This window comes from Vicia villosa, linkage group LG1, assembly GCF_029867415.1.
Source record: "Vicia villosa cultivar HV-30 ecotype Madison, WI linkage group LG1, Vvil1.0, whole genome shotgun sequence".
Lineage (NCBI taxonomy): Eukaryota > Viridiplantae > Streptophyta > Magnoliopsida > Fabales > Fabaceae > Vicia > Vicia villosa.
Window position 1 is genome coordinate 210,694,927 of NC_081180.1, and position 72,089 is coordinate 210,767,015.

The 72,089-nt window shown below is 36.3% G+C and overlaps 1 protein-coding gene across 1 annotated transcript; it reads left to right on the forward strand.

Annotated features, from left to right (window-relative positions):
- The first annotated feature begins 3,925 nt into the window (after positions 1–3,925).
- LOC131594404 (uncharacterized) lies at positions 3,926–6,220 on the forward strand. The gene has a single exon (XM_058866527.1). The coding sequence runs from the start codon at positions 3,926–3,928 to the stop codon at positions 6,218–6,220; it is 2,295 nt and encodes a 764-aa protein (XP_058722510.1).
- The last annotated feature ends 65,869 nt before the right edge of the window (positions 6,221–72,089 follow it).

Below are 72,089 nucleotides of genomic sequence, written 5' to 3' on the forward strand. Positions count from 1 at the left end.
TTCATTCCCTAATCTGTTTCTCGAACACTACTTAATGGGAGAGAAATGAGTGGGATTCGTTCTCTAATCTGTTTCTCGAACATTACATAATGGGATAGAAATGAGTGGGATTCATTCCCTAATCTGTTTCTCGATCATTATACATTTTTATGTGATTCAAATCGCAAAGTAAATCCCCTTAAAAAATACCCAACCAAAAACACTTAAAACATTTAATAAAGGCTCGAATTAAAACAAAGTGATGAAGTGGTGCGAAACCTTGTATTGGGTTTTGTTCATCATGTAGTTACACAAAAAACACAAACCCAAGATCTTTTCTCCTTAAGAACAAGTTAAGTCCATTCCAAAAGTAGGCGTATAAGTCTCCAAAGGTCGAGCATCGTGGATTGTGACCTTAACCTCTGTTCAACTAAAAAACACAAAACAAATGGAAACTATTGAGCCGAACTACGGTCGCTCTGATTCCTTTTAAGGGATACGTAGACATTGGGTCGCGGGGCCTAAGCGAGCACACATGTAAATAATTCCTTCTTTTCCTCGTATTTCTTTTGCATTCATTCGCATTTAGTTTTAGAAATTAGACACCCTTTAGATAGAAACAAACATAGGTGGATACCATCGAGTACGATGGGCGTGAGGGGTGCTAGCACCTTCCCCTTGCGTAACCGACTCCCGTACCCTATTCTCTGGTCGAAAGACCTCGTTCTTATTCTGAGTTAGGTTTCTGATATTCCTTTCCCGCGATGGGATGAATATATTAGTGGCGACTCTGATTCCATTTTTCGCGGTAGCGACAGCTGGCGACTCTGCTAGGGATGTGATAGACCTGTGCTGGTCCATTCTTAGCGAGTCGATCCTAGCCTTTGTTTGTTTCATTTTATTAGGTGTTTTTCTTTGTTTTTTTTATACGTTTACATCATTTGTATATATGCTTGCACATCATGTTTATTTCTCGCGTGCATATCATATTTATTTTCCGCATGCATCTGGACTGTATTATGGGTCCCCGTCGGGACCACATATTTTCTCTGTTTGCAGGTTGGGTGGGATGTTCTATGAGGTAAAAGGCCCAATACCCAGGCTATGTGTGAACCATAGGAACACTAGGATAGAGTGGGAGCATGATTTGTCTCGAGGTGTACGTCTCGCGATGGATTATGTGACTACGAGCAGAGTAGTGGTTTCAAACGGAGGTATTATCGTCACCCGCATCCGCGCTGTGATGATGCTTACCTTCGGGCGGACCGTATACTGCGTTTCACGACCTTACCCTGGCCTAGATTCACCTGTGAGTGGGGAGGGATATACATGACAGGTATCGTTGGTGACTGTTTTGTTCTGATGGTGACTACTGTTCTTATGGTTCTGTGGTACCTACGTCGGACCTTTGATCCTGTGACGTGCGATCTTGTTCAGAAGCAACATAAACTTCTCCTATATGGGGAGGGGCCTTCATTGCATCATACTCATCATAGCATGTTTAACTTAAAAAAAAAAGAGAAAAAAGAAAAAAAAAAGAAAAAAAAGAAGAAAAAAGAGATTAATCTTCATATGCATGCCATTTTTCAGGGTATCCAAAGTCAACACTTCTCATCAAGAATGGCTAACAGTGTGACCGTCAACAAAAAGGCTATGAGACGTAACTTCACCTGCAGTTTCTTCCGTGAGGACATAACACCTTTGATTCAGTTGAGCACTCGAGTTACTGGGCAAAATCTGGATGAATTCAGAAAGACTTATGTCCATATTCTGCTTATGCTGACTACTCGTATTGATGAATGGGGTCTCTATACTCTTCTTCAGTTCTATGATTCTGAGTTACGCTGCTTCACCTTTTAAGATTACCAATTAGCTCCTACCCTCGAAGAGTATGCACACATTCTTCAAATCAAAGTCCAACATAAATTCCCCTTTGTATGTGTACCTGAGAAGCCAAAAATGGATCGAATCGCTAGCGCTCTTTATTTGAGCATGAAGGATGTTACAGATAACTGGAAGCCTAATGGTGGAACCCATGGATTCCATGTGAGATTTCTGATGAAGAAGGCTGAAGCCCTTGCTGTCGAGGAAAGATGGAAAGAATTCAATGCTCTCCTGGCCGTCATGATCTATGGATTGGTGTTATTCTCGAATATTCCGAACTTTGTTGATCTTACCGCTATCTGTCTCTTTATGGATCAAAATCATGTGCCCACTCTGTTGGCCGACACTTATTATGCCGTCCATTCTAGGTATGGGAAGAAAGGATCAGTTGGGGGTTATTTACCACTACTATACGAATGGTTTTCTTCACATTTGCCTAAGAGCGGAGCGTTTGTCACCACAAGAGACTCACGTAAATGGCCTCAAAGGATCATGGGGCTTACTGCAAACGACATCGTCTGGTGTCACATCGGAATGGACATAGAGGAAGTTATAACCAGTTGTGGCAGTTTTGACAATGTTCCCCTCATAGGAACGAAAGGTGTTATCAATTATAACCCGAGGCTCGTGTTACGCCAGTTGGGATTTGTGCTTAAAGACAAGCCTTTGGACAAAGAGATATTCGAATCCGTTTGCTTAAGGGAACTGATCCAGAGGGTTAGGAAAAAGTAAGAAGTGCCTGGAATAGCATCCATACAGATGATCAGACTTCTCTAGGTGAGAAGAATGCCGTTGCCAAACAAGCCTATACAGATTGGGTCAAAGATAGAGTTAAGGACCGCTTGTTGCTTTTCCCGAAGGTTAACCTATTGTACGAGCAACCACCTGAGGTTCTAACCGCCACTGTGCCTGCTGAAAATTACCCCCAAGTGGATATGGAAAACACCCAGTTGTGTGAAAAGAGGCCAGACACACAACTAAAACGTTATCCTGCGGACCAGAAAAGGGTTGAGTTGACACATGAAGCCGAGATGCTGAAGGGCGGATCTTCCAGAGTTCAGAAGAGAACCAGAACTGAAAAGGGTGAAAGAGCTACTACTGTTGTTGTCGAGGATCACCAGAAGATCATAAAAAAGGCAATAAAAGAGGCAGAAGAGAAGCTCAAGCGTGAATACCAAGAAGACCTGAAAGCCCACAAGCTCCAACTAGAAAAAGAGACCAAGTATCAGCTGAGGACTATGAAGAAGAAACTGGAAGAAGAGACTACCCAAAGAATAGCAGTTGAGACTCAGTTGAAAGGGAGTCACCTCCGCACCGTTCGACTAACAGAAGAGAATGTCAAGCTCAGAGACCAAATGACAGATATGGAGAATGCACCTGAGAAGACTTATCTCCTAGAATGCAAAGGATGTGATGAACTTAGGGAGTGCTGCAAGAAGCTAGATGGGCAGTTATTCCGAAAGGATGTGGTAATCCAAAGTTTTGTCAAAGGGAGAGATCGAGAGGTAACCAAGAAACTGTTCAACGAAACCAAGAAGTGGAGTGATGAGCACTTCAGACAAGGAGGGCCTCTATTTTATATTCAGATGGATTGATGTTTGAGTCTGTATGTCTCGACCACCACCAGACTTGTTGGATGGGGTCTTTTATTTCCCTTGTTGAACTATCTTGTTGATTGCTGTTATGAATGAAAAAGAACTAGTTCCCTTGTTTCTCTTGATGCTTATCCTTTGTCACATTATTAAATATTCTTGATTAATACTAAAAAAATTTGGATACTCTGAAAATGGCACCTCACATCATATGCACACATGCACCTCATACACATCATGCACAAACAGGTACATCAGATGGTATTCTTGTTTGATTGATCAGGTTTTCTCTTCCAGCAATTGCACCTCCACCTTCACATTGCTATTATACAAGGGCTAATCGATCACTGCAAATGGATCAATTAAGGGATGACCTTATACAGATGATAGCTCAGGTTACTTCTCAGATGTCCCAGTTCATGGAGGTCATGCAAGGCATGGCTGATCGCCAAGAAGAGCTCAGAATCTGAATGGACACAGTTGCTCAGGTTGTTGCGGACCCCTCGCAAAGAAATTCTGCTGATATCCGTGTCAATGGTGAACCCGTGAACGCAGGACCTGGTGTAATTCCTCCTGCTGCCAATCAAGGTAATCCTCGTGGGCCTCCTCAGCCTACTCCTAAAGGACAACCTACACAACAAATCAGGAGGACCACTACTATCCCCGTGTTAGAAGAGGACCGACGTGAGGATTTGTTTCCTGAAAGTGAATGGGGACTTCCACATGATGCTGGAAGAATGTTTAGAGGTCTGGAGGAAAGGATGAGGGCCATGGAAGGCCAAGGACTGGGGATGGATATCAGCGACTTGGGTTTGGTTCCTGGCGTCCGTGTGCCACCGAAGTTCAAGGTACCCGACTTTGAGAAATACAAGGGGAATACTTGCCCTAAGACACATGTCCGAGCTTACTATCGTAAAATGCATGTGTACTCCGAAGACGAAGGGCTGCTGATGCACTTCTTCCAGGATAGCCTAACTGGGGCATCCTTGGAGTGGTATATGAGGTTGGAGAGAGCTCACATCCGAAGTTGGAGGGATCTGGTTGAGGCCTTCGTGAAGCAATATCAGTATAATGTTGACATGGCACCAAATCGCACCCAATTGCAGAATCTAGCCCAGAAAGCTAATGAATCCTTCAAAGAATATGCGCAGAAATGGCGCGAGTTGGCGGCTAGAGTCCTAACACCTATGCTGGAAAGAGAGATGATGTACATGTTCACCAATACTCTAGAGGGCCAATACTACTCCGCATGCTCTGCATCCTCGAGTTTCGCTGATTTGGTCATGATTGGTGAACGAATTGAAAGTGGAATTAAGGCTGGTAGAATACAGAATCCAAGTGTTGCTAGTTCCTCCTCTGGGGCTGGTGGAAAGAAGCCATATAATGGTTTTGCCAAGAAAAGAGAAGGCGAGACTAGTGTTGCTTACTATGGACAAGGCAAGGGCCATGCTTATCAACAAGTAGCCGTTGTGACTATACCAAATGCACCTTTTCAGCAATATCAGCAACGAGGGTATACTCCACCCCAATATCAACCGAAAATGCCTAAAAGGGTTTTTGATCCGATCCCGATGACATATGCACAAGTATTGCCATACCTCCTTGATTTGAAGTTAATCCAATTGAGGACTCTAGCCACTCCTGCTAAGTTGCCTGCTAACTGGGATGCCAATGCAAGATGTGATTTCCACTTTGGGGCACCTGGACATAGCATTGAAAATTGTAAAGCGTTGAAGCATCAGGTTCAAAACCTTCTCGACTCTAAGGCCATTGAGTTTACTCCTACTCAAGGACCTAACGTTGTTCAGAATCCTATGCCTCCCCATGGAGCTCATGTTGCAAATGCCATTGAGATTGTTGAAGATGCTCGCCTGGTCAAGTATGTGATTGAATTGGTCTCTCTGTTGCCATTACTGAAGAAGGAATTATTGAAGATGGGTCTATACTCTGGTTGTAGAGAATGTTGTACTGATTGCATGGCCATTTCCTCAGTTTGTGATAAGGTGAAAAGTGGGGTTCAACAGTTGATAGATAGTGGGTATCTACAGTTTGAACGTGTGCGTCGTCCTGAAGTGGTTGAAAACGAAGTTAATGTGGCATCCATTCCGTATACTCCTGTCAAGATCCCAGTTCCTGCCAGAGCACCTCCCTTGGTCATTACATTGCCTGGTCCCGTCCCGTACAACAATGAAAAAGCAATCCCATGGAATTATGGAGGAGAAGTTTTCTACCAAGGGACCAAGTATGAGGTTAAAGTGCCGGTTGAGAAAGAAGATGTTGATAATGTTGTTGGCATTGGAAGAATGACAAGAAGTGGTCGTATTTTCAATCCTCCCCAGAATACTCGCGATGATAATGCAGAAGCTCTAGCTCAAGCTAAAGGAAAAAGAGTGGTGGAAGACACCGTGGATCAGGGGCAAAGCTTTAATTCTGAAGATACTGTGGCCAAAGAGATGGAAGAGTTCCTAAAGATCATTAAGAAAAGTGAGTATAAAGTGGTTGACCAACTGAGTCAAACTCAATCAAAGATTTCGATTTTGCAGTTGCTCTTGTGTTCAGAGACACATCGAAATGCTTTGTTGAGACTTCTAAGTACTGCCTTCGTCCCTCCAGAGATCTCTGTGAATCAGCTTGAAGGAGTGGTGTCAAACATCAACGATGGTAATGGGTTGGGATTCACTGATGCAGACTTGCCTCCCGAAGGTAGAAACCACAATAGAGCTTTGCATATATCAGTGGATGTCGCAACCTGCCCTAAAAATTAAGACTTAGAGTCGCCACCTATTCTAAAGGGCGAATAGGAAACCCTGCGCAGTTTAGAGATCGGGGTAAGTTATTATAATCAGGTCGAGGGAAGGTGTTAGGCACCCTCAACCCTTTCCTATGGCTTTGAATCTAAGGTAAAGGTTTATGACTAAATTGTTGAGGTTTAATAGCTAAGGAAATGAATAGGGGAGAAATTGAGATTTTAGGGAAGGGGACTCGCCTTGGTTATCCAAGTGCCTACGTATCTCCTTATGGAGAATCAGAGTCAACGTAGTTTGGGCACAGGGTTGTACGCCTTTGAATTAGTATGAGGTTGTTTGAAGGCTTTTTGAATGGCCTATCGTAGTTTTAGAAGTTGTGATTTGAAAGGCATTTTGAATTGCCTGATTGAAAAGGATGAAAATCCGTAGTGTCGTGGTTTAGTGTGTTTTAAGACTTGGGCGTACAACCCTGATTTGATATGTCACCGTTAGATGCGATGATCAATAGATTTGATCAGTATAGCTAACGGATTAATGGGACATTGCTGGTTACTCTGATCGATAGATTCGATCGTCACGGGCAGCAAATTGAATGTATTTTAGATTTTATATACTTTTTATCTCTTGTCTAATGCGACTAATAGATTTAGTCGGGTCAAGGAGAGAATTAAATAAAGAATTTTACCATTTTTTATCTCTCGTCTTTGCGACTAATAGCTTTAATGGGTCGAGGAGAGAATTAAATAAAGGACTAATTAAATTATTATTAATAAATAAATTAGATTAATCCAAATTATTTCTCGCCTAATGCGACTAATAGGTATAGTCGGTTCGGGGAGAAAATGAATTGAATGTTACTGTTTCACGAAAATGAGCAATGGGATCGGGCAAACCCTCATGTATTAACCTTTCTAGGTTTTTTTGTAATTTTTAATATTAATAAAAACTAATTAAATCGAGTAATCGAAATAATCGGGAGAATAAATCCTAAAACCTAATATAACCCTAATTCTAATTTAATTATATACTAATCCTAATTAAAATAAATTAATTAAATCAAACATAAATAATTTACATTTAATCTACATAATTAAATAACGTGGCCAGGGAGAATCGAACCTATGCCACTTTGGTAGTCAACGAGTTCCTTTACCATCCGTGCTGCGCTGAATCGATGTTAAAACCATAGTTTCAAACTGTAATATATGAAAAAAAAAACGACTGAACCAAAATTAAAAAATTAAAAAAAAAGTGACGCAAAAGTGGTACTGTTCTTCTTCCTTTATTTTTTCTGTAAAACGTGAAATGCTTTGACAACGTTTTGCGTTTGTTACCGTAACCCCCATGAAATCGAATCTGACTAAAAAACAATGAATAAATAAAATCCAAAGCCATAGGTCCATTGCAAATTGCCTTCTGAATTCATTGGTGGCCACGGTTTGAGCCAATTTTGCTTGAAACTCAAAACCCCAAACCGGAGCTTCTAGAACCTAACAATGGTGAAACTCCATACCTGCAGCAAAGCTTCAATTAAACAGACCAGATAACTTGCAAACAATGCTACGAATACAATTATGCACTTAAACACGATTAGAGATGCGTTTCCGAATGGTTTCGGATTCGAATTTTTTTGACGTAAAAGATATGAACAGGGCGATATGCTGCGGGCAGTTTGGTCGATGGTAAAGAATTGTTCACGTCCAAAAGGCCATGAGGATTCGATTTGGAGGCTTGGAGTAATCTCAATCGGCCTGCAATTTTTTTCTTCTCACCTCCTGCGTCACGGTTTTTTCTTCTCTGCCTCGGGTCTTCTTGCAGCCAAAGAAATTCCCCTAGTGTTAGAAATACTATATATATATATATATATATATATATATATATATATATATATATATATATATATTAGAAAAACTAGGTTAATAGAATAAAATTCAATTGATCAATTAAGAATAATAAAAACTCAATAATTCAAATATTATTCAATAAAGACTCAAGATTATTTCAACTAATTATTATGATTCTTACCTAAAAATGGAAAGTGAACAAAATCTTTTTGTATTTTAATTTTTTTTACTAATTAAAGCATAAAATCATGATTTTACCGAAAATAATAATATTTTAAATAAATGACTAAATTAAAATACGAAAATTAATATTAAATTATTTAAAAAAAGTAATTTTGTGATTTTTGTAATATTCTAAACAAAACAAAAAATAAACAAAAACACTTAATAAAAAATGTCAACATTGAAGTTTGAACTCAAGAACTTGGATACTAGTAACTCCTTAAACATGTTTTCTTGCCAGTTGTACTATATAATTTATTCAACATAGGATTGCACTATAAAACATCTAAAGTGTCAAGCTAAATTTATTTACCCGGGCTATATAAATAATCTAAAGTAACTGCTTCCTATAAAAAATTACTGTTAAAATGTTAGTAAAATTGAATAAAAAATTTATAAAACCAAAGTTAAAAATAATTTAACTGTTAGAATTAAGGCGGACAAATTTTGGGGTATGACAGTTGCCCCTGTTCAATCTTCTTAAACCTGAAGAGTCAGATGGACACGTCTGCCTGTCGTGATCTAAAGGTAGAAGATGATTGAACACTGAAATGCCCTGAAATTTGCATTTGTTGGGAAAGAGTTTCGTGGGAGATGGGCTTGAAAATGCCATCCAAGGTAAATACCCCTCTTCTTTTAGAGTATGAAGGATATGCTTTCGAAAGGAACCACTGTGTTTTGATCGTAGCACAGCCTAAAAAGGCAACCTGAATTTTATGCAATGTTATGATGCATGCGATGTATGATGCAGTGAGCTTCTCAAAATAAATGAGAGCAATGTATGTATATGCACTATGTATGAATGAGACATGTTAGTTGAATGATGCATGACTGTTAGTTATGTTAAAAAAGAAATAAAACCTTGTTTGTTGGTGAAGTTTTGAAGAAGATCACTGTCGAGGGACTAACGTGATAAACCCAATTGAAGAACTGTTTGAGACCTTGTGATTAGGGAAAATAAATCCCTATTTGCAAAGGGACGTAGCTTTATATCACTGCCAGGGGACTAACGTGATACTAATCAGCGAGATGATTTGAAGGAGATCACTGCCAAGGGACTAACGTGATGAATATATCTTGGTTACTGCCAGGGGACTAATGTACCAAAGAAATGTAGCGTCATATCACTGCCAAGGGACTAACGTGATAAGACATAACTTATTGCTGCTCAGGGATTAACGCAATAAGTTATAGTTTGCATAGGAATTGGAATAGGATTGGGTCTCGGTTACTGCCAAGGGACTAACGTACCAAAGATCTAGGTGCCATATCACTGCCAAGGGACTAACGTGATAAGACGTAACGCAATAGGTCACGATTTTGGATTGAAATTGAAATTGAAATGAGTCTTGGTTACTGCCAAGGGACTAACGTACCAAAGAACTCGGTGCCATATCACTGCCAAGGGACTAACGTGATAAGACGTAACGCAATAGGTCACGATTTGGATTGAAATTGAAATTGAAATTGAAATAGGATAGAGTTTTGGTTACTGCCAAGGGACTAACGTACCAAAGAACTCGGTGCCATATCACCGCCAAGGGACTAACGTGATAAGACATAACTTATTGCTGCTCAGGGACTAACGCAATAAGTCATGATTTGGATTGAAACTGAAATTGGAATTGAAATAGGATTGGAATAGGATTTGAAATGGGAATTGGAATAGGATTTGAATTTTGATGTAACAGTCAGCCGGGAACTGGATTATGATGTAACAGTCAGACGGGAACTGACTACCAAACGAGAATTGGATTTTCAAGTACCAGTCAGACGGGAACTGACTACCAAACGAGAATTGGATTTTCAAGTACCAGTCAGACGGGAACTGACTACCAAACGAGAATTGGATTTAATGTACCAGTCAGACGGGAACTGACTACCAAACGAGAATTGGATTTTCAAGTACCAGTCAGACGGGAACTGACTACCAAACGAGAATTGGATTTAATGTAACAGTCAGACGGGAACTGACTACCAAACGAGAATTAGATTTAATGTAACAGTCAGACGGGAACTGACTACCAAACGAGAATTGGATTTTCAAGTACCAGTCAGACGGGAACTGACTACCAAATGAGAATTGGATTTAGTGTAACAGTCAGATGGGAACTGACTACCAAACGAGAATTGGATTTGATGGTTTTTCAGGACGAGAACTGGACTTTGCAAGGACTTGCCAGGACGAGAACTGGACTTTGTAAGGATTTGCCAGGACGAGAACTGGACTTTGTAATAATTTGGATTTGCAAATGAAAGTTGGGCTTTTATAGTATATGAATGTACCAGATGATATGCATGGTTTGATGTTGGAGTGAAGCGACATGATTAATGCATGACAATGATTTATGATGACTTGGATGTTTTGATTGAGGTAATGAGTGGAACGAAATAATGTCTTATATAAGACTACCCGAATAGGTTTCTGGAATGGATATGGGAATGTTTGTCTTAAAGAAGGCTTTCTGAAAAGATTTTTTTAGCAATGGATGAGGAATGTCTTAAAGAAGACTACTTGGAAAGGCTGGAAAATGTCTTAAAAGGACTACCTAAAAAGGTTCTTAGAATTTCTTAAAGAAGACTACCTGAAAAGGTTCTTGGAAATGACGATGATTGCCTTAGAGAAGACTACCTAGAAAGGTTCTTAGAAAGAGAATGTCTTGACGAAGACTACCTAAAAAGGTTCTTAGAAAGAGAATATCTTAAACAAGACTACCTAAAAAAGGTTCTTGGAAATGGCGATGATTGTCTTAGAGAAGACCACCTAGAAAGGTATGGTGTCTTGTATCAACCAAAATATGTAATGCATGAATGTTTTTGCATGATGCTCCAATGATGGGTTGTTGATAACCAAAGCGTATATAGTTTGCTAATGTTGTAAGGTTGTTGGATGCTAGCGCGATTTCCCAATACTTATTTTTTGAACTTTGAAGATCGTAGTTAGGAGAAAGATTGATTTGAGGTTGTAAAGCATGAAGATGCCTTCTCCTTTTGTTGTGCGTCTTATGGATTTGGTATCCATTGGCCTAATATTTTCGTGGACAAAGATGCTTATGGGGGAAGTGCCCCAAGAAATAATCTTGTCATATGCTTCGACGTTTAGATTGAAGGGTATGCCCTTGATTTCCAGGATATGGAGGGTTATCCATGTTGTTCTATCCTTTTGAATTTGAATTCGTCCCATGTTTGACATGCCCCTGATTGAGATTGCTTCGAGATATGACCCAATTCGATTGAACCTTAAGATGAATGCCCCTAATCAATAGGATGTTTGATTGTATGCCCCTGTAATCCTTGAAATTTTTGCCCCTGTTTAGGAGAACCCTCTAGATGTGATTCTCCCTATTCCAGAGTCTTTATTAGAAATGATCGCCTTTGATTAAACCAATTTCGAGATTTCCTCGATGCTAAGTGTATATTCATGTACGACGTTGTACCCTTTGAGAAGTAACTCCAATGCGATGCGTATGCAAGTTTTGAAATCGAAGCCCGTTATGAATTAGGACTGGATGATTAGAAATGAATGCTTGAAGAAGGGTAGTGATTTAGGGATAGTTTTAATAAACCTCGGAGTCGGTATAACAAAATCCTGCTTAATATGCTTTCATGGTTAACCTTGCCTCAATTAGGACTTTTAAATGTTGTAACTTGGCCTGGTTCATGGTTTTAAGAAACAATGGATATAAGGCTCGAAATTTATTTAACCCACCCCTTTCTCCTTGATGTTCTCTAGATCCTAAAGTTCGCCTAATTCAATGAATGTGCTTTGTATGTAAGAGAATCGTTTCAGTCTTGACGTTGAGCAGAAGCCTTAGCAGAGATCCAAGCACCGATGAAAAGTGTTGTAAAGATCCAAGCATTGACGCGAAGCTTTGATGGTTTAGCAGTCACAAGATTATCCTTTGTATTTCGCCTTTGTTTTTATCCCTTATTTTTGCATGAACCAACTCCTTTGAGTTTGATCCACCGGGATACCCTAATTTTGCCTAAGTCATTTTTGTTTTCTTTTATGAAATTTTCCGTTTTGACTTAGCGGGCATTTTTTTCTCCTTTTTTTTTTTTGAATGCTCCTTTTGAATGTTGTGACTGCCATGTTGACTTTGATTTGTAAGCTTCGCCTTTGATACTTCCTTGATCTTGAATGATATATTGAGGAAGAAGATACTGTGAATGTTATCTCCGTTGCTTCCTCATTCTTAGATGAATGCGAGGAAGATATGCTTGAACCTTTTGTTTTGCTTGATCCTTATGCTTGAATCTTTGTTTGGATTGACTGATTCTCTTGACAACCAAAATACACCATTGAATTAATTGAAGTCTACCCTGCCCCTGGTTAAAATCAAGGTTTATTTGGAAAGTAGAAACAAAACTCCAACTCCTGGCTCAAGGGGGTGACGAGGGATTAACATCCTTATATCTCCACTATTTGGGAATTGAAACAATGCTTGTACATCCTCGGCTCGGTCTTACCTTGAAAGCATATGTTTAGCTAGACTTAGTTACTTGTATTTGTCATCCTCCGTTAAGTTCGTTAATAACCTTAAATTTGAAAATAGAATGGAATAGAAGCGTGCACGTGAATCGATTCCAAAACCTGTGTAGTCATCCCATTAGAATTGCTAATTCGAAGGTACCACTTTTATCCTGAATAACACTTAGCGATCATAGGGGTTGAGATTCTGAGCATGACAAAACCTATTGGTCCTAGGGACAATCTCCTTTGTAAATTCATTGACCTTGCTTTATTCCTTAGTTGATGAACTTGTAGAAGTGAAGGGTAACCTCGAGTTCTCCTTGGACATGTCAGACCTGTTGGGAATGAATTGTTAGCGTTGGGTTTTCGTCGTTTCAGAACTTCATGAGTTTCCTTAGACTGAACCTCTTTTGCTTTTCCTAAGGATAGTGTCACACCGTTCGTAACCTCCAGAGTTTGTAGATTGATAGAAAGAATGCCTATGACCCTTTTGCCCCTTGGTGTGGAGTTAACATATGTCGTATTCCTTCCATCGTAGTTATGCATATTTGTTTAGGATTTTGCCCCAGTTGGACTAATCCTTGCCCCAGGTTATCGTAGAGCATCCTTGTAAATTTGATATGTTCTAAGACGAACCCCTTTATGACTAGATACCCCTTGAGTGCATCTATGAGGGAACTCTTTTGTTGAACTAATCCTTGCTCGATGATAACCTTTATTGTATTTGCAATTCTGTTACGACAAGGCGTGGACATGCGGCTGACATGGTAAAAGACATCCATTTTCTCCTTTGTAGGACCAGGCTCACTCCCAATAATTGATCCTCCTTTCTCCATAGTTTATGATCCTTTGGATTTTTCTTTGCGAGTCTCGGGAAATCGGCTAGCACGGAACGGGTGGATGCGGGCGAAGATGCGAATATAAATGTATGAATGCATGAAAATGCATATGCATGCGTATGCGAGAGGCTCCTTTTTTTTATAACTCCGTGTATGCAATGCAGACGGGTGACATGTAATCCTAGGGATAGCCTTAGAGGCGACATTAGACCCTATTGAAATTCTTGCGAGATAGATGTTTACGACACGCCAATGGAAATCCCTTATGCTCGAGAGTATGCAGAAGGTAGCGGCTGGTGATCGTTCAAGACAGTCACCAAATCTCATGGCCATCGAGAGGCCGATCAACGTGTACCAATGAAGTTGTCCTTGGTGGGAAGGTTCTCTATGCGGAACACAACCTATCTAGGGATGATATTGGATGAATAGAAATCCCTACGGGCTAGGGATGAAAGATGTAAGATGGGAATCCGAACCCTACAAGTTAGAGGGTGCGCAGAAACAAACATGGAGTGACCATTCAAGACAGTCACTAGATCTCATAGCCATCGAGAGGCCAATCGAACACATGCTAATGAAGTTGTCCTTCGGGGAAGGACGTGTCGTTGTGAAAACACATGGACATAAAAGAACATCCCTACAGGCTAGGGAGTTCGTAGGAGCAAGCACGGGGCGACCGTTAAAGACAGTCATTGGATCTCATGGCCATCGAGAGGCCAATCAACATATGCTAACGAAGACGTCCTTCGTGCGAAGGGTGCGGTTTTAGAAATAGAATCCCTACAGGCTAGGGGATACGTAGATGTAAGCACGGGGTGACCGTTCAAGATAGTCACTGAATCGCATGGCCATCGAGAGGCCAATTGACGTATGCTAACAAATATGTCCTTCGTACGAAGGATGCGATTTTAGAAATATAATCCCTACAGGCTAGGGAACACGTAGATGTAAGCACGGGGTGACCGTTCAAGACAGTCACTGAATCGCATGGCCATCGAGAGGCCAATTGACGTGCGTAAATAAGGATGTCCTTCGTGGGAAGGACGCGATATTAGAATATGATCCCTACAGGCTAGGGAATGCGTAGATGCAGGTGCAGGGTGACTGTTCATGACAGTCACTAAGTCTCATGGCCATCGAGAGGCCAATCGACGCACACAAATAGAGGTGTCCTTCGTGGGAAGGACATGGTCTTAGAAATAAAGTTCTTGCAGGCCAGGGAACACGTAGGAGTACCTGCAAAAATTAATCGCAAGACATTCGTATTATATAAATTGCATATATAATAAGCACGTAAGCCCTAGGTTCATAGGTTCGACGTAACGGCTTAGGGTGCCTACCTTTCCCATTGGTATGTTCTAGAAGGTCTCATGGGGTCGTTCGTAGCCGCCGAGACTTTTTGTCTCTTTGGATTTTAGAACAACTCATTTTATCCATGAGGTTCGAGTTTTAGGGGTAGGTTCCCAGAGAGATCAGCTAAATACCAAGTCCTGCCCTCAACAAGGTCAAGCCTCGTATCAGACATTTCTGGATATTCAACCCACTCTGAGTGGAATTATAATAAGACTCGTAGGCGATGTAATTCTCCTCTGGTCTTAAATATAATTCCCACGCTTAGGTTTTTAACGCAATTTATATATCCCAGAAAATACAGTAAAACAAGTAATTAAATAAACATTTAACAATTACTGCAAAAGAAAATTACTGTAAATAAAACCGTAAATAAATAAATAAATAAATTAAATTAAATATTTAAATAAAAAAGAAAAAACCTAAATCCTAATCCACAACCCTAATTTTGGCAAATTAGCCAAACCCTAATAGTTAACCACAAACCTAGATAATTTGCCAAAAACCTAAACCCTGCCAAAACCTAGGAGCATAATAATTTACAGTTTTGTTATCACTAATCCCCAGCAGAGTCGCCAGCTGTCGCAACCTGCCCTAAAAATTAAGACTTAGAGTCGCCACCTATTCTAAAGGGCGAATAGGAAACCCTACGCAGTTTAGAGATCGGGGTAAGTTATTATAATCAGGTCGAGGGAAGGTGTTAGGCACCCTCAACCCTTTCCTATGGCTTTGAATCTAAGGTAAAGGTTTATGACTAAATTGTTGAGGTTTAATAGCTAAGGAAATGAATAGAGGAGAAATTGAGATTTTAGGGAAGGGGACTCGCCTTGGTTATCCAAGTGCCTACGTATCTCCTTATGGAGAATCAGAGTCAACGTAGTTCGGGCACGGGTTGTACGCCTTTGAATTAGTATGAGGTTGTTTGAAGGCTTTTTGAATGGCCTATCGTAGTTTTAGAAGTTGTGATTTGAAAGGCATTTTGAATTGCCTGATTGAAAAGGATGAAAATCCGTAGTGTCGTGGTTTAGTGTGTTTTAAGACTTGGGCGTACAACCCTGATTTGATATGTCACCGTTAGATGCGATGATTAATAGATTTGATCAGTATAGCTAACAGATTAATGGGACATTGCTGGTTACTCTGATCGATAGATTCGATCGTCGCGGGCAGCAAATTGAATGTATTTTAGATTTTATATACTTTTTATCTCTTGTCTAATGCGACTAATAGATTTAGTCGGGTCAAGGAGAGAATTAAATAAAGAATTTTACCATTTTTTATCTCTCGTCTTTGCGACTAATAGCTTTAGTGGGTCGAGGAGAGAATTAAATAAAGGACTAATTAAATTATTATTAATAAATAAATTAGATTAATCCAAATTATTTCTCGCCTAATGCGACTAATAGGTATAGTCGATTCGGGGAGAAAATTAATTGAATGTTACTGTTTCACCAAAATGAGCAATGGGATCGGGCAAACCCTCATGTATTAACCTTTCTAGGTTTTTTGTAATTTTTAATATTAATAAAAACTAATTAAATCGAGTAATCGAAATAATCGGGAGAATAAATCCTAAAACATAATATAACCCTAATTCTAATTTAATTATATACTAATCCTAATTAAAATAAATTAATTAAATCAAACATAAATAATTTACATTTAATCTACATAATTAAATAATAAAATAAAACCTGGCTGCGATTACATGTGGCATCCCCTTGAGAGTGTATGGTGAACCTTGCAATCCTGGGCGTTAGATTTGAATCATAGGAGATCTCGTGGCTAAGAAGCGAGGTGTACCATAGGCAGCACATGGTAGAAAGCGTGGGATACTTTGGTAGTCAGCGAGTTCCTTTACCATCCGTGCTGCGTTGAATCGATGTTAAAACCATAGTTTCAAACTGTAATATATGAAAAAAAAACGACTGAACCAAAATTAAAAATTAAAAAAAAAGTGACGCAAAAGTGGTACTGTTCTTCTTCCTTTATTTTTTCTGTAAAACGTGAAATGCTTTGACAACGTTTTGCGTTTGTTACCGTAACCCCATGAAATCGAATCTGACTAAAAAACAATGAATAAATAAAATCCAAAGCCATAGGTTCATTGCAAATTGCCTTCTGAATTCATTGGTGGCCACGGTTTGAGCCAATTTTGCTTGTAACTCGAAACCCCAAACCGGAGCTTCTAGAACCTAACAATGGTGAAACTCCATACCTGCAGCAAAGCTTCAATTAAACAGCCCAGATAACTTGCAAACAATGCTACGAATACAATTATGCACTTAAACACAATTAGAGATGCGTTTCCGAATGGTTTCGGATTCAAATTTTTTTTGACGTAAAAGATATGAATAGGGCGATATGCTGTGGGCAGTTTGGTCGATGGTAAAGAATTGTTCACGTCCAAAAGGCCATGAGGATTCGATTTGGAGGCTTGGAGTAATCTCAATCGGCCTGCAATTTTTTTCTTCTCACCTCCTGCGTCACGGTTTTTTCTTCTCTGCCTCGGGTCTTCTTGCAGCCAAAAAAATTCCCCTAGTGTTAGAAATACTATCTATATATATATATTAGAAAAACTAGGTTAATAGAATAAAATTCAATTGATCAATTAAGAATAATAAAAACTCAATAATTCAAATATTATTCAATCAAGACTCAAGATTATTTCAACTAATTATTATGATTCTTACCTAAAAATGAAAAGTGAACAAAATCTTTTTGTATTTTAATTTTTTTTACTAATTAAAGCATAAAATCATGATTTTACCGAAAATAATAATATTTTAAGTAAATGACTAAATTAAAATACAAAAATTAATATTAAATTATTTAAAAAAAGTAATTTTGTGATTTTTGTAATATTCTAAACAAAACAAAAAATAAACAAAAACACTTAATAAAAAATGTCGACATTGGGGTTTGAACTCAAGAACTTGGATACTAGTAACTCCTTAAACATGTTTTCTTGCCAATTGTACTATATAATTTATTCAACATAGGATTGCACTATAAAACATCTAAAGTGTCAAGCTAAATTTATTTACCCGGGCTATATAAATAATTTAAAGTAACTGCTACCTATAAAAAATTACTGTTAAAATGTTAGTAAAATTGAATAAAAAATTTATAAAACCAAAGTTAAAAATAATTTAACTGTTAGAATTAAGGCGGGCAAATTTTGGGGTATGACAGTGGAGTGTAAAGGGACTATGTTATCACGTGTTCTCGTGGATATTGGATCTTCTTTGAATGTATTACCGAAGTCGTCTTTGATGAGGCTAGATTATTCTGGCGTCGAGATAAGGCCGAGTGAATTGACCGTGAGAGCTTTTGATGGCTCAAAGAGATTAGTGTTTGGGGAGGTTGACTTGCCAATAATGATAGGTCCCCAACTCTTCAACATTATTTTCTTTGTGATGGATATCCACCCGTCTTACAGTTGTCTCCTGGGACGTCCATGGATCCATGCTGCTGGGGCCGTGACTTCCACATTGCATCAGAAACTCAAATTTGCGACTCAAGGAAAGATAGTCACCATATGTGGGGAAGAAGAACACGTGGTAAGTCATCTCGCATCTTTCAGGTATATTGAGGTGGAAGGAGAGGTCCACGAGACACCATGCCAAGCTTTTGAGGCTGTCCAGACTATCAAGATCCCCTATGTTAACAATAAGAAGTTGGACGCCCCCATGTCTTCACTAAAGGAAGCTAAAGCTGTGGTTGAATCTGGTCATCCTGAAGGATGGGGCCGAGTCTTGGATTTACCAATCAAACAGGATAAATGTGGGATTGGATATCAATTGGGTCAGAGTTCATCTAATGGGGCCCCCAAGAAGCCTGGAACCTTCGTTTCGATCAAGTTCTCTAGTGTTGGCATTGTCAAAGATCATATATATGCTGCTGATGATGATATGGATAGCGATTATGACATCGAGGAATGGATCAAGCCGTGTGTCCCAGGACATAAACTTCTCAACTGGTCGTCCAAGGACATCATCTCAATTTCTTTGGATCAAGAGTAATACTGTTTGTTTTTGTTTATCATGCAATAATTCCTGTGTTCTGCCCAAGACACAGTGAACACTTGTAGGGAATCATTTGTTATTTTTCAATGTTAAAATCATTAATAAAAGGACGTTTTTGCATTCAAACATTTTTGTTCCCTGTCTTTCTTTGTTACTTTTACATTTTTATAAATAAACAAAAAAAATGGCAACGTTTCTTATTCATCATCATCCCTCCATTCTAAAATAAAGCATAAATCATAATTCATGCATATCCACTTCTCATCCAGATTCTGTTGATAACGATATTGCTATGCCTCGTTATGACTTCGACAATCCTATCTACACCGCTGAAGAAGGGGATGAAGAAGATTATGAACTCCCTGATGAGTTGGCCAGATTGTTGAAACAAGAAGAGAAAGTGATCGAGCCGCATCAAGAACCTATTGAAACGGTGAATCTTGGCACCGAAGAGATGAGGAGGGAGGTTAAAATAGGGGCTTCTTTGAAAGAGGATGTACAAGAAAAGTTGATTGGAATGTTGAAGGAGTATTCTGATATCTTCGCATGGTCTTATGAAGATATGCCTGGATTAGATACTAATATTGTTGTGCACAGGTTACCTCTTAAAGAAGATTCTCTGCCTGTCAAACAGAAACTCAGAAGAACACATCCTAACATGTCCAAGAAAATCCAGGAAGAGGTTCAGAAGCAGTTCGACGCAGGTTTTCTCGCTGTAACAGTTTATCCACCATGGGTCGCCAATATTGTACCTGTACCTAAGAAAGATGGGAAGGTACGAATGTGTGTCGACTATAGAGATCTGAATAGAGCGAGCCCGAAGGATGATTTCCCGCTTCCTCACATTGATGTGTTGGTAGATAATACTGCTCAGTTCTCGGTTTTCTCCTTCATGGACGGTTTCTCTGGTTATAATCAGATAAAGATGGCCCCCGAGGACATGGAAAAGACAACATTCATTACGCCTTGGGGCACGTTTTGTTACAAGGTCATGCCGTTTGGGTTGAAGAATGTTAGGGCAACCTACCAAAGAGCTATGGTGACTTTGTTTCATGACATGATTCATAAGGAGATCGAGGTCTATGTGGACGACATGATTGCAAAGTCCCATACTGAGGAGGAGCACCTGGTCCACATGAAGAAATAGTTTGAAAGGTTAAGAAAGTTCAGGTTAAGGTTGAATCCCAATAAATGTACCTTCGGAGTAAGATCAGGAAAGTTGCTTGGTTTCATTGTAAGCGAAAAGGGTATCGAGGTCGATCCTGCAAAAGTAAAAGCCATACAAGAGATGCCCGAGCCGAGGACTGAGAAATAGGTTCGTGGGTTCCTGGGAAGGTTGAATTACATTGCGAGATTTATCTCACACCTTACCGCCACATGTGAACCTATCTTCAAGCTATTGAGAAAGAACCAAGCAATAAAGTGGGACGACAATTGTCAAAAGGCATTTGATAAAGTTAAAGAGTATTTGCAAGAACCTCCAATCCTCATGCCTCCAGTGGAAGGCAGACCGTTGATCATGTACTTAACAGTCCTCGAGAATTCAATGGGGTGTGTGCTGGGGCAGCATGACGAGTCTGGCCGAAAAGAGCATGCAATTTATTACCTTAGCAAAAAGTTTACCGATTGTGAATCAAGATACTCACTACTCGAGAAAACTTGCTGTGCTTTGGCATGGGCTGCTCGCCGGCTGAGACAGTATATGTTGACTCACACCACCTTGTTGATTTCAAAGATGGATCCGATCAAATATATATTTGAAAAACCAGCGTTGACAGGAAGGATTGCCCGTTGGCAAATGATCTTGACAGAATACGACGTACAATACACTACTCAGAAAGCCATTAAAAGTAGTGTGATTGCTGACTATCTCGCACATCAACCTGTGGATGATTACCAGACTATGCATTTTGAGTTTCCTGATGAGGATATAATGTGTGTGGCAGAGACTTCCATTAGTCAAGATCAAGAGGAAGGACCTGAACCAGGGGCGTGATGGACGCTTGTGTTCGACGGTGCTTCTAACGCGTTGGGTAACGGTATTGGGGCTGTTCTTACTTCTCCGACAGGTTTTCATATTCCATTCACGGCCAGGATTTGTTTTGATTGTACTAATAATGTGGCTGAATATGAGGCATGCATATATGGTATTGAGGTTGCCATTGATTTGAGGATTAAAAATCTCGCGGTTTATGGAGATTCTGCTTTGGTGATTAGTCAGATCAACGGAGATTAGGAAACACGCCACCCCAACTTGATTCCTTATAGAGAACATGTTGTGAAATTGGCTCAATATTTCGATGAGATCACCTTTGACCACATCCCTCGAGAGGAAAACCATTTGGTTGATGCTTTATCCACTTTAGCATCCATGTTCAAAGTTAAATGGGACAATGAAGCGCCTTCAATTGTGATCAAAAGGTTGGATGAGCCCGCGTTCTGTGGCGTTATTGATAACGTGCCTGATGAGAAATCATGGTTTTATGACATTAAGAAACTTCTGGAGGCCCAAGAGTATCCTGAGGGTGCTTCCCTTACGGATAGGAAAACTCTGAAGAGATTATCTTCCAAGTTCTTCCTTGCTGGAGGTGTGTTGTACAGGAGGAATTTTGATTCTGTGTTGCTCAGATGCGTGGATAGACACGAAGCGGCAAAGATCATACAAGAGGTGCATGAAGGGTCTTTTGGTACACATGCGAGTGGACACACCATGGCTAGAAAAATATTGAGAGCAAGTTATTATTGGTCGACCATGGAGCATCATTGTTTCAGCCATGTGGTGGTATGTTACAAATGTCAAGTGTATGCAGATAGGGTTCATGTACCTCCAGTTCCTCTGAATGTGTTGACATCTCCTTGGCCGTTTGCTATGTGGGGCATCGATATGATTGGAGAAATTAAGCCCACCGCTTCCAATGGACATCGTTTCATCCTCGTTGCCATTGACTACTTCACCAAGTGGGTTGAAGCTTCTTCTTATGCAAATGTCTCCAAGCAAGTGGTAACTCGCTTCATCAAGCACAATATAATATGTCGTTATGGGGTTCCTGAGAAGATTATCACCGATAACGGATCAAACCTTAATAACAAGATGATGAAGGAGTTATGTGAGGATTTCAAGATCAAACATCATAACTCATCCCCGTACCGGCCAAAGATGAATGGCGCAGTGGAAGCGGCCAATAAGAATATTAAGAAGATTGTGCAAAAGATGGTGGTCACCTACAAGGATTGGCATGAGATGTTGCCTTTTGCTTTACATGGTTACCGTACTTCGGTGCATACTTCCACAGGGGCAACTCCCTTCTCATTGGTATATGGCATGGAAGCGATCCTTCCGGTTGAGGTCGAGATTCCTTTATTGAGGGTATTGACAGATGTGAAGCTCAGTGAAGCTGATTGGGTTCAGACCAGATTTGATCAACTGAACCTCATTGATGAAAAGAGATTCACGGCCATATGCCACGGGCAAGCCTATCAAAAGAAGATGAAGAAAGCCTTCGACAAGAAGATTCGTCCTCGACACTTTCAGGTTTGTGACCTTGTGCTCAAGAAGATACTGCCTATTCACAATGACCCCAGGGGCAAGTGGACTCCGAATTACGAAGGGCCTTATGTCGTAAAGAAAGTGTTCTCAGGTGGCGCCATGATCCTCTCAACTATGGATGGCGAAGACTTCCCACTTCCTGTGAATGCCGACGCAGTTAAAAAATACTTCGCATAGACCTGATCAAAATAAAATAAAAGAAAAGGAAAGGATCAGGCAAAAGAATGAAGAAGAAACAAAGTACACCCTCTAAGTTGAAAACCCGAAAGGGCGATTTAGGCAAAAAAGGGGTCATGGTGGATTGAAAACCCGAAAGGGCGGTCCAGGCAAAAGAGGGACAAGAAGCGAATGACTGCGTTGTGCATTAGATCTTTGAGCACAACTAGTAACCACAATGGGAGGACTCAGAAGGGCAAAAGATCAATCCATTCACCCATTTCAGAAAGCGAAGCAGAGGGAAGATCGAGGATCTACAAGGCATATCAAGATTGGAACCCAATGGAATCTTTTCTTAAGTTGCCATTGTTTGTAAATACTAGTTATTTTCTTTTTTGGTGGCCACCTCTTTAAGGGGGCCACTTCCCGATGTACTCTCCTATGTTAGGCAATCTTTCATTAATGAAAAGCTTTTTACTCAAAAATTTCCAACCTCGTTTTATTTTTACTGTTTTGTTTACAAAAACATCCAGTTATTTTGGTAAGCATTGCATTTCTAACATTGAGGTCTTACAAAAAGAACATGATCTAAAACAGATAGAATTGCTTAAAACTTTAAGTACCTGGGGTGGTGGACGAGGTTGAGCCATCATACCTGGGGCATATTTGTTTGATTTGTTTTGCAGGAATTTCCGATCATTCAGCACAGTTAGATGCCAGTACCCATGCTTCAAGAAGTGTCAACTGGGCATATTCCCTTAAGATGGAACCCAATGGTTTCCTTTTCTCAGAATCCAGGAGTTTATTTCTCTTTGGAGCTTTCATCCATGGCCTAAATTTTACGCAGTGGTAATTTGATTTCCCCGTCCTTCAATAAAGATGTGGAAATTCAAAGGGGGAGGTGCAATCTTCAAGTTTCTAAACGTGACGACGGTAATGTCTCTCAAAAGTGCCATCATGCCTCCTTCCTCACAAGTCTTCTGGTGCGAGTTATCCCCCTGCAAAAGTTACATATTGGGGTTGGTCGAGAAACCATCTGGTATGGCCTGGCAAAGTCAGAACATCAAGAAGAATTCCCCACAGAGTTCTCCAGGCAAAAGGCTCTCTCCCATGTTCATCCATCCTCTCTTGCATATAGAAATCATTGCATCTATAAAAACGTGTGGCATTTCCATGGATATGGAGCATTACGCCATGGAAAAATTCAAACATGCATCAATCCATAAGCCAAGTTGGTTCGTGCTTCAAAGGCACAAGGTAATATATCCCCAGAAGAATTCTCACTTTCTCTCTCCAGTGTGGATTGGATACAAAGTCTTTCTTCGTTAAGATCGTTGTCTCTTTGGTTATTTCCCGTTTGCTGATTTCAATCATTTGGATAACCCACACTTTGTGTGTGGCAATTCAAGTGATTGCCGCTCTTGAAGAGTTACACCCTGTCTTTGGCCTGTGGGATTCATGTAATTCTTGCACTCCGCAAACATCATTGCTTTCTTGAAAGTCCAATGTTTATTGGCACCCCTTGATTAAATCTAGTCATTACTAGTTTTCGTCTCATGTCAAGTCTAATAGTTATTGGCATCGCTTTCAAATCCAGTGTTCATAAACATACCCTATAGAGTCTAGTCATTACTAGTCCTCCTCAATAAAGTCCAATGATTATTGGCATACCTTTTCAGCTCTAGAGTCACGCTACGGTTGTGTCTTCTTTTTCAAAGTCTAACTAAGGTTAGCAATTTGGTAGAGTCGTCTACGGATGGTTTCTTCCTTGTGGAGCCACGCTACGGTTGTGTCTTCTTTTTCAAAGTCTAACTAAGGTTAGCAGTTTGGCGGAGTCGTCTACGGATGGTTTCTTCCTTGTGGAGTCACGCTACGGTTGTGTCTCTTTTTCAAAGTCTAACTAAGGTTAGCAATCTGGTGGAGTCGTCTACGAATGATTTCTTCCTTGTGGAGCCACGCTACGGTTGTGTCTCTTTTTCAAAGTCTAACTAAGGTTACCAATTTGGTAGAGTCGTCTACGAATGGTTTCTTCCTTGTCGAGTCACGCTACGGTTGTGTCTCTTCTTCAAAGTCTAACTAAGGTTAGCAATCTGGTGGAGTCGTCTACGGATGGTTTCTTCCTTGTGGGGCCACGCTACGGTTGTGTCTCTTTATCAAAGTCTAACTAAGGTTAGCAATTTGGTAGAATCGTCTACGAATAGTTTCTTCCTTGTCGAGTCACGCTACGGTTGTGTCTCTTTTTCAAAGTCTAACTAAGGTTAGCAATCTGGTGGAGTCGTCTACGGATGGTTTCTTCCTTGTGGGGCCACGCTACGGTTGTGTCTTTTTTTCAAAGTCTAACTAAGGTTAGCAATTTGGTAGAGTCGTCTACGGATGGTTTCTTCCTTGTCGAGTCATGCTACGGTTGTGTCTCTTCTTCAAAGTCTAACTAAGGTTAGCAATCTGGTGGAGTCGTCTACGGATGGTTTCTTCCTTGGGAGCCACACTACGGTTGTGTCTTCTTTTTCAAAGTCTAACTAAGGTTAGCAGTTTGGTAGAGTCGTCTACAAATGATTTCTTTCTTGTAGAGCCATTTCACGGTTATGTTTCTTTTAAGTCTAACTAAGGTTAGCAATTTGTTTAAGATCCACCTTCAGTTGGTATCCTTTGATAATATTCAACGCTCTTTGCTGTACCATAGAATGCAAATTTTGATGGTACTTTTGGGTATTCAATCCACTCGCACCTCAAATGTTCGAAAAACCAAGATGTTTGTACATTCAGGTCCAAGAAGATTGAATAGGGGCAGCTGTTGCACCCCAAAATTTGCCCACTTATTTATACCCAATTGGTTGTCATATCACATTCATGTGCATATCTCATGTAGGTCATTCATCTAATACATTCATCCATATCATAGTTACTGTTCAAGAAAATTGATAAGAAAAGAGCTTCTGCAGAAGAAATTCCTGATCAAAATAAGAGGAGGTTTGAAGTCTGATTATATGGCCTCATTTCCATTGAAGTTCTCCTAAAATTAGGGTTTCATCCTCTCCAATTCAAGGCTTTGATCAAAAGATGCAATCCTCAAATTCAGGGTTTCCAGATTAGGGTTTTTGACCAAAGTCAACCCTATTGACTTTTTGGTCAAAATTTAATCAGGAGTTGATTTTGAACATGAAGTATGGTTGCCTTGAAGAAATGTTCATTGAAGCCTTTTTGGTTGAAAGCAGTTTGAGAATTGAATCGAAAACGGATTAATCGGGAAATTCATATAGAATCAGAAAAATCAGGAAATATTGACTTTTGGGTCAAAGTCAGGGTCAATTGTCAAATATTGACTTTTGGTGGAAAATAGGTCAAGAAAAGTCAAAGAATGAGTAAAATCAGGAGTTTGACAAAAGTTATCAAAAATATAAAAAAAATAAAAAATGGAGAGTTTTATACTTAGAAATATTTTTGGCTCTTAAAAGTTTGATGATCAGTCCACTTCACCACCAGTTTACACGTGGAAAATGACAATTTTTGGAGGAATTTCTAACACCAAAGTTGTTCCTCTCATGGAGAAGAACAATTTTGTAGTTGGACGCTTTTTCATTTGAAGCTTGGTTGAAGAGTTATTAAGATGTGAAGTTGGGACTTTTCATTTGAAGCAGGATAAATTGCAAGGCAAATTTCTGGGCAGCGTGACACATTTCATCAAGCACGTGGTGTGCTTACTTTGGGATTGATTTTAGAGAAATATAAAGGTTCATAAAACACAAACTTGGTATGAATCTCTTATCCCCCATGCACTCTATGCAATGAGACAAAAATCAAGCAATTTGGTTGGGTATTCAATCATTTATGGAGCCTTAAAGTCATGACTTCACCAAGTCACATTTTGACCAAGACATGGGCACAGATCCAGGGCATGCACGCAACATTTGATCAAGCACCTGGCGTGCCATTTTAAACACCAATTTTAGAGGTCTCTAAGTCTCCAATGGGATCAAGCTTGATACCAAATTCTTCCTTGTAATTCCCTCTATCCAATAAGCTGAAGATCTTTGATTTTGGTCAAAGGATTATTGAGATGTGGAGTCTTAAAGTAGTTCCCTCACAAAGGTCCGTTCTAGCAAGAAAGTCAGGCCAGGTCTTAGGTTATGCGCCCAAACATCCATACAAGTGTGTACCTCCAAGTTCTAAGGCATATTGAATGAGTTCCAATCATCTTCTCAAAACAATTCTAACAGGAAGCTTGGTCTATACCATGGCCTCTTTAATGGGAGCACGAGTTTGAGGTGAATGATGGAGTATGCGTTGAGATATGAGTACTTGGAGGAAGCATATTAGCCATTTGCTGCATGAAGAAATACCAGGTCAGCAATGCAAAACACTTGTGGCCAAGAACACAACCATTCATCATCACTATTACCATAAAAGCCCATGCACGATCCTGAACGTTTGAAAGGCATATTGAAGCTTACCACAAATAGAAAAACTTGTTCACTAAGTGTTGAGAAGAAATTATAAGCTATTTGCTACTCCACCACAACCAACAATGCACCTCACACTATATAACTCAAAACCCTTCACCAATCCAGCATACACGATTCATTTTTTTCTTTTCTCAGTTTCACACTCTCCTCTCATATCTCTCCTCTCTCTCTCTCTCTCTCTCTCTCTCTCTCTCCATGTAACCGTTTCTCTAACAGATCCTAACAACCATAACGGTTTCCAACTGTGATCATCATCACCTTCTCACTCAATCTCCATGGATCTTCATCATCCATATCTCAACCTTCATTGATCTCCAACAAGTCACCTCGAGTTCCTCTCTTCCATTGCAACGACATCATCATCATCTCTTCACCTAGCTTCATCATTGTTTGTGGCAAGCAAGAATCATCTCTGTTCAGACTCCAAAGGCCGCTACAAAGAACTGAGTTTATTTCTCAGATTGAAGAAGCATTTCAAGTGGTTGCATTATCATCATCGTCTTCACCAAGAGCTTCCAGATCCACGGAGTTTATTTAATCTTCTTCAATCCGAGAATCATTCAGGTAAGCCTTGAAACCTTCTCAGCATATTTAGATTGATAGACAAAATATATATTGGTGTGTGCGATGCAAGTCTGTGTATGGAACTTTGATTCTTGTGATTGAATTCAGTTAGCACGTGGTAGTGTGTATTTGCTTGTTAAAATTACGTACTTAAACTCAGCGAGCTAACATGAACGTGTACCTGTGATTAGAATGAATTTTATTCAAGATGTTGAAAGTTAGGGTTTTAAGATTCCATTCGGTTAGCATTTTGGAGGAAGATTTAGTGAATTTGGGACTCGGATTCGTGCTTACCACGAAAAACCGAGTAAGAAGGTGTTAGTCTCGAACGTTTCTGGGCATATTTGTGGTTGCTTCGGCGAGGCTCTACCGGAGAAGACGACCGGAGCCCTAGCTCCGGCGTCTGGGTGGGTGAAGTTTGTTGTATCCAGTTGTGCACGTGGCAGGCATGCGTTGGGTGCTGTTACCATTTCATTTCTGATTTTATCTCCATTTTAACGATTGGTTGTGATGTGTTGCTGTGTGATTGGTTGGGTCTTAGTTTTTTGTCATTTAGTGATTAAAATTCTTTTGACCAATTGATATTATTGCTTTGTCTTGTGCTACGTCACATTTTAATGCTGAGACCATATGATAACACATAATGAGAACAAAATGAGGAATTGGTAAATAATCTGAAGAGGAACTTTGGGCCGTGAACTAAATAGGCTTAGGGCTAATTTGCTGACCATACACTCACAATGCTAATACCAGCGCACCACATTTTGGTAATGGGCTTCGTGCCCTTTGATTTTCACACCCCTAGGGATCAGGCCCATGCGCCTGTTGTTTAGAAATTTAGTCATGTGAAAATTGCTAATCCACCCCCATGCTGGTAATAACAAAAAACAAATAAAAAATAGTTTTCTTTTTACCTTTTTTGCTTATTAATTCAATTTCCATGCAAATAAAAGATGACAAAATAGTTTTTTCTTGCCAATTAGAATTTTAGAAATAGTTAGTTCTTTTTAGAATTTTAATTGTTGAATTTCTTTAATTTTGATTGGTTCTCGCATAAAAAAAATAAATAGCTTTTAGTTTTAATTTTTGAAAATAGTCTTAAACCACGAATAAAAAAATTGCTTGTGAATATTTTATGGTTAGTTTAGATTTTAATTCTTTCTTTTTGTGAATATTTTCATTTTTTGAGAAATGTCCAAAATACCCCTAGTTGTTAAAGTTGACTTTAGTCAACTTAAACAACTCTCTTCTTAGTGAACTCTCCCTTAGATTTTGGTTTAGATCTTAAATAGGAATTAGAATAACTTAGATTAGAGAATAGGTTAGTTCCCCTTTGTTCATTCTTTTTCTTTTTCAACATTTAAAACACTAATAAATAGAGATGCAAATCACACCTTATTACACAATGGGATAGAAATGAGTGGGATTTATTCCCTAATCTGTTTCTTAATCACTTAGTGGGAGAGAAATGAGTGGGATTCATTCCCTAATCTGTTTCTCGAACACTACTTAATGGGAGAGAAATGAGTGAGATTCGTTCCCTAATCCGTTTCTCGAACATTACATAATGGGATAGAAATGAGTGGGATTCATTCCCTAATCTGTTTCTCGATCATTATACATTTTTATGTGATTCAAATCGCAAAGTAAATCCCCTTAAAAAATACCCAACCAAAAACACTTAAAACATTTAATAAAGGCTCGAATTAAAACAAAGTGATGAAGTTGTGCGAAACCTTGTATTGGGTTTTGTTCATCATGTAGTTACATAAAAAACACAAACCCAAGATCTTTTCTCCTTAAGAACAAGTTAAGTCCATTCCAAAAGTAGGCGTATAAGTCTCCAAAGGCAGAGCATCGTGGATTGTGACCTTAACCTCTGCTCAACTAAAAAACACAAAACAAATAGAAACTATTGAGCCGAACTACAGTCGCTCTGATTCCTTTTAAGGGATACGTAGGCATTGGGTCGCGGGGCCTAAGCGAGCACACTTGTAAATAATTCCTTCTTTTCCCCATATTTCTTTTGCATTCATTCGCATTTAGTTTTAGACATTAGATACCCTTTAGATAGAAACAAACATAGGTGGATACCATCGAGTACGATGGGCGTGAGGGGTGCTAGTGTAACGCCCGGAAATTCGATTATTCGCTTAATCTAGACGTTCAGAGTATTTAGTGAAGTTTTCATATTTTGAGACGATTTAGTCGGTATTAGTTTGGGATAGCGGATCGATATTTAATCAAGAGTTTTGATATTTTCAATATTAGAAATATTATTGGAATAATATTTGAAGTTTTGGGAATTTTCTGAGTAATTAAGATTAGACCGGAAATATTCGATTTAGTCGAATTTGGATTGTCGTTGTTATTTAAGGGCATAATTGGAATTATTAAACTGAAGTCGGAAAATAATATTAAGAATAATATTATTTATAAGTCGGAATTATTACATTGATGGAATATTATTAATGGAATATTATTAAAAGTGATATATTGTTATTTTGAGTTATTATTTTTATTGGGCCTAAATTAGTTGTGAAAAAGAAGTGAAAGACTAAGCCCAATTAGAATGATAAAATTAGGGTTTTAGAAATGAGAATGAGTAGTTGTCATTTTTGGAGAAAACAAGAATAGAAGAGAAAGAGGCAAGTTTTGGAGAAGATGAACAAAGCTTGAAGATTTTCATCAATGGTGTCCAATCGGAAGTGTGAATCGGAACAAGTTTCTTCAAATTGATTAAGGTAAGGGTGGGGTTCTTTTCCTATAATGGGGCTTATGAACAATTGTATGAGGGAATTGGGTGTATATATTTATTGCATTATCTTGTGTTGATTGTTGTTGTTGTTCATACAAAATTGAATTTGAGAAATAATATTATTGTTGCTGTTGATGTTACTTGTTGTCGTTTGTTACGGTTGGATATACTGCTGAGCTTGTATGCCAACGATGGATGCCCTTGCCTTGCCCTTGACGTTGACAGGCGGCATAGAGGCACATTGACGGGCAGCATCCCATTTTGATGCAATCTTGTATGTTCACATAAGCATAAGCAGTAACTATAATTATTATGTAGTAATAAATGATATGTAGTTATAAATGAAATATAATTAGTGAGATGTGTATATATATATATATATATATATATATATATATATATATATATATATATATATATATATATATATATATGTAGTGGGATGTATATATGTATTAATAAAGGATAAATATAATTATTGTATTACAGTAGCACTCCCTGTTAGAAAATGAAGCATGATTTTAGAATGATATATATTAGAAACAGTATGAATTATAGAACTAATGTATTCCAAACAGTCCCGTTTGATCGAAATAGCCGAATTAAGCGGTATAATTAGTTGTCCGGAATTTGATGAAAATTTACGTGGTAGCTAAGTTTAATTAGTAGATTAACGTGGTGGTGTTCTTTTATTGAAATTGTGATATTTTGCGAATCGATCGAAATTGTGTTTGATTTAAATATTCTTTATAAATAAATTATAATAATTTAATAGAATTATCAATAGAGTTGTTAGAGTTGTCAATAGAGTTGTTAGAGTCGACAATAAATTGTCAGAGTTGTTTTGAATTATTAAGAGTCATATTTTTATTTGTTTTGAGTAATTCTGACATGTTTAGAGTTGTCAGTGTATAACGTCGGTGTTTGTTTTATCATTGGAACTTTAACAATTCATATCTTTTGAACCGTAACTCCGTTTGAGTCTCCGTTCGAGGCGTTAGAAAGCTAGCGTGATATTCTTTTCAATAAAAATGGTTTTGAGCAATAGAATGCTAGAAATTGGAAATGGAGTAGAAATTGAAGTGAATTAAATTAATATAGTTTGATATTAATTGGTTAAATTAATAGTTGAATTAATTTCAATGTGTTTAATTGATTAGAATATAAATTGAAATTAAATTAACTATTTGGTTTGTCGGTAAATTACGATATTTTGAGAATTTATCCGTAATTGTGTTTTGATTGAATATGTATGTTGAGAAATATATATTATTATGTCAATGATGCTGTTTTGATATTGATTCTCTGTGGGTAGTTGGATAGCATTAATTTTAATGATTAATTGCTTGATTTTAAATGTGTATGTTCATATATAATTGGCAAAATGAGAATTAACTTGAGATAGTATGGTTACTAGTGTTAATTGGATTTTGTAAATCGTAATTGATTAATTGACCTTTTATATGTGAATGATATGTATGTGTTGTGAATGTTGTGTACAATTGGTGGATAATTCATCGAGTTGAATTATTGTGATATGCTAAATATTAAGATGGTAGAGATGATCTTAATTGCATATGTTTGATTAACATTGTACATACATTCATATCATGGATGCCTTGAAACAAAGGTGGTTTGCTTTGAAACATAAGCGAGGCTTAGATTCTAAAGTGAATCGGAAGCGGTAAACTATATGTTTACATTTGGTGGCTTTGATCTTGTCCGGATCTGAAGCGTGGCTAGATTCTATATGAATCGGAAGCGGTGGAACTTTGGGTCCACATTGGGTACCACATGCATAGAGTCACATGTCTTGCATTGAGTCACATTGAGGTTAAGTGATGTTTGAATATATGCATTTATGTGATTGTCATGTGTATATGAGATGTGATAATTGAAATTGGTGATGTTTTGATATATAATTGGTTAAACGTGTGAATATGTGATAATGATGGATTGTGTATATATTTGGGATAATAGTATTGAATCTTTTGAGTATTATACTATTAAATTTTGTGCTTACTTGAATATGTGAAATTTATTAGATGATACTATTTACATGATCATGACTTGTTGTGTGATGAAAAGTATGTGAGATTAATGAACTGTAGAAGTATGATGTGTATAGTAGCTATTGATACTTGTGATGTGATGATTTTATATGTCTGAATCCTAGCATGCAATTTATCATATGCCCACTTATATGATTTGATATCTCACCCTTTTCTCTTGTTTCGCCGTTGCCTTTATATTGATAACGTGCAGGTATTCAAGTATGAAGATTTAGTTGTCGTTACTCGAATCGGTTGTCGCTCTGATACGTAGCACTCTGGGGGGAACGATTTATGTCATTTATGATGTTGTTGTTTAATTGTGTTATCTTGGTTGAACAAAATGATAAGTTAACTGAGGATATTTTATTGAATACATTCTTAAGCGATTCCGCTGTGTTTTAATAAAATAAGTTATTCTGTTTCAAAGGTGCTATGTATCCGCTTTATGCGACGAGTTGATTTGTTTTGTTTTTATTATGTGACGCCTCATTTGTTTATTGAGAAATTTTTGAAAACTCTGATTTATATATATTTGTCGGGTAGAAATGGGGTGTTACAATAGTGGTATCAGAGCAGGTCGGTCCGTCCGGCCAAGTTGTCAAGTCAGTTGAGTTGTGTGACAGTTGAATGATGTCAGTGTTTTATTCCTTAGTACGCGACATGTGTGTGAAACACTGCCATTACTTGTTTGCTTTGTTGTAGGGATTGGTTTAATTACAAGTGGGGGAGAAGTTTTACTTCTTGAAGATGTTTCTGTTGTAAGGGATGGTCAAGTATGTTGAGTGGCGATGTTCAGCACGGTTGAAGACTGAGAACTTGTCGGTGTGTTTAACCTTTGCGTCTGATGCCGGTGTTTGACAAGTGTTAAAGTGATAAAGTTGCGGTAGACTTTATGTTAGACTCGCATAAGTGATTAATGGACGTAGTCGATGTGTGAAGTGTTGTGAATCGCAAATCCGAGTTGGAACTCGAGAATGCGCGTAGCTTGAGTTTCGGATATCTGATTTGAACTCCGTTTGAAGCATCAGAAAGATAACGAGATGAAGTGTATTATAAGAATGATTTCCGCAACCGTAATAGAGTTGATTTTGACGTGATGATGTTGGGATGGGGTGTAGTTTGTCGTCGAAGTTATTTGAGGAGTTTGGGAGATAACATAAAAATTGTCGATGCTTGACGTTGATGTTTACAATTCGAATAACGTTAGAGATTTGTATCTTGGGTTTCGAGTATCAGTTGGACGTACCGTTTGAGCCTACGAAGAGGTGAAGTTGTATTCTGCCTTATGGAAATGTGTAATCCTGTTGAATAAGAATGGTTATAACCGCAAATGTCTGAAGCGAAGTTAAGCAGAACTTGTTGTTGATGATTAAGATGAGAGAACGAGATGTTCGGTATTACAGATGATTTGAGTACTGATGACTTTTAAGGAAGAGTGAAGTAGTAGTGAAGAAAAATTCAGACTTAGGGATGATAAAAGTCGTATTTGGGATGCCAAAAGTGGCGGTGTGTATAAAAGGACTGTATGGAATTTCTATCGCCAGTTTATCGTGAGGATGACTTCGGTTCAAAAAAAAAATTGTGTGATGCTAAGTGATTGTGAATTAGACTTTTTTTATTATGTTTGGACGTCGGTGTCTCATTGACAAGATCGATTGATAAGGTAAGATGTTGTAGGAATTGTAAAAACATAAAGTGAATCATTGGATTACGTCGTGTTAATGGATTTAAGTGGAAATTCGGAAAGGACGTTATTTTGATGTAACAACGATTTATACTCCACTAAGGTTGTCGGATACTAATTGGCAAATTGGGGAACTGATCACCCTCAATCTATTGTTAATGGTAGACGAAACTCGTGTTGGACGTTATAGATTTGTCTTGTTGTCTTAATAGTGTAGAAAGAATATCTATATTTTATCGTGAAGATAGTCGCCCATTAGCTTGTGTAGCTTGGTAAGAGGGATGGTTGAGTTAGAATTAGATGAGATTAACAATCGGTGTAGTACGTTTTATGCAAGCGAGTGTCACAAAGTGAAAGATTGGAATTATCAAGTAAACAACGATGTGAGGATGAGTATTGAAGAAAGTTTGTATTGGATCGAGAATTTGTGAACCATATAAGTGGACGGAATTTTATCGAGAATGGTGACTTAAAAGAGAATTATCAGAGTTGATCAGCGGAAGCCTTAGGTGATACTGTTGTTGTAAGGCTTGAGGGAGTAAGAAACTATAATCCAGAAGTCGGTAAAGATGAGTTATCTTGATATTTGGATTGATGGACTGTTGGAATAAGTGTGATGCGCCAAAATACTGCATTGAGTCGTTGATTATTGCGAATCTGGTAAGAATAGTAATGTGTTTGTGTTCATGAGGAATCTTTGTTGTGACAAAGAGGTATAGATCAAAGTGTTACCAAGTGCGATTTGGGAGATTTGAGAATTGGACACGAGGTTTGTGTTTGGGATGGTGTTAGGCGAATTTTCGAGGACGAAAATATTCTAAGTGGGGGAGAGTTGTAACGCCCGGAAATTCGATTATTCGCTTAATCTAGACGTTCAGAGTATTTAGTGAAGTTTTCATATTTTGAGACGATTTAGTCGGTATTAGTTTGGGATAGCGGATCGATATTTAATCAAGAGTTTTGATATTTTCAATATTAGAAATATTATTGGAATAATATTTGAAGTTTTGGGAATTTTCTGAGTAATTAAGATTAGACCGGAAATATTCGATTTAGTCGAATTTGGATTGTCGTTGTTATTTAAGGGCATAATTGGAATTATTAAACTGAAGTCGGAAAATAATATTAAGAATAATATTATTTATAAGTCGGAATTATTACATTGATGGAATATTATTAATGGAATATTATTAAAAGTGATATATTGTTATTTTGAGTTATTATTTTTATTGGGCCTAAATTAGTTGTGAAAAAGAAGTGAAAGACTAAGCCCAATTAGAATGATAAAATTAGGGTTTTAGAAATGAGAATGAGTAGTTGTCATTTTTGGAGAAAACAAGAATAGAAGAGAAAGAGGCAAGTTTTGGAGAAGATGAACAAAGCTTGAAGATTTTCATCAATGGTGTCCAATCGGAAGTGTGAATCGGAACAAGTTTCTTCAAATTGATTAAGGTAAGGGTGGGGTTCTTTTCCTATAACTAGTTCTATGGCCCGTGCGTTGCACGGGTTTGATTAGAATTTTGATATTAATAATTTATATATATAAGTTATATCATATAGTTAAACGTATTTTTAAATTATATTAAATATAAACAAAATTTAAAATATATGAGAATTTCTAATAATTTATATATATATATATATATATATATATATATATATATATATATATATATATATATATATATATATATATATATAATTTCAATTATGTTCTATAAATTTGAAAATTTTCACATATTTACGTGAATAATGCAATATTATAAAAGGTGTTATATTAAATTATTTGTAGATAAATATTTATGATTAATTATTAAATTCATAATACATATAAGAGTATATCAATCTAAATTTCAGTTATTCTTTTAGTATTATTCTATAACTTATAAAACCTAAGATTTTTTTATTCAATGTCATGTCCAAAAAAAGTTTTAAATAGTATATTCTATACATTTTTTTAAAAATAAATCATATTATATCTTATCATATTGATTTTTATTTGGTATTCCTATATTAATCAAGTAACTCCATCCATATTTTTATGATTTTTTTGTTTGTTTATTATAGTGGAAGAGATATGTTCTTACTTGGTTAATGGATTGTTTATTAATACTATTATTTATTATAGGTTAACCATCTTAATAAATTAATTATTTTCACTTTAATATTAAAATTAAAGAAAAATAATTTTGTAAATTAAAATAAAACTTTAAAGAGTTTTTTTAAATTTTATAGGCATTAATGAATTTAAAACTTATTAATTTCAGTTATTAATTTTGTAGTGAAGTTTTCTTAGTTTTTTATTAAATAGTGATATTTTGATTCTTAAATATACTTTTATGATTAAAAAAATGCAGATTAGTCCTCATATTTATCATTCGTTAAAAAAAATAAAGTAATTATTCATAATACATATTATTTATTTAGGTATATAATGATAAATCAAATACTTTACCATTACATAATTTTGAAAGTAATATTCAGAGTTTAGTAAGTGACAACTAAATCGATTATAACTTACAACTACAATTTATTTTGCAATTTTATTTTCCATAAATAATTATACATTTTAAAAAAATATATAGAGATATAGTTAAGAATTATTATGATATTAATAACAATAATTATAATAATTTAATAATAATAATAATAATGTAATTACTATATTAATATTTTTCTATAATACACTTTTTTTTGAAAACACTCTGTAATACACTTAGTACAACATGTATCATAACTATATCAAAATATATCATTATTATCATTCTCATTTATTATACAATAAAATATAATGACAAATGAGACACATTTTTTATGCATATATTATTTTTGAAGTCCTTTGAAGATCGTAAAAAAATTAAGTAAATAAATTAAATCAAACATATATTTCTCTAAAATATTTTGGTTAAAGACTTATATTTACATGGGTTTTCATTTTTCACATAATTTTCAAATAGTAAAAATAAATATGTAGCAACAATATAAATTTTCTTTCTTCTTTTCATTCACTAAAAAATTGTTACATTCAAATTAATCAATGTAAAGAAGAGAAAAATGCAGAAATAAATAGCATAATAATATATTTATTCTCAAGAAAGTTATTGCAAAATAATACCTATAATTAAAGTGTTTACATAACTAATATAACAGAGTAAAGTTGAGTCTTAAACCTGTCACATAAATTAAAGAACAATTAGCATATATATGTTCAAAAATAACAAAAAAAAATAAAAATATAGATACAAAATAAAAAATTAGGTACCTTGTGAATTTTGTTTGAATAAAAGGATAAAGATCTACAATAAAAAATACAAAAATAAAGTAGAGTTAAAATATAGATAATTGTTATAATAAAGTAAGTGGAGTCACCTACAATATAAAACAAATCATAGTTAAAACTTAGTGAAAATAAGAAAAATAATCGAAAGTATCAATTGTTTGAAGAGAATGATGAAGACTTAGCCAAAATGTATAGTATAAATATGTCAAATTCATTCACCAAATACGCATTCATATATATAACATACAATAATGGTTACTAAAAACAAAATAAATCTTATTAAAATCTGTAACTCCAAATTTTACTAATTAAAACTTATTATTCAATTAATATTATTTTAATTGAGATTAAATACTGTAACTTACACTAATTATAATTTATCATTAATTAATATTATTGTAAGTGAGTAATTTATTTTTTAAACATAGAAATTTGTAAAATAGATGAAAAAAAAGAATGAAAAATATGAAAAAAAATATTTAAAAGCTGGTGCAATAAAGAATAAAAATTATTATTCATATAAAATTGATATTTGTCTTAAATGATTATATTTAAAAAATAATTTTGTAACTATAATAATTTTTTAATGTTACAAATAGTGAATATTTGTAGAATATATTTTATTTCTATATAAAAATTAATATTCCAAAGTAAGGGAAAAATAATAATTGATTGGATTATTATTTTTAATTAATTTTGATTGTCATAATTATTTATTAAATTTTTTGTATAATAACACTTCATAAACGTTGTAACGGATAATTTTAATATATAAACGTTTTTATTAATATAATTGATGAGTTAAAAGGTTTAATTTTATTTAGAAAATGAGTGGTTAAAGTTAAATTGAAAAATAATATATAATAATTTAATTTAAATAAATTTAGTATATATCTAAAGTAATTATAATCAATATGAGAATAAATAATGATTTACAAAATTTTCTTTTTATTTTCATAATGATTATTAAAATTTTAGTACAATCAAACTCAATAATTATTATAACTGATAATTTTTATATTTAAATATTGTAAATTTTTTTATTAATTTTTTATTATATTCAAAATTTGTGTAACTCATTTAGAAAACATATTTTTTTAAAACGATACTTTTTTTCATCTTTATTTTGAGTAGTAAGTTATTTTTTAAACATAATTTTTTTAAATAAATGAAAAATAAAAGAAGAAAAATAGAAAAATAAAATTAGAATTTAGCATGAACTAATTTAAGATTATCTATTTTATCGTAAAAATTGATTATCTAAAATATATTTAAAATTTACTTTTATATTTTTTAAACTTGAAATATAGGCTAGATTTCAAGATTTTATAAGTTTGAAAGATTTTTTTAATAATGACTTTTATTTGGATACTTTTAACCGTGGCAATTGAATATTATATGATTAATATTACTATTATTATTATTATTTTATATTAAGTAGAAGTAGATTAATATTATTATTATTATTAATAACTAAATATTATATTATTATTAATAATAGTGGTGGTTTAATATTATTATATTATTATGATTTATTTTAATATAGAGTTTGTAATTAGAATACTTACCAAGATGACATGTGGCTAGGATTGTTTTAAAAATGACACGTGGCTAGGATTATTTTCAAGAAGACATGTGGCTAGGGTTGCCATCATGACTTCCTTACATTTATATTAAGTAGATGGGGCTTATGAACAATTGTATGAGGGAATTGGGTGTATATATTTATTGCATTATCTTGTGTTGATTGTTGTTGTTGTTCATACAAAATTGAATTTGAGAAATAATATTGTTGTTGCTGTTGATGTTACTTGTTGCCGTTTGTTACGGTTGGATATACTGCTGAGCTTGTATGCCAACGATGGATGCCCTTGCCTTGCCCTTGACGTTGACAGGCGGCATAGAGGCACATCGACGGGCAGCGTCCCATTTTGATGCAATCTTGTATGTTCACATAAGCATAAGCAGGAAATATAATTATTATGTAGTAATAAATGATATGTAGTTATAAATGAAATATAATTAGTGAGATGTGTGTGTATATATATATATATATATATATATATATATATATATATATATATATATATATATATATATATATATATATATATATATATATATATGTAGTGGGATGTATATATGTATTAATAAAGGATAAATATAATTATTGTATTACAGTAGCACTCGCTGTTAGAAAATGAAGCATGATTTTAGAATGATATATATTAGAAACAGTATGAATTATAGAACTAATGTATTCCAAACAGTCCCGTTTGATCGAAATAGCCGAATTAAGCGGTATAATTAGTTGTCCGGAATTTGATGAAAATTTACGTGGTAGCTAAGTTTAATTAGTAGATTAACGTGGTGGTGTTCTTTTATTGAAATTGTGATATTTTGCGAATCGATCGAAATTGTGTTTGATTTAAATATTCTTTATAAATAAATTATAATAATTTAATAGAATTATCAATAGAGTTGTTAGAGTTGTCAATAGAGTTGTTAGAGTCGACAATAAATTGTCAGAGTTGTTTTGAATTATTAAGAGTCATATTTTTATTTGTTTTGAGTAATTCTGACATGTTTAGAGTTGTCAGTGTATAACGTCGGTGTTTGTTTTATCATTGGAACTTTAACAATTCATATCTTTTGAACCGTAACTCCGTTTGAGTCTCCGTTCGAGGCGTTAGAAAGCTAGCGTGATATTCTTTTCAATAAAAATGGTTTTGAGCAATAGAATGCTAGAAATTGGAAATGGAGTAGAAATTGAAGTGAATTAAATTAATATAGTTTGATATTAATTGGTTAAATTAATAGTTGAATTAATTTCAATGTGTTTAATTGATTAGAATATAAATTGAAATTAAATTAACTATTTGGTTTGTCGGTAAATTACGATATTTTGAGAATTTATCCGTAATTGTGTTTTGATTGAATATGTATGTTGAGAAATATATATTATTATGTCAATGATGCTGTTTTGATATTGATTCTCTGTGGGTAGTTGGATAGCATTAATTTTAATGATTAATTGCTTGATTTTAAATGTGTATGTTCATATATAATTGGCAAAATGAGAATTAACTTGAGATAGTATGGTTACTAGTGTTAATTGGATTTTGTAAATCGTAATTGATTAATTGACCTTTTATATGTGAATGATATGTATGTGTTGTGAATGTTGTGTACAATTGGTGGATAATTCATCGAGTTGAATTATTGTGATATGCTAAATATTAAGATGGTAGAGATGATCTTAATTGCATATGTTTGATTAACATTGTACATACATTCATATCATGGATGCCTTGAAACAAAGGTGGTTTGCTTTGAAACATAAGCGAGGCTTAGATTCTAAAGTGAATCGGAAGCGGTAAACTATATGTTTACATTTGGTGGCTTTGATCTTGTCCGGATCTGAAGCGTGGCTAGATTCTATATGAATCGGAAGCGGTGGAACTTTGGGTCCACATTGGGTACCACATGCATAGAGTCACATGTCTTGCATTGAGTCACATTGAGGTTAAGTGATGTTTGAATATATGCATTTATGTGATTGTCATGTGTATATGAGATGTGATAATTGAAATTGGTGATGTTTTGATATATAATTGGTTAAACGTGTGAATATGTGATAATGATGGATTGTGTATATATTTGGGATAATAGTATTGAATCTTTTGAGTATTATACTATTAAATTTTGTGCTTACTTGAATATGTGAAATTTATTAGATGATACTATTTACATGATCATGACTTGTTGTGTGATGAAAAGTATGTGAGATTAATGAACTGTAGAAGTATGATGTGTATAGTAGCTATTGATACTTGTGATGTGATGATTTTATATGTCTGAATCCTAGCATGCAATTTATCATATGCCCACTTATATGATTTGATATCTCACCCTTTTCTCTTGTTTCGCCGTTGCCTTTATATTGATAACGTGCAGGTATTCAAGTATGAAGATTTAGTTGTCGTTACTCGAATCGGTTGTCGCTCTGATACGTAGCACTCTGGGGGGAACGATTTATGTCATTTATGATGTTGTTGTTTAATTGTGTTATCTTGGTTGAACAAAATGATAAGTTAACTGAGGATATTTTATTGAATACATTCTTAAGCGATTCCGCTGTGTTTTAATAAAATAAGTTATTATGTTTCAAAGGTGCTATGTATCCGCTTTATGCGACGAGTTGATTTGTTTTGTTTTTATTATGTGACGCCTCATTTGTTTATTGAGAAATTTTTGAAAACTCTGATTTATATATATTTGTCGGGTAGAAATGGGGTGTTACAATAGTGGTATCAGAGCAGGTCGGTCCGTCCGGCCAAGTTGTCGAGTCAGTTGAGTTGTGTGACAGTTGAATGATGTCAGTGTTTTATTCCTTAGTACGCGACATGTGTGTGAAACACTGCCAGTACTTGTTTGCTTTGTTGTAGGGATTGGTTTAATTACAAGTGGGGGAGAAGTTTTACTTCTTGAAGATGTTTCTGTTGTAAGGGATGGTCAAGTATGTTGAGTGGCGATGTTCAGCACGGTTGAAGACTGAGAACTTGTCGGTGTGTTTAACCTTTGCGTCTGATGCCGGTGTTTGACAAGTGTTAAAGTGATAAAGTTGCGGTAGACTTTATGTTAGACTCGCATAAGTGATTAATGGACGTAGTCGATGTGTGAAGTGTTGTGAATCGCAAATCCGAGTTGGAACTCGAGAATGCGCGTAGCTTGAGTTTCGGATATCTGATTTGAACTCCGTTTGAAGCATCAGAAAGATAACGAGATGAAGTGTATTATAAGAATGATTTCCGCAACCGTAATAGAGTTGATTTTGACGTGATGATGTTGGGATGGGGTGTAGTTTGTCGTCGAAGTTATTTGAGGAGTTTGGGAGATAACATAAAAATTGTCGATGCTTGACGTTGATGTTTACAATTCGAATAACGTTAGAGATTTGTATCTTGGGTTTCGAGTATCAGTTGGACGTACCGTTTGAGCCTACGAAGAGGTGAAGTTGTATTCTGCCTTATGGAAATGTGTAATCCTGTTGAATAAGAATGGTTATAACCGCAAATGTCTGAAGCGAAGTTAAGCAGAACTTGTTGTTGATGATTAAGATGAGAGAACGAGATGTTCGGTATTACAGATGATTTGAGTACTGATGACTTTTAAGGAAGAGTGAAGTAGTAGTGAAGAAAAATTCAGACTTAGGGATGATAAAAGTCGTATTTGGGATGCCAAAAGTGGCGGTGTGTATAAAAGGACTGTATGGAATTTCTATCGCCAGTTTATCGTGAGGATGACTTCGGTTCAAAAAAAAAATTGTGTGATGCTAAGTGATTGTGAATTAGACTTTTTTTATTATGTTTGGACGTCGGTGTCTCATTGACAAGATCGATTGATAAGGTAAGATGTTGTAGGAATTGTAAAAACATAAAGTGAATCATTGGATTACGTCGTGTTAATGGATTTAAGTGGAAATTCGGAAAGGACGTTATTTTGATGTAACAACGATTTATACTCCACTAAGGTTGTCGGATACTAATTGGCAAATTGGGGAACTGATCACCCTCAATCTATTGTTAATGGTAGACGAAACTCGTGTTGGACGTTATAGATTTGTCTTGTTGTCTTAATAGTGTAGAAAGAATATCTATATTTTATCGTGAAGATAGTCGCCCATTAGCTTGTGTAGCTTGGTAAGAGGGATGGTTGAGTTAGAATTAGATGAGATTAACAATCGGTGTAGTACGTTTTATGCAAGCGAGTGTCACAAAGTGAAAGATTGGAATTATCAAGTAAACAACGATGTGAGGATGAGTATTGAAGAAAGTTTGTATTGGATCGAGAATTTGTGAACCATATAAGTGGACGGAATTTTATCGAGAATGGTGACTTAAAAGAGAATTATCAGAGTTGATCAGCGGAAGCCTTAGGTGATACTGTTGTTGTAAGGCTTGAGGGAGTAAGAAACTATAATCCAGAAGTCGGTAAAGATGAGTTATCTTGATATTTGGATTGATGGACTGTTGGAATAAGTGTGATGCGCCAAAATACTGCATTGAGTCGTTGATTATTGCGAATCTGGTAAGAATAGTAATGTGTTTGTGTTCATGAGGAATCTTTGTTGTGACAAAGAGGGATAGATCAAAGTGTTACCAAGTGCGATTTGGGAGATTTGAGAATTGGACACGAGGTTTGTGTTTGGGATGGTGTTAGGCGAATTTTCGAGGACGAAAATATTCTAAGTGGGGGAGAGTTGTAACGCCCGGAAATTCGATTATTCGCTTAATCTAGACGTTCAGAGTATTTAGTGAAGTTTTCATATTTTGAGACGATTTAGTCGGTATTAGTTTGGGATAGCGGATCGATATTTAATCAAGAGTTTTGATATTTTCAATATTAGAAATATTATTGGAATAATATTTGAAGTTTTGGGAATTTTCTGAGTAATTAAGATTAGACCGGAAATATTCGATTTAGTCGAATTTGGATTGTCGTTGTTATTTAAGGGCATAATTGGAATTATTAAACTGAAGTCGGAAAATAATATTAAGAATAATATTATTTATAAGTCGGAATTATTACATTGATGGAATATTATTAATGGAATATTATTAAAAGTGATATATTGTTATTTTGAGTTATTATTTTTATTGGGCCTAAATTAGTTGTGAAAAAGAAGTGAAAGACTAAGCCCAATTAGAATGATAAAATTAGGGTTTTAGAAATGAGAATGAGTAGTTGTCATTTTTGGAGAAAACAAGAATAGAAGAGAAAGAGGCAAGTTTTGGAGAAGATGAACAAAGCTTGAAGATTTTCATCAATGGTGTCCAATCGGAAGTGTGAATCGGAACAAGTTTCTTCAAATTGATTAAGGTAAGGGTGGGGTTCTTTTCCTATAATGGGGCTTATGAACAATTGTATGAGGGAATTGGGTGTATATATTTATTGCATTATCTTGTGTTAATTGTTGTTGTTGTTCATACAAAATTGAATTTGAGAAATAATATTGTTGTTGCTGTTGATGTTACTTGTTGCCGTTTGTTACGGTTGGATATACTGCTGAGCTTGTATGCCAACGATGGATGCCCTTGCCTTGCCCTTGACGTTGACAGGCGGCATAGAGGCACATTGACGGGCAGCATCCCATTTTGATGCAATCTTGTATGTTCACATAAGCATAAGCAGTAATTATAATTATTATGTAGTAATAAATGATATGTAGTTATAAATGAAATATAATTAGTGAGATGTGTATATATATATATGTAGTGGGATGTATATATGTATTAATAAAGGATAAATATAATTATTGTATTACAGTAGCACTCGCTGTTAGAAAATGAAGCATGATTTTAGAATGATATATATTAGAAACAGTATGAATTATAGAACTAATGTATTCCAAACAGTCCCGTTTGATCGAAATAGCCGAATTAAGCGGTATAATTAGTTGTCCGGAATTTGATGAAAATTTACGTGGTAGCTAAGTTTAATTAGTAGATTAACGTGGTGGTGTTCTTTTATTGAAATTGTGATATTTTGCGAATCGATCGAAATTGTGTTTAATTTAAATATTCTTTATAAATAAATTATAATAATTTAATAGAATTATCAATAGAGTTGTTAGAGTTGTCAATAGAGTTGTTAGAGTCGACAATAAATTGTCAGAGTTGTTTTGAATTATTAAGAGTCATATTTTTATTTGTTTTGAGTAATTCTGACATGTTTAGAGTTGTCAGTGTATAACGTCGGTGTTTGTTTTATCATTGGAACTTTAACAATTCATATCTTTTGAACCGTAACTCCGTTTGAGTCTCCGTTCGAGGCGTTAGAAAGCTAGCGTGATATTCTTTTCAATAAAAATGGTTTTGAGCAATAGAATGCTAGAAATTGGAAATGGAGTAGAAATTGAAGTGAATTAAATTAATATAGTTTGATATTAATTGGTTAAATTAATAGTTGAATTAATTTCAATGTGTTTAATTGATTAGAATATAAATTGAAATTAAATTAACTATTTGGTTTGTCGGTAAATTACGATATTTTGAGAATTTATCCGTAATTGTGTTTTGATTGAATATGTATGTTGAGAAATATATATTATTATGTCAATGATGCTGTTTTGATATTGATTCTCTGTGGGTAGTTGGATAGCATTAATTTTAATGATTAATTGCTTGATTTTAAATGTGTATGTTCATATATAATTGGCAAAATGAGAATTAACTTGAGATAGTATGGTTACTAGTGTTAATTGGATTTTGTAAATCGTAATTGATTAATTGACCTTTTATATGTGAATGATATGTATGTGTTGTGAATGTTGTGTACAATTGGTGGATAATTCATCGAGTTGAATTATTGTGATATGCTAAATATTAAGATGGTAGAGATGATCTTAATTGCATATGTTTGATTAACATTGTACATACATTCATATCATGGATGCCTTGAAACAAAGGTGGTTTGCTTTGAAACATAAGCGAGGCTTAGATTCTAAAGTGAATCGGAAGCGGTAAACTATATGTTTACATTTGGTGGCTTTGATCTTGTCCGGATCTGAAGCGTGGCTAGATTCTATATGAATCGGAAGCGGTGGAACTTTGGGTCCACATTGGGTACCACATGCATAGAGTCACATGTCTTGCATTGAGTCACATTGAGGTTAAGTGATGTTTGAATATATGCATTTATGTGATTGTCATGTGTATATGAGATGTGATAATTGAAATTGGTGATGTTTTGATATATAATTGGTTAAACGTGTGAATATGTGATAATGATGGATTGTGTATATATTTGGGATAATAGTATTGAATCTTTTGAGTATTATACTATTAAATTTTGTGCTTACTTGAATATGTGAAATTTATTAGATGATACTATTTACATGATCATGACTTGTTGTGTGATGAAAAGTATGTGAGATTAATGAACTGTAGAAGTATGATGTGTATAGTAGCTATTGATACTTGTGATGTGATGATTTTATATGTCTGAATCCTAGCATGCAATTTATCATATGCCCACTTATATGATTTGATATCTCACCCTTTTCTCTTGTTTCGCCGTTGCCTTTATATTGATAACGTGCAGGTATTCAAGTATGAAGATTTAGTTGTCGTTACTCGAATCGGTTGTCGCTCTGATACGTAGCACTCTGGGGGGAACGACTTATGTCATTTATGATGTTGTTGTTTAATTGTGTTATCTTGGTTGAACAAAATGATAAGTTAACTGAGGATATTTTATTGAATACATTCTTAAGCGATTCCGCTGTGTTTTAATAAAATAAGTTATTCTGTTTCAAAGGTGCTATGTATCCGCTTTATGCGACGAGTTGATTTGTTTTGTTTTTATTATGTGACGCCTCATTTGTTTATTGAGAAATTTTTGAAAACTCTGATTTATATATATTTGTCGGGTAGAAATGGGGTGTTACAATAGTGGTATCAGAGCAGGTCGGTCCGTCCGGCCAAGTTGTCGAGTCAGTTGAGTTGTGTGACAGTTGAATGATGTCAGTGTTTTATTCCTTAGTACGCGACATGTGTGTGAAACACTGCCAGTACTTGTTTGCTTTGTTGTAGGGATTGGTTTAATTACAAGTGGGGGAGAAGTTTTACTTCTTGAAGATGTTTCTGTTGTAAGGGATGGTCAAGTATGTTGAGTGGCGATGTTCAGCACGGTTGAAGACTGAGAACTTGTCGGTGTGTTTAACCTTTGCGTCTGATGCCGGTGTTTGACAAGTGTTAAAGTGATAAAGTTGCGGTAGACTTTATGTTAGACTCGCATAAGTGATTAATGGACGTAGTCGATGTGTGAAGTGTTGTGAATCGCAAATCCGAGTTGGAACTCGAGAATGCGCGTAGCTTGAGTTTCGGATATCTGATTTGAACTCCGTTTGAAGCATCAGAAAGATAACGAGATGAAGTGTATTATAAGAATGATTTCCGCAACCGTAATAGAGTTGATTTTGACGTGATGATGTTGGGATGGGGTGTAGTTTGTCGTCGAAGTTATTTGAGGAGTTTGGGAGATAACATAAAAATTGTCGATGCTTGACGTTGATGTTTACAATTCGAATAACGTTAGAGATTTGTATCTTGGGTTTCGAGTATCAGTTGGACGTACCGTTTGAGCCTACGAAGAGGTGAAGTTGTATTCTGCCTTATGGAAATGTGTAATCCTGTTGAATAAGAATGGTTATAACCGCAAATGTCTGAAGCGAAGTTAAGCAGAACTTGTTGTTGATGATTAAGATGAGAGAACGAGATGTTCGGTATTACAGATGATTTGAGTACTGATGACTTTTAAGGAAGAGTGAAGTAGTAGTGAAGAAAAATTCAGACTTAGGGATGATAAAAGTCGTATTTGGGATGCCAAAAGTGGCGGTGTGTATAAAAGGACTGTATAGAATTTCTATCGCCAGTTTATCGTGAGGATGACTTCGGTTCAAAAAAAAAATTGTGTGATGCTAAGTGATTGTGAATTAGACTTTTTTTATTATGTTTGGACGTCGGTGTCTCATTGACAAGATCGATTGATAAGGTAAGATGTTGTAGGAATTGTAAAAACATAAAGTGAATCATTGGATTACGTCGTGTTAATGGATTTAAGTGGAAATTCGGAAAGGACGTTATTTTGATGTAACAACGATTTATACTCCACTAAGGTTGTCGGATACTAATTGGCAAATTGGGGAACTGATCACCCTCAATCTATTGTTAATGGTAGACGAAACTCGTGTTGGACGTTATAGATTTGTCTTGTTGTCTTAATAGTGTAGAAAGAATATCTATATTTTATCGTGAAGATAGTCGCCCATTAGCTTGTGTAGCTTGGTAAGAGGGATGGTTGAGTTAGAATTAGATGAGATTAACAATCGGTGTAGTACGTTTTATGCAAGCGAGTGTCACAAAGTGAAAGATTGGAATTATCAAGTAAACAACGATGTGAGGATGAGTATTGAAGAAAGTTTGTATTGGATCGAGAATTTGTGAACCATATAAGTGGACGGAATTTTATCGAGAATGGTGACTTAAAAGAGAATTATCAGAGTTGATCAGCGGAAGCCTTAGGTGATACTGTTGTTGTAAGGCTTGAGGGAGTAAGAAACTATAATCCAGAAGTCGGTAAAGATGAGTTATCTTGATATTTGGATTGATGGACTGTTGGAATAAGTGTGATGCGCCAAAATACTGCATTGAGTCGTTGATTATTGCGAATCTGGTAAGAATAGTAATGTGTTTGTGTTCATGAGGAATCTTTGTTGTGACAAAGAGGTATAGATCAAAGTGTTACCAAGTGCGATTTGGGAGATTTGAGAATTGGACACGAGGTTTGTGTTTGGGATGGTGTTAGGCGAATTTTCGAGGACGAAAATATTCTAAGTGGGGGAGAGTTGTAACGCCCGGAAATTCGATTATTCGCTTAATCTAGACGTTCAGAGTATTTAGTGAAGTTTTCATATTTTGAGACGATTTAGTCGGTATTAGTTTGGGATAGCGGATCGATATTTAATCAAGAGTTTTGATATTTTCAATATTAGAAATATTATTGGAATAATATTTGAAGTTTTGGGAATTTTCTGAGTAATTAAGATTAGACCGGAAATATTCGATTTAGTCGAATTTGGATTGTCGTTGTTATTTAAGGGCATAATTGGAATTATTAAACTGAAGTCGGAAAATAATATTAAGAATAATATTATTTATAAGTCGGAATTATTACATTGATGGAATATTATTAATGGAATATTATTAAAAGTGATATATTGTTATTTTGAGTTATTATTTTTATTGGGCCTAAATTAGTTGTGAAAAAGAAGTGAAAGACTAAGCCCAATTAGAATGATAAAATTAGGGTTTTAGAAATGAGAATGAGTAGTTGTCATTTTTGGAGAAAACAAGAATAGAAGAGAAAGAGGCAAGTTTTGGAGAAGATGAACAAAGCTTGAAGATTTTCATCAATGGTGTCCAATCGGAAGTGTGAATCGGAACAAGTTTCTTCAAATTGATTAAGGTAAGGGTGGGGTTCTTTTCCTATAATGGGGCTTATGAACAATTGTATGAGGGAATTGGGTGTATATATTTATTGCATTATCTTGTGTTGATTGTTGTTGTTGTTCATACAAAATTGAATTTGAGAAATAATATTGTTGTTGCTGTTGATGTTACTTGTTGCCGTTTGTTACGGTTGGATATACTGCTGAGCTTGTATGCCAACGATGGATGCCCTTGCCTTGCCCTTGACGTTGACAGGCGGCATAGAGGCACATTGACGGGCAGCATCCCATTTTGATGCAATCTTGTATGTTCACATAAGCATAAGCAGTAACTATAATTATTATGTAGTAATAAATGATATGTAGTTATAAATGAAATATAATTAGTGAGATGTGTATATATATATATATATGTAGTGGGATGTATATATGTATTAATAAAGGATAAATATAATTATTGTATTACAGTAGCACTCCCTGTTAGAAAATGAAGCATGATTTTAGAATGATATATATTAGAAACAGTATGAATTATAGAACTAATGTATTCCAAACAGTCCCGTTTGATCGAAATAGCCGAATTAAGCGGTATAATTAGTTGTCCGGAATTTGATGAAAATTTACGTGGTAGCTAAGTTTAATTAGTAGATTAACGTGGTGGTGTTCTTTTATTGAAATTGTGATATTTTGCGAATCGATCGAAATTGTGTTTGATTTAAATATTCTTTATAAATAAATTATAATAATTTAATAGAATTATCAATAGAGTTGTTAGAGTTGTCAATAGAGTTGTTAGAGTCGACAATAAATTGTCAGAGTTGTTTTGAATTATTAAGAGTCATATTTTTATTTGTTTTGAGTAATTCTGACATGTTTAGAGTTGTCAGTGTATAACGTCGGTGTTTGTTTTATCATTGGAACTTTAACAATTCATATCTTTTGAACCGTAACTCCGTTTGAGTCTCCGTTCGAGGCGTTAGAAAGCTAGCGTGATATTCTTTTCAATAAAAATGGTTTTGAGCAATAGAATGCTAGAAATTGGAAATGGAGTAGAAATTGAAGTGAATTAAATTAATATAGTTTGATATTAATTGGTTAAATTAATAGTTGAATTAATTTCAATGTGTTTAATTGATTAGAATATAAATTGAAATTAAATTAACTATTTGGTTTGTCGGTAAATTACGATATTTTGAGAATTTATCCGTAATTGTGTTTTGATTGAATATGTATGTTGAGAAATATATATTATTATGTCAATGATGCTGTTTTGATATTGATTCTCTGTGGGTAGTTGGATAGCATTAATTTTAATGATTAATTGCTTGATTTTAAATGTGTATGTTCATATATAATTGGCAAAATGAGAATTAACTTGAGATAGTATGGTTACTAGTGTTAATTGGATTTTGTAAATCGTAATTGATTAATTGACCTTTTATATGTGAATGATATGTATGTGTTGTGAATGTTGTGTACAATTGGTGGATAATTCATCGAGTTGAATTATTGTGATATGCTAAATATTAAGATGGTAGAGATGATCTTAATTGCATATGTTTGATTAACATTGTACATACATTCATATCATGGATGCCTTGAAACAAAGGTGGTTTGCTTTGAAACATAAGCGAGGCTTAGATTCTAAAGTGAATCGGAAGCGGTAAACTATATGTTTACATTTGGTGGCTTTGATCTTGTCCGGATCTGAAGCGTGGCTAGATTCTATATGAATCGGAAGCGGTGGAACTTTGGGTCCACATTGGGTACCACATGCATAGATTCACATGTCTTGCATTGAGTCACATTGAGGTTAAGTGATGTTTGAATATATGCATTTATGTGATTGTCATGTGTATATGAGATGTGATAATTGAAATTGGTGATGTTTTGATATATAATTGGTTAAACGTGTGAATATGTGATAATGATGGATTGTGTATATATTTGGGATAATAGTATTGAATCTTTTGAGTATTATACTATTAAATTTTGTGCTTACTTGAATATGTGAAATTTATTAGATGATACTATTTACATGATCATGACTTGTTGTGTGATGAAAAGTATGTGAGATTAATGAACTGTAGAAGTATGATGTGTATAGTAGCTATTGATACTTGTGATGTGATGATTTTATATGTCTGAATCCTAGCATGCAATTTATCATATGCCCACTTATATGATTTGATATCTCACCCTTTTCTCTTGTTTCGCCGTTGCCTTTATATTGATAACGTGCAAGTATTCAAGTATGAAGATTTAGTTGTCGTTACTCGAATCGGTTGTCGCTCTGATACGTAGCACTCTGGGGGGAACGATTTATGTCATTTATGATGTTGTTGTTTAATTGTGTTATCTTGGTTGAACAAAATGATAAGTTAACTGAGGATATTTTATTGAATACATTCTTAAGCGATTCCGCTGTGTTTTAATAAAATAAGTTATTCTGTTTCAAAGGTGCTATGTATCCGCTTTATGCGACGAGTTGATTTGTTTTGTTTTTATTATGTGACGCCTCATTTGTTTATTGAGAAATTTTTGAAAACTCTGATTTATATATATTTGTCGGGTAGAAATGGGGTGTTACAGCTAGCACCTTCCCCTTGCGTAACCGACTCCCGTACCCTATTCTCTGGTCGAAAGACCTCGTTCTTATTCTGAGTTAGGTTTCTGATATTCCTTTCCCGCGATGGGATGAATATATTAGTGGCGACTCTGATTCCATTTTTCGCGGTAGCGACAGAGGGCCAGAGCTTTTATCTTTTTGACTTGAGCATTACCTTCATGAGTCATTTTGAGTGACTCAAACATATCATGCATTGTATCTTTGTTTGTGATTTTCTCGTATTCTGCATGTGAGATAGCACTTAGCAGGATAGTTCTAGCTTTGTGATGACTTTTGAACTCTTTCTTTTGTTTATCAGTCATGTTTTTCCTATCTATCTTTTTACCCGCATCTTCAGGATGATTCTAGCCATAAACCATAATATCCCATAGGTCAGGATCTTTTCCTAGAAAGAAAATTTCTAGTCTATCTTTTCAATACTCAAAATTTTCTCCATCAAACACAGGAGGTCTTGTATAACCATTTTTGTTTAGTTCATTTGCCATAGTGTTTTCCTTCTGGATCTTTTTCTGACACGGTTAAGTGTTTGCACCCAGAACCAAGAGCTCTGGTGCCAATTGAAGGTTATGAAAACAATTAGAAAGGGGGTTTGAATAAGTGGTTTCTTTTTGCAAAATAAAAATGACACATTATTTTTATCCTGGTTCCTTATAACTCAACTACTCCAGTCCACCCGTCAAGATGATTTCGCCTCTCTCCGTCGAGGACTTAATCCACCAATCAAAAACTGATTACAACAACTCACGAAGGCAACAACCAACATCTTCTTGAGAATCTTAACCACACCTTGGTTACTCAAGGAATACAAACTTTAACTTCTTGAGAATCTTAACCACAACTTGGTTACTCAAGAAACAATTACAAACTGATTTTCTAACAAGTGATCTTAAATGCTTCTTAATCTAAGCTGTATCACAATTGTGATTTTTCACTGAGTTTAGTACATTGAAGATGAACTTAAACTGATACTTTGAATAATAATACTTTCTTTCAGTATAAGTGTTCAAATATGAGATATTTTCTTTGAGCGTGTTGACTAGTATCTCGCTTGTGATGTTTATATCATGTATGAGCTCTCTTGTGTTTTCTCGTGTGTCGCTTTCTTTTTCAAAATGATCTTATATTTATAGCATTTTGATGATTTCGTCCAATGTTGGATAATAGGCTAGCTTATCCTTTCATGTTTGCGTGTTATCTTGGATAAACTTGCTTTCCACGCTTCATGAGACTTGTTACTAAATCTGCTTTTAGCCGTTAATAATCAATATGTCTCCAACGGTAATCTTTCTTCTGTCAGATTATTTTATCTTGTATTTCTTCAAGAAAACTTCTTTCTGACTTTGTAGAAATAACGTCTATCAAAATTATGCTTTAGCGGTTGGTGCTTTAAGAAGTTTCTTCATTAGAACTTCTTTTAAACTTCAACGTGACTTTTCTTTATATTGTTCATTTCAAAATTGTATGTAGTCCAAGTTCTGATGGTACTTGTTTTGCTTGATCTTCAGCATACGTTAGAACTTCTTCTGAAATAAGAGATATATAATTAGAGTATCATATTTACTTATACAAAATTTATTTAATTGTTATCATCAAAACACTAAGATAAGATTAGAACAAAACTATGTTCTAACACAAAATTGTAATTAAGCATGGAGTTTGCAAGCTATATCATCCGAGCAGGGGATGCATAATGGAAAGCTTGATGACCACCAACATAATTTTTTTGTGACAACAAACATTCTTATATCGGCGCCTACATGTTTCAATGCAAACGTTGATGATCTCGATGAAATATGGCATAAAAGGTTTGGTCACTTGAGCTATAAGAATCTTGAGCTGCTGCATAACAAGAACTTGGTTCGAGGGATTCCAAAATTAAATGCTTCATTAAAAATTTGTACAAGCTGCATGGTGGGAAAACAACATCGAGAAGCTATCCCTAAGAAAAGCATCTGTAGGGCCAAACAATAACTACGGCTTATTGACTCAGATATATGTGGTCCAATTTCTCCTGAATCACATGGAAACAAAAGGTACATACTGACATTCATTGATGATTTCAGTCGGAAACTTTGGGTTTGCTTTTTAAATGAGAAAAGTGAAGCTTTTACTACTTTCAAAGAATTTAAAACTATGGCAGAGAAGGAGACTAGTTTGGCACTGTGTTGTTTAAGAACAGATAGAGGATGAGAATTCAACTCAAATGAATTTTCAAACTTCTGTAAAGCTCAAGGAATCAAGCGACAATTGATAACAGCTTATACACCACAACAAAACAAAGTCACAGAGTGCAAGAATCGCACAATTATTAATATGGTACGCTGCATATTGGAAGAGAAGAGGCTGCCCATAATGTTTTGGCCGGAAGCCGCAAAATGGGTCTATCATGTGCACAACAGAAGTCCCACATCTGCTATAAAAGAAAAAACGCCAGAAGAGTGTTGGAGTGATTTCAAGCCTAGTGTCGAACACTTTAAAATGTTCGGATGCGTAGGAAACGTTCACGTACCAGATACTAGAAGACTCAAACTTGATGCTAGAAGCCAAAAACAGGTTTTCATTAGATATAGCGAGAAGTTAAAGGGTATAAAATGATAAACCCTTTAACAATGAAGGTAACAATCAATCGGGATGTAATATTTGAAGAAGATGGCTGCTGGAATTGGGGGAGGACAGATTCCGAATCAAAAAATGAAGTACTTGATTGGGGTGAAGCTTATTAGGAAACACTTGAGGAATTAGATGAGCATGAAAATGAAAATACCACAAGTGAAGCAGAAGAAGACCACTTAGAAGCAACTGATTCTTCTTTAAATGAATCAGTAACTCCACCAACTTTAGAGAAAAGAGTAAGAAGAGTTCCAACCTATCTTCAGGACTATACAAGCGGAGGAGAATTATCAGAAGACGAGGTACAAAATTTTCTTATGTTTATGTCTACTAATGATCCAATTTATTATGAAGAAGCAGTGAAGAAGAAAAATTAGAGAGATGCCATGGACAAGGAAATAGCAGCAATAAGAAAGAGTCAAACCTGGTAGTTAGTTCAAGCTCCTTCAGAAGCAAAAATAATATGTGTAAAGTGGGTCTACAAAACAAAACTTGATGAAAATGGTGAAGCTAGCAAGTGCAAAGCTCGCTTGGTGGCCAATGGTTATGCACAGGAGAAAGGTGTAGACTACGATGAGGTTTTTGCCCCAGTTGCAAGATGGGATACCATCCGAATGGTGATAGCTCTAGCAGCAAGAAATGGCTGGAAACTCTATCAATTGGATGTCAAAAGTGCATTTTTGCACGGAGGGCTGCACGAGAATGTATATGTATCACAACTGTAACACCCTTCTAAAACCCCCGCGGAAATACAATAATAATCAGAGTAATCATACAACAAGGATGTTACAATTAATAAAATAAAGAAAACTCCAAGTCGTTTGTCATGCTTTATTAGGAATAATCCAAAAATATCAAAACACATGTCCAGCACAGCGGAAACTCAATCAACAGTGTTATAAAACATTTTCAACGAAATCAACGGTACATAATCCAATAATGGTAAAACAATTTATCACAAGTAACTCTAAGACTATCGACCCCCAGTGTTACAAGATCAGAGCATGACCGACACGACTCCACATAACCGAATAAACTCTACGAGTCATCCTCACCGATCGCTTAAACCGCTACTTCAATCTGAAATCATCAAAGTAAGGGTGAGACTACATCATAATTAAATAGCATTATAAATCATCAGATATAGAATTTCATAAGCAATTATCCACCCTACTTAGCATATTCAGATTTATCAATTCATACCAATCACAAGCACAAGTCAAAAGTATGCACCAATAACACCACACAATCATAACACCGGATTTCATCCTGACATGTCACAATTTATACAAAGACCATGCAGACTCTTATGCATGTGGTACCATACATGGGTTAAACCCATCCAACTGATCTTTTTCATCACCAAGATACAGTCCAACCAGCACAAATTCCTCACAATGGGAATTATGCCCACCATTTTGATCCACTGTCATCACCGGGATCCATCACCAAAATGTATGCGAATGAATGCAACGTATAACATGCTTACAACATCACCCATCCGATGTAATACATCGTCTCATTATCAATCACCAATTCATCACCAATAAGCATGCATATGTTTTAGCATTCATACAATATATCACACGCATACATGTAAGACATCACCCAATAAATATTATAAACACGATACAAAACTCGGACCTTTCGTCCATATCACCTATTCATCATACATAACTCACACCACATATAACGTCAAATCAGAGTTATATCATTACAACATCACCACATTGTCACGTTAACCAAATCATGCACACAATGTACAAAACACGCCATAAACGAAATAAATTAAGATTTTCAAAATAAAATCAAGTTATTGTTGTTTTCTTTACTTCATATGGTAGAGCATTCAATTTAAGGAACAACATCCAAAACGGCATATAAAACGGACTTACGATTTGAAAATTAGAAGCTTTTAAAGTTAGAACAGTTTTCAAAACGTGCTGCTGGAATTTGTACTGGAACCTGGTTCCTCCCACATGGGAACCGGTTCCTGGACCCAAAAATGCTATTTTTAACGCTCTAACACAGTGGAACCCGGTTCCTCCCACTTGGGAACCAGTTCCCACGAACCCAGTAGCTGAAAAACATGATTTTTAAGGCTTTTATGCATCCCAAACACATATCAACTCATACCATTACGAAATTGATCACCAATAACATCAAAATACTCCAAATACATGATTCTAATGCACAAACAACATACCAAAACACCATGTAACAATACTACATCATCAATTGCAGTTAATTCATCAAATCATACATGTCAATGTTGATATTTCACAAAACCTAACATCCCAAATAGAGATTCTAATCCCTTAATTCAATCCTAACATCATCAAAATCATAATACCATATAATTAGAGTAATCACCCCTTACCTTAGCCAAAGATTTCTCGATTGGTCTTCTTCTTCTTTGTTCCTCTTCACGTATCAGCTTTCCAATTTCTCATCTCCCTGCTCTGCTTTTCACGTTCCTTTTTCTTTCTCCCAATTCCTTATTATTTTATAAAAATAACCTTTAATTAGAATAGGGCCTTTACTAATATAACACCCCCCCATTCCTTAACACCACACGTGGCCCAACATCATAAACCATTCTTTTCCAATTAACTTCCACAAACCACCAATAATTCTAATTATTAATTAAATTCCCAATATTTCTCAATGTTCCTCATAAAATCAATTATTCCAATTAAATAATTTTCCTACTTAAATTAAATAATTAGAAATAATTTTCGGGGTGTTACAACTCTCCCCCACTAAAAGAGTTTTCGTCCTCGAAAACATACCTCAAGTGAAAAGTTTCGGATAAGAGTCCTTCATCTGACTCTCCCGTTCTCAATTAACACTTCCTTAGTCGAACCTCAAAATTCATCTGACATAACCAACATAAGCATGCCTCATGCATTCAATCTCAGCTCTTACGTCACATTTGACCATCCCAAGGTGTACCACTCGCCATATCTCCCAAGGTTAACGACAATGGAGCGTCAAGGTGCGACTCATACATTACGCCCAATAACTGAGTAATATAATTACACAACCATGGTATGACCACACCCGATCAACACTGCAGTAAAGCATTCAATCTACCGAATGTACCAACCTTAGACACACTTTTCCATCTGAGCGATGAAATAACACTTACACTTTTCACCAACTGCTTCCTTCCAGAGCTTGATAATAACATTCCTATACCATTGAATTTCAACTATCTGACTCCTCTCAATTCATACCAGCAATTATCCAACATGTTACATTCCGCTTTTTCTGCATTATTTGATAACCCCATTACAATCATCATTACTAATTAGATTTCTCAGTTTTATCCAATTCCAACTCTCTTTACTCATTCATTCCAGAATCCTTCTTCATCATACATGGTACTAATATACCATTTAGCAACACTTACTCGCACTCAAATACAAAGTCCTGATTTACTTCCTATATTTAAACATTCTAACCATCAGAACGAGTACACACAAGTAATTATAATCACACTCATCAGCCTTAATATACCATTGCTTACAAAATAGCTCAAACCGAGTCTCGCTCTTCTCTAAGAATTAAATCAACTTCGTTCTTCATAGAGTATAATTCCTCATTATATCTGGAAATCTGCAATAATACCTTACAACAGTACAAAATTATTATAGCATCATATAGTATACATTCATCGCCTTAACTTCGCTGAATACATACTCGTTAACTGAGTACATCCACAATAACATACTCATCATCTCGGCAATTATTCAAAAGAGTTCTAATTCTATAGCACGACATCCTTGCATCCACTAGATTCTAAATCTATCATATAGATCAATTCATGTTCTCTACGTAGGCTCCCGGCATATTAATTCCTCACTGCCCACGAGTAGTACTCGCACACTACTCCGCATCACACTTTCGCTGCGCGACTCTGATTACCCGTCTTAACTCACCGTCCAATATGTTGCACTCTTTCATATTCACTTCTTCATAAATTCACACAACATGGTGAGTGATTATTCTCACGGCTTAGCATCCATCATATCTGTGGACCGTCCTTTCGGGCCATACCCCTCCGTGGGTGGGATACGTGAACTGACTCTTTTTTGTCGATCGGACGCTTTCGCGTCACTTTTGAAAAAGTTTACAGAGTCGCCACCGACCTTTTATTTTATCCAATGAAGGAAAGGTTTATAAAAGAAACAGAAAAAAGACCTTTGAGAGATTCTGGGTAAGGGGGTAGGTTATACAAAGGGAAGGTGTTAGCACCCTTTGTATCCATGGTTATCCATGGGCTCTTTAGTTTGCTTAGCTCATTTGCTTTACTTTTCAATTGATTCGGAATGCTTTACCTGTGTTTTTGAAATACCTTTGCAAATAGAATTTGTAATGATCCTTGTGCGGATATATACAAATGCTTGTTTATCTTTCGAAAGATGTTTTGAAAAGATCGTTAATTTTGTAATGATCCGTGTTTGGATGTATACAAAATATTGTCTTTTGGAAAATTCGTTTTAAAAAAACAACAGTGTATGAGAATTTTGTTTGTTTTGATTTTGAGCAAGCAAACTAGGAGGTCTACCCTGAGTTAGGAGGTCTTTATCCTTGTTCCCTTTAAAAATCTATCCATTCGTCGGATATAAACAAAAGGTTCGATTTTGTACTCGAAACAGTAGAAATGTAACTTTGATTTTGAAAAGAGTGAAAAGGGGTTACCCTAGGAGGTGCAAATGTGATTGTGATTGAATTCAGATATTTATCTTTGAAGTTAATGATCTGACGGTTCAGTTTTATCTTTGACATACACGCAGTTTATATGGGTGCTGGAAATTAAAATGCGGAAATGTAAAGTGCAGAAAGTAAATCTACGCTATTACATCGATTGTGCGGGAAATGTAAACTAGCCTATTTACATGAATTTGACATCCTATACATTTATCTAGGAATTTTAAATTGCAAGAAATAAAAGGCATATTTTTGTATTTTTGTGATTTATTTTAAATATAATTAATGCATTATTAATTAATTTAAAATAAAGAAAAGATGGAAATATGATTAAACCCAGCAAATAAGTTTAAAAATATGTACAAAATGTTTGTTAATTGATTTTAGAACAAAACTAATTTTTTTGGAATTTTTGAAATTTGTTTTTGGATATTTTAAGTTAATCAAAACATAATTATGCAAATAATTACACAAATAATTAAAATTTGATGATAAAATTATCCTAAATATGTACAAAATTAGTTTATGATATATAAACAATATTTAACACAAAGAACAATTTTTTTTATGATTTTTTGACTAATTAAAATAATTAACAAGCAAATATATAAATACATACTAATTAATTATGAAAAATATTGAAATTTTGAAGAAAAATAAAATATTTTTATTTCAGAAAATAATATATATTTTTAGAAGTTTAAAATATTTTTTGTGGATTTTTTTGGATTTTTTAACTATTTTTAATTAATTTAACAAAGAAATTAAAATAAAATAGAAAATAAATAACAGAAATAAAAGGATACTAATCCTGTGTGGTTTGATTGAGGGGCCATAGCATGGAGCTGCGTGTGTGAGGCGTTGGATTGAAGATTGAAGTGATCCAAGGGTTCAGATCTGAGGTCACATGATGCACATGGTTAAAGTAGATCATGGGATTAGTGGGAGACCAAAGTCAGACTGGTCCCCACCTTCGCCTGCGTGGACCAATGGAAACAGAGGGAGAGAGAGCTGACTGTTGACTGACGAACCACGCTCGGACGCGTGGTCGTCTTCAACCTCCGTCCCATGCATTTTTTCTAGACAGATAGCGGGGGTTTTGAACCCCCTCTATTTTACAATAAGAAAACGTTATTTTTGGTAGCTTCCCAAACCTGCAAGAACACACGTTAGCAACACATGAAAGCAACCCAGATCCACTAAACATGATGCCCTGAATCCAAATATGTCATTAGTTTCGTGATTTGAGGCTCGTAGCTATAGGTTCGAAGATGTTAAAGTATGAACACTCATAAGCTTATGTTAATGGCATATGGCTATCCTCACGTGGGAGTTGGCATGTTAAGACCCAGATCACTTATGTAGGACCTCATAAACATGTTAGGGTGGTTAGTTCATATGGAAATTAATTGCAAATATGAAAATGAAAGTTAAGGCATATATACATGAAGAACACTTATATGCACTATACGACTCTCATAGGCCTATATTTAGAGTTCAATCTTACTCTATAATGTTTGAGAAGATGATTAGAAAGCTTGGTTTGTATTAATGTTGATTGGAGAATTGAATTTGAAATTTACAAAGTTATGGAAATTTTAGAGAATTTTGGTGACTTTCTTGACTATGCCTTGCAATATTTCGTGTCCCTTCCTATTGTGGATGTAGAAGAGCTCCTTTTATAGCCCAAAGGCTGCTTGGAAGTGAAGCAAGAAGCTTTGTTGCCTTTGTTGAAAGTTTGGTTTTTTAATATTTAAAAAACCTTGAATTTTGACTAAGCCTTGACTCCATTCAATGCTCTTGCCTTGCTCTTCAATTCTTGCAGAAAAATAAAAGATTCTTTGTGGTGAGTCATGCTTGGAGATCAAGCAACCATTATCCATGCATTTTCCTTTTAATTTTAATCTTAAAGTAAGATAAAATTATGCAAAAAATGGCCAATAAAGATGTGGGCTTTGTCTTGGTCGTGGGAGGCCCATAGTAACATGGCAAAGATGTTTGGACCATAAAAACTTGGACTCATTTGGAAAAAAAACATTTTTGAGCAATGTTGATTTCATGCATTTTCCCAAAATTTAGCCAACTTCAACAAGGTGTAAATCCTTCAATTTTTGTCATATGAAGGAGATCTTGCACTTTTTGGAAACCTCAAAGAGTCCTCTAACCAATGTCTTTGGTCTCATATCAAAATGATTTTTGGTTCTCCTTGTGTGTCCATTTGAAAAAAGTGTCTTTTTGTTGACTTTGAAAATGACCTGTAATGTCTTTGGCCATATTTTTCAAATGGTGAATGCTATGACCATGGGATCAATTGCATTTGAAAGATAATTGAATTTCCTTCAAAATGAGCTTTGGTTGACATTTTTTGGATGAAGGATGAGAGAGTTATGATCAGTCAAAGTTGAGTTGACTTTTCAGGCAAAAACCCTAATTTTGAATCTTAGGGTTTTGTTGATTTTTGATCTTTCCTTGATGAATTGTGATCATCCAATGATCAAATGTTGAATCCTTTGACAAAATATGGACTTTGACAAAAAATTTCATTTTTGACTGTCAGTTGACTTTTTTGGTCAAACGGGTCGTCTGTTGACTGTTTGAGCTGCTGACGGTGCGTCTGAGTGAATTGAAGTTTGAAAATTTGTATGATGGTACTTTGAGATGTATGGATGTATATGAAATCCATTTGAGCTCTCAAAACTTGTTGCTCCTGTTAAAACAAGAAAAACCCTGATTAGGGACTGTCTGTATAGGAGGCAGTTAAGCGTACCTGATTTTTGTGCAGTGTTGAGTTTCTGCTAATCATGTGATATTCAGAAGACTTCTAACACAAAAATCTTGGAAATTTGAATTGTGAATGATTGATTTGATTGATTGTACAAATCACTGTGAATTGTACTGTCTGCAGTTTGTCTGTCAACCGACTGTTCGTGTACTGAAGCAGCAGTTAAAGTGAAAAATCAACCGTCAAAGTTAATTTTCTTTTTTTTTTTTTTTTGTTGTTATTTTTGTTTTTGTTTGGTGTGAAGCATGAAAATTTATTTACATGACTTGTTAGAAAACAGAAACATAATAAATAACTGATATTTACGGTATGCGGGCAAAATTACCGATAATAACCTGAAAATTATTTAATGCACAGAAATAGAAATATTTGACTGGCAGAAAATACACAAAATATTATCTTAGTAATTAAGCAATACTATGACAAATAGCACAACATTTAATACTGACAGTACAAATATTACATACTATATTGAACAGTACGACGAATGAACGGTACATTTAAGAAATAAGAAATACGGCAAATTTTAAGAATGACGATTAATGACCCATGCTATGAACAATAACATGTAGATGATTGGGAGCATAGCCATTGCAAGTCCACACTCCTCAGGACTATGCAGGCAGAAGAAAGTCATGATCACCGTAGCAATGGTGATGACTGTAAGAAGTAGTGTCTCTATCCATTTTGCCATTCTTGTTAGGGAAGAAAAGGAGATGGATATGAGATAGGAATTTGAAAGATGAGTTAGAATTTGATGTGAGATTTTATGGAAGAAAATGAGAGGTATTTATAGAATGGAAAGAAGGATAGAGACGTTGGGGAATAGCGTGATTCCGTACAAAAGGAAAATTTGAGTGGAAGTAAGATTTGAAAGAAAGTGGAGATAGTGTTGGAAAAAAGAGAGATTTGATTTTTGAAAAAGAGATTTGAAAAGATTTTTGAAAATAATGGAATATAGTACAAAAATTAGTGGGAAACAAAAGATAATAATAATCTACTTGTTACCAGTACAGTCTGAGTTTCCTGATTCTGCGCCTGCAAAAAGATTTAACTCTGTACCAATTGTGTCAGTACTATTTATCTGTAAATAAATAAATAGCATGTGTGAAGTAATAAACAGTATTTGGTGTTTGCGTAAGAATAAATTCAACTGCAAGCCAAATTACTGTATAAGAAAAATTCTAAAAACTAAGTATTTCATATGTCAGGATATTTGTTGAAATAAAAATCCATGATTATATGAGACCCTTAATTTTCAGATTGGAGTTTTCTTTGAAAAATATGTGGGCAAATTTTGGGGTATAACAGTTGCCCCTATTCAATCTTCTTAAACCTGAAGAGATTGTCTGAAATCTGAGGGTAGAAGATGATTGAATAAATAGATGCCCTGAAAATTTGCACTTACCTTGATCAGCAGAGATGTTGGAAGTTGCATTTGAATGTTGTCTGTGAAATGTTGTTGGCAGATTGAAACATTACCTGAGATGGGCTTTCGGATGCCACCTGGACAATGTGTTGATGGTTTGTTCATCAGAATGAATCTGTTGATTATATCTTGATGAAGGATTTGAAAGTCTTTGTGTTGACTGTTTCGGAACCGTCCAAGGTTACTGCTTTAAGTCTTGGAGGATGATTGCTACGGAACTTGTCCAAAGTTTTTTCCGATTTAGATTTTGGAAGTTGATCATTATGGAACCGTATGAGGTATCGCTTTAGATCTGCAATGTTAAATCGTTCTGGAACCGTCTGAGGTATCGCTTTAGATCTGCAATGTTAGATCGTTTTGGAACCGTCTGAGGTATCGCTTTAGATCTGTAATGCTAGATCGTTGTGGAACCGTCTGAGGTATCGCTTTAGATCCGTAATGCTAGATCGTTCTGGAACCGTCTGAGGTATCAACTTTGATCTGTGATGTTAGATCGTTCTGGAACCGTCTGAGGTATCAACTTTGATCTGTGATGCTAGATCGTTGTGGAACCGTCTGAGGTATCACTTTAGATCTGTGATGCTTGTTTTTGAGTTGGTAAGTGATCAGAATGAATCTTCGGCTTGATTATATCTGAGAGAATCGTTCATGGAATTCAGGTGAACACGGCATGTGATTGAGAACATCTTTGTTGAAGATATCTGCCTACCTGAAAAATCAAGTTAGTGATATGCAATGTTTATGATGCATGTAAATGTGAGATATTCCCGGAGAAATATGCATATTATGTTGTGCATGAATATGCGCATGATGCATGATGTATGATGTATGAATATGTGAATGTGAATATGTGAATGTGATGTATGAATGTGATGTCAAGCTTCTAATTGGAAAAATAAATTCCCACTAGTCAGCTGGACTGTGATCGTTGATGATCTTTTGTCTTGCTTGAGTACCCTCGTCTGGGGAAATTCTTTGAGAACCCGGGTATCCCGTTGAAGGATCTTTGACTACTGCTTGGGGAACCAAAGGTAACTGGAAGTTCTGATGCCCTTTCAAATGGGAATGAGGAAAATGCATAATCCTCCGATGCACCATCTGACCGAGTCCGGGTGCGGGGATCACACCTTTTGAAGATAGTAATCTGGAACAACCCTGCTGGGGAATAAGACTTCTTTTGAAGAGAAAATCTTTTTGAGGAATTTGCTGAGAAATGCGTTTCTCTTGGTAATTTTCTTCTGATGGGATAATGTCCAGATGATCGGGACATGTCCGGAATGCTATTCCTGTTTTTCCTGGTAAACATCAATCATATTCAAATGCATATGTTCATTCAAAATATCATTGGGATGCTCGCGTATTCAAAACAGAAAAAATGAAAATGTTAGTTATAAGCTGCATTGATTTTTGAAAAGGTGCCGTGATAGGCGGATTAGTATAGGGAGACAACAATCCTAGAAGTAGGAAATTGTCAGAAAGTTTTGAAAAGTATTTATGAAAAGAAATAGCTATGTGAGAACGATCCAGTCAAGTTTCAATTCTGCTATTGCCAATCTGTCTTCGAGCATCTCATCCCTCACTTGTTGGAAGAAAGTGATTGGACTGATCGGTGTCTTTGAGGTGTTGAACCTTGTCGGTGAGTAGGCAGCTGAGCGGGACATAGTTGTATGCTTTATTCCCTAATTTTTGCCTAGGCCGCCCTTTCAGGTTTTCAGCCTACCGGGATTGTATTTGTTTTGTCTCTAATTTTTGCCTGGATCGCCCTTTCGGGTTTTCAATCCACCGAGACGCTCATTTTTGCCTAAGTTGCCCTTTCAGGTTTTCAACTTAGCGAGCTGTATTTTTTTTTTTTTAAGCAAAGTACTTTTTGACTATGTCCGCATTCACAGGGTGTGGGAAATCCTCGCCATCCATGGTGGTAAGCAACATGGCACCGCCGGAGAATATTTTCTTGATTATGAATGGTCCCTCGTAGGTGGGGGTCCATTTGCCTCTGGGATCACCTTGTGGTAAGATGATGCGTTTGATAACCAAGCCACCAGTTTGGTATGCTTGACTTTTGACTTTCTTGTTGAATGCTTTGATCATGCGCTTTTGGTATAGCTGGCCATGACAGATAGCTGCAAGTCTTTTCTCATCGATCAAGTGTATTTGGTCGAATCGAGTTTGAATCCAATCGTCTTCGTCTAGATCGGCTTCTTTCATGATCCTTAAGGAAGGAATCTGGATTTCGATTGGGAGAACTGCTTCCATACCGTAGACTAACGAGAATGGAGTTGCCCCTGTTGAAGTACGCGCAGATGTGCCATAACCATGAAGAGCAAAAGGTAACATCTCATGCCAGTCTTTGTAGGTTACTGTCATCTTTTGTATGATTTTCTTGATGTTTTTGTTGGCGGCTTCGACAGCGCCGTTCATCTTTGGTCGATATGGAGAAGAATTATGATGTTTGATCTGGAACTGCGTGCAGAGTTCAGTAATCATTTTGTTGTTTAGATTCGTGCCATTGTCAGTGATGATCCTTTCGGGGATGCCGTACCGACAAATGAGATTGTGCTTGATAAACCTGGCTACCACATTCTTGGTGACAGAAGCATATGAAGCTGCCTCTACCCACTTTGTGAAGTAGTCAATAGCGACCAGGATAAAGCGATGTCCGTTGGAAGCAGTAGGTTTGATTTCTCCAATCATATCAATACCCCACATTGCGAAAGGCCAAGGAGCCGTCAGAACGTTTAATGGAACTGGAGGTACATGCACTTTGTCGGCATATATCTGGCATTTGTGACAAGTTTTGGAATGATGATGGCAATCTGTCTCCATGGTAGACCAGTAGTAACCTGCTCTCAAGATCTTTTTAGCCATTGTATGTCCGTTGGAATGAGTACCGAAGGTACCATTGTGTATTTCTTCCATGATTTGTTCTGCTTCCTTCTTGTTTACGCAACGAAGTAAAGTCGAGTCATGGTTGCGCTTGTACAAAGTTCCATTGCTTAGGAAGAATTTGGAGGCAAATCTCCTTAGAAACTTTCTGTCGTTAATAGATGCCCCTTCAGGGTACTCCTGGGTTTCGAGATACCTTTGTATTTCATGGAACCATGATTTGTCTTCCATTTGTTTGGTATCGATCTCATTGCAATAGGCTGGTTCGTCTTGCCTGTAAATGGTGATCATAGGAGCTTCGTCGTCCCAATTGACTTTGAACATGGATGACATGGTAGCTAAGGCATCAGTTAGTTGATTTTCTTCGCGTGGGATGTGTTCGAAAGTGATCTCCTCGAAGTAAGGAATCAAACTCAACACATGTTCTTTGTATGGAATTAGATTTGGGTGCTTTGTGTCCCATTCCCCTTTGACTTGGTAGATTACCAAGGCCGAGTCTCCGTAGACTTCAAGGAATTTGATTTTTAGATCAATTGCAGCTTTGAGACCCAGAATGCATGCTTCGTATTCGGCTATATTGTTAGTGCAATTGAAGCATAACCTGGCAGTCAATGGTGTATGACCTCCTGTGGGGGAAATGATCACAGCTCCGATGCCATTGCCAAGTGCATTAGAAGCTCCGTCAAAAACCATAGTCCACCGGGATCCTGGCCCGGGTCCTTCTTCTGGTCCTGATTGTTTGTAGTCATTGACTAGCATAATGTCTTCGTCTGGGAAGTCAAAAGTTCAATGCCTGATAATCATCTACTGCTTGATGAGCTAAATGATCAGCTACCACACTTCCTTTGATTGCTTTTTGCGAAGTGTATTGAATGTCATATTCTGTTAGGATCATTTGCCATCTTGCAATCCTTCCAGAGAGAGCAGGTTTTTCGAACACGTATTTGATTGGATCCATCTTGGAGATCAGGAAAGTGGTGTGATTTAGCATATACTGTCTTAGTCGGCGAGCCGCCCATGCTAAGGCACAGCAAGTTTTTTCGAGTAGTGAGTATCTTGTTTCACAATCGGTAAACTTTTTGCTAAGATAGTAGATTGCGTGCTCCTTTCGACCGGAATCGTCATGTTGTCCGAGTACACACCCCATTGAATCTTCTAACACAGTTAGGTACATTATCAAAGGTCTGCCTTCCACAGGAGGTAACAAGATTGGCGGTTTTTGAAGGTATTCTTTGATTTTATCAAAGGCTAACTGGCATTTGTCATTCCATCTTTCCACTTGATCTTTCTTCAGTAATTTGAAGATTGGCACACAAGTAGGAGTCATATGGGCAATGAATCTGGCTATGTAGTTTAGACGTCCCAAGAATCCTCTGACTTGTTTCTCGGTACGGGGTATAGGCATTTCTTGAATGGCTTTGACCTTGGCAGGATCAACCTCAATACCTTTACTGCTGACGATGAAACCTAAGAGTTTACCGGATCTTACTCCAAAGGTACACTTGTTCGGGTTCAGTCGCAATCTGTATTTCTTGAGTCTGTCAAACAGCTTGTGTAAATGACTCAAATGTTCTTCTTCGGTGTTGGATTTTGCGATCATGTCATCGACATACACCTCCATTTCCTGATGAATCATATCATGAAATAGTGTTACCATTGCTCGTTGGTAGGTAGCTCCAGCATTTTTTAGACCAAAGGGCATTACTTTGTAACAAAAGGTTCCCCAGGGAGTTGTGAAGGTTGTTTTTTCCATGTCTTCGGGTGCCATCTTGATTTGATTGTACCCTGAGAATCCGTCCATAAAGGAGAATACCTTGCATTGTGCGGTATTGTCAACTAGTACATCGATGTGCGGTAAAGGGAAATCATCTTTAGGGCTTGCCCGGTTCAGATCTCTGTAGTCTACACACATTCTGACTTTCCCGTCTTTTTTGGGTACAGGCACGATGTTAGCTATCCAAGGAGGATAACTTACAACTTTTAGGAATCCGGCATTGAATTGTTTTTCAACCTCGTCTTTGATCTTTTTTGACATATCAGGCTTACTCCTTCGCAGTCTCTGTTTGACCGGAGTGCTTCCTTCTTTGATTGGCAGGCGATGAACTACAATGTCCGTGTCAAGGCCAGGCATATCTTGATAAGACCAGGCGAATATCTCGGCGTAGTCTTGCAACAATTGAATCAGTCTTTGCTTGACACTGTTTTCTAAATCAGCCCCAATTCTGACCTCTTTCTTTTCTTCGTCACTGCCCAAGTTGATGACCTCAATCGGCTCCTCATGAGGCTGTATGGCTTTTTCTTCTTGTTCTAGAAGTCTTGCAATTTCTCTTGGCACTTCACAATCTTCCTCACTTTCGTCCTCAGTTTGGTAGATCGGATTTTCAAAGTCATGACGGGCAATAGCAGAGTCGTTATTGACTGGATCCAGCGTGTATGTGAATCTGCATGGTAGATATGTGAGTGTGTATGAAGAGAAAAACATAGCTATTTGAAAGCGAATAAAGAAAGAAAAAGGATCACAAAATTTTGAACATGCAAGCATCCCATGATTTTATTGAATGCCCATAATCATGATATGACAAACCCTTTTTATAGAAGGACCGTTGTGCTAAGGCACACGGCTTTCAAGCTCATGGTTCGATTGTTCAGGAACCACTTTTATCTTTGCACAATATACACAAAGAAAACAGGAAATGGCATTTACTCCTGATCAAAGGAGATCACATCCTCTGCTTTCCAGTTGTTCAATCCACCGTTGTTAGCAGGGAGCACCCAGCTGTTCCAGTTGCAGTTGTTCTTTTCGTCTTCCGTAGCATTGATTCCGCTAGTGGGAAAATGCGTAGGTAATTCCTCAGGATAAGTTGGATGATTTGTTGGATATGAGAATCCAGGTGGAGGTCCCTCTATTGGCTGAGCGAGATGCTCGATAAGGCCGTCCCATGCAGTAGGAATGATGTTTTGAATAGAGACTTGTGCATCCTGATAAGGAGTGTACTGTGACAGAAAATAACCTTCGTTGTTTGGCATCTTCCTGGCTTCTTCAAGAGCGAAGTTGTCGTCGTACTGTTCGTCCCATCCAGTCGGGACAATGTCTTTGATGGGAGTTGAAAAGCTCGGAGGAGCGGAATATTTCACCATATAGTCGTATTTGCCGCTGGGTTCTCCTAGCGTGTCCCATACTTCTTTGGGTGGATTTTGATATTGCTGAGTGACGGGACTTGTGATACTTCCGTCATTTTGATTACCCTCTTCTGTTGGAGTAAGATCTTCCAGAGCAATGTAAGAATTCTGAGGTGTGATATACTGGTAGTTGTAACCGTCATTTGGTCCTCCCACAGCATCCCACATTCCCATGGTAATGGGTGGAATTTCGTCTGGATATGGCTGAATGATGTGGTTCAAGTATGTCCCTTCATCATCAATGGCGTTTACTTCTTGGCTGGCGAAGTGTGATATTAACCCTTCAGAGCGAGGATTTTGATCATTCTTTTGATTTTCACCATTATAGCCCAGACCTAGCTTGTCGGACTTGTAGGGTATATCAGGGAGTTGTCCCCATACTGTGCGATCACCCTGTTCAATCATGGCTTTGGCATCTTTGAGAGAAGCCATAGTTGTAGCTGGAGTAGCAGGAATATGCTTGGTGGTAGAGATATCTGGAGATACAACCTCAAAAGCTTGATACGGAGTTTCGATGGATTCGCCCTCCATCTCAACATACTTGTCGTTGCTCAAGTGACTGACCATATATTCTTCTTCGCCATAGACTGTGACAACCTTTCCTTTTACTGGGTATTTTAACTTCTGATGCAGGGTAGAAGTTACAGCGTTTGCCCCATGTATCCAAGGGCGTCCTAGTAAACAGGAGTATGTTGGAAGAACGTCTATTACGGAAAAGATAACATCGAAAGTTTGAGAGCCCACTCTGATTGGGAGCTTAACTTCTCCGTACACCGTTCTTGTTGACCCATCGAAGGCTCTTACAACCACATCACTTGGTTGTAGCACAACTCCTTTGAAGTCAAGTTTTTCCAGTATTACCTTTGGTAACACGTTTAGAGAGGAACCATTGTCTATTAGCACATGAGACAGAGTGGTGCCGTTGCATTCGATAGAGATGTGCAGGGCCTTGTTGTGATTTCTTCCAGCAGGAGTTAGATCCACATCAGAGAAACCAAGACCATTGGGCACTGTAAGACTGGCGACACAATTCTCAAATTGGTCGATTGGGATTTCTTGAGGCACATGCGCAGCTTGAAGGAACTTCATTAGAGCTTTAGCATGAGCTTCTGAATATTTTAGCAGAGATAACATTGAGATTTTTGAAGCAGTATGCCCCAGTTGTTCGACAATATTGTAATCACTTTTGCAGATGATTTTCAATATTTCGTCCATCTCTTGCTTTGATGGATCCTCAGCAGTGATCTCTACCGGATTTTGAACTGGTTCGATCAGTGGCTCTTTGCCTCGAGTGTTGATATCTGGAATAGGAATTGGAACCTGGATTGGACTAGCAGCAATATTTGGAGAAATTTCTGGTGAAAAGATTCTTCCACTTCTCGTGATCTTGCTAGTGCCTGCAATGTTACTTACAGCTGAAGTAGTTAGTGTTGCGTCCTCTTTAGTCGAGGGATCCTGCTTAACTCCATGAATGTAAACATTAGTGTCATATCCCCATGGGACAGCTTTGTCTGAGGAGTATGGAAATGGAGTTGGTCTAGCAATGACTACTGATGCCACTTTGAGTGTAGCAGAAAGTTTGAATGGAGCCTTGGTAGAGATTTTGAATGGTAAGCTGGAGATCACTGAGACGTCTTCCATTCTTATCCCGTTGGCAAAGACTTTGCCCAACATGTCCATAGAAGGGAGCCTCTCAAACATAATGATACGGCGATCCATGTGTTTTTGAATTCCCATCTTTAGATTTTCACAACCATTGGGTTGGCGTGAGCAATAAAAGCAGTCGGGATCACAACCTGGAAAGTAACCAGCTTGGATGAACTTTCTTTTGACTTCGCAGAGTGGAGTTGATAATTCGTTCACATCATAGATGTAAACAGTGTCCAGGATAGCGTTGACAGTTTTGTCATGCTTTGGCATAGGTGCTGTGATGACATTTGGAGTTTCTGGAGGATCGAACTCAATTTCACCAGCATCTATCATATCTTGTATTTTATTTTTCAGGGCCCAGCAGTGATCTGCGTCATGTCCTGGACAGTTTGAGTGATAGGCACATGTCGCATCAGGGCGATAATTCAGAGAGGAAGTGTTGACATTCCTTGGAGGACCTCTTAAGGTGATCAGATCTGCTTTTAGCAAGTGCTGCAATGCCTGAGAGATTGGCATGTTGATTTTAGTGAAATTTCTTCTTGGTGCATCTGGTCGATGCGTATATTTTGGCTGTTGATCTTTTTGAGGTGCAGATGCGGAGATCATAACTGCCCCTACAGATTGATGCTGATCACTTTTGTGACTTGTCTGAATTTGCGCTGTATTGACCTCATTTCTGATGGGCCTTTTTGTAGTACCAGAGGAGGATCCTACTTGAATTTTTCCATTTCGAAT

Excerpts from the sequence above, each read along its gene's own strand:
- LOC131594404 (XM_058866527.1), top strand. The coding sequence starts at position 3,926 with ATGGACACAGTTGCTCAGGTTGTTGCGGACCCCTCGCAAAGAAATTCT.